The sequence below is a fragment of the Trichomycterus rosablanca genome, chromosome 15 (assembly GCF_030014385.1).
Source record: "Trichomycterus rosablanca isolate fTriRos1 chromosome 15, fTriRos1.hap1, whole genome shotgun sequence".
NCBI classification, from domain to species: Eukaryota; Metazoa; Chordata; class Actinopteri; order Siluriformes; family Trichomycteridae; genus Trichomycterus; species Trichomycterus rosablanca.
This window is the reverse complement of record NC_086002.1, coordinates 25,971,373-26,043,461: the sequence shown is the minus strand read 5'-3', so window position 1 is coordinate 26,043,461 and position 72,089 is coordinate 25,971,373. Positions and strand designations below refer to the sequence as shown.

Here is a 72,089-nt window from a genome sequence, read left to right as displayed (position 1 = left end):
GTATGTAAAGTTCTGATGAAACACAAACAGCTCTTCACAGTAACCATGAACCTGTAGTCAGTTTCACACAGCAAGCTTAACGTTTGGCTGCAGCTTTCTAAAACAAAACAAAGAAACAAGAAACAGAAGTATTAATATTAACATTAATACAATTCATTTAAGGATTAAAATAAAGCAGGCCAGCACATTATTTGCTTCGTATGAAGGCTAGCATGCACAGTGGTAAAGTTAGTTTTATATTGGACATTCGACTTTCTTTCGGCTCATTCTCGGCTAATAAACATCCAAAACAGCCCCGGTTCTGGACTGCTTTGCTTGGGGGGGCAGTAAAACCTAATGAGGGGGCATGTTGATAGTCATGTTTTTGAAGCCAGAAATATATTCACGGCTTGATTTGTGCATGAATGATGACAGCCAAGCTATTGATACTGGCTTAAAGTGATGTATGAGGTAAAGAAATAAAAATGCATGTTTTCGAACTTAAACTTAAAACCCAATGATTAAAAAATACATGTTGATTATGTAAATGGAGAAAAAAGATTATCTAATTGTATTTCATTTTAATACGCCCCCTTAATTAAATTGCCATTACTAATAGAACAACTCTATTTCTTGAAAGGCTTTAATACAAATTTAAGTCAAAGCTGACAAATGTACCTACACACAGACTGAGAATATTCAAACGTGGAAATAGGAATGAGTGAGAATATTTATATTATTGGGAAATTAAAATATAAAGAAAACAAAAGAATAAGTTTTTTTCATTCTGTAAAAAAAAGTGTTTACCAGTATACCTGCCTCTCGCTCACACTAACAGAACATATACTGCCGAACTGAACTGTTTGGGGCAGTCTGCCGATTATTATATGACTCAAAGAGCCAATCAGGAATAAGCAAGGAAATATCTTCACACTGTAAAACAAAATGCATTTTTGTGATTGGTTCAGAGATAATTTTAAAAATAGCCGTTGCTTGCATTGTGCTTGGGGGGGCAAAGACACAATTTGCGCACACAATACTCCCCCCCTAGCGCCGGCCCTGATCCAAAATTTAATGACACTGCATGAACTGATACACTGAACAAACTACAATCAAATTTGTTTAAAAAGTTTTTCTGTTCATTTTTTATTTAATGTTATTTTGTAAATGTTAGGTGCATCTGCGTTGAAATGCTAAGCAAGTGCTAAGAGAGCGTCTATAAAGTGCATGAAGCTGAGGTGTAGTAATTACCCAGCGGCATGTACCATCTAACACACCTGTATTAAGTCCTAGAGTATGGTTACAGTAAACATCCAGAAACACAATTTTTTATATGATGAGTGTTGTAGTATTTAACTAAGCATCTGCAATAGTTACTACAACTACAATACACATTAAAAGTCCCACAGTATATGTACAAAAGTTAATTAAATAATGTCAAAAAATTAAAAATGCAAATGTTGATATGATGAGGGTTGTAGTAGTTAATTAGTCACCTGTACTAGTTACTACAACCACAATTCAAACGTTTATTCTTTACATTTTATATTTCAGAAAAATGCGTTTGAATAAAGAGCAATAAATTGAAATCATACTGATGGCCGGGTTTCCAAAACAATGGCAGTCATGTACAGCAAATAATATAAATACAAATGTTTTTTATAAAAAAATAAAAATGTTTATTTTTCCTATGTATGGAAACTTATGGCCCACCCTGTAGTTACTACAACCACAATACAAATTAAAAGTCCCACAGTGTAGGTACAGTAGGTAATCAAATAATGCGAAATATTAACAAAAATAAAAAAATGCTAATGTTGAAATGACAAGGGTTGTAATAGCTAACAAGTCACCTGTACTAGTTAGTCAAGTCAAGTCAAGTCAACTTTATTTATATAGCGCTTTTTACAATAGACATTGTCTCAAAGCAACTTTACAAAATCCAGGACCAACAGATACAAAAAAAACCTGTTGAGCAAGCCGAGGGCGACTGTGGCAAGGAAAAACTCCCTGAAAATTACAGGAAGAAACCTTGAGAGGAACCAGACTCAGCAGGGCCCATCCTTCTTGGGTGGCCTGGAGGATACTTTAAATAAATACACGATTTACACAGAGCATACGAACACAGAATTAAATGATCTAAAAGTTATAACTGGTAATAAATAAATAAATAGATAAATAATAATAGAGTTGTTCTTCGCTGTAGTCTTCAATAATGTCTGTAGTGATTTCTTGCCATTCTTGGTGCAATTACTCCAGACCAGTCACATCCGACAGGAGCAGCATAGTTGTCACGGCAGTCTCGACTTTAATCCTTAACCTCGGCGGGTAAACAGGTTTCCATCAGAATGCCTTTGGAGTAAAACAACAAAGAACGTAGTTAATAATGTACAATGCTAGTTGAGTAAAACAGTTTTACAGAGAGTTTTAGACTCCGGCAGCCCTAATTATTACAGCATAACTAAAAGGGAGAGCGAGCAGGTAACAAGGTCATGAAGGCTTTCACAGGACATCAGCGCTCACCTCTCCTACCCAAACCTGAGTGATCGGACAAGAGAGGCAGAACGACAGCAACCCAACATCCCTGATCACCACAAGTTTCTATGACCAAGAACCCCCAAGCTCTGCGCCTTTGTCTATATTAATCAAAAGCCTGAGAAAATAAATATGTTTTCAGTCTAGACTTAAACATTGATACTGTGTCCGAATCCCGAATAGAGGCAGGAAGATTATTCCAAAGTTGTGGAGCTTTGTAAGAAAATGATCTTCCACCAGCTGTGGTCTTTTTAATTTTAGGAACTATAAGTAACCCTGCATCTTGTGAATGAAGTGGACGCGCTGGGCTGTAGTGATTGATAAGTTCACTCAGATACTGTGGAGCCAGACCATGTAGCGCTTTATAGGTTAGTAAAAGTATTTTGTAATCAATGCGGTATTTAACTGGCAGCCAGTGTAGAGATGATAGAACAGGAGTAATATGATCAAATTTTTTTGTTCTAGTTAGCACTCGAGCTGCTGCATTTTAAACTAACTGGAGTTTGTTTATGGATCTACCAGAGCATCCTGTTAGCAGAGCATTACAATAATCTAACCCAGAAGTTATGAACGCATGGATCAGTTTTTCAGCGTCATTAACAGATAGTATATTTCTTATTTTAGAGATATTACGCAAATGATAGAAAGCAACTCTAGTAATATTATTAATGTGTGTATCAAAGGAAAGATCTGAATCTATTGTGACACCCAAGTTTTTTACATCTGGGCTGGGAGTAACAGAGAAAGTGTTTAGGTTTAGCACCAGGTTAGACAACTTGTCTCTTGCAGCTTTAGAGCCAACAAGTAAAACCTCAGTTTTATCTGAATTAAGTAAAAGAAAATTACTTAATCCACAATACACAACTTGCATATCCAAAGACAAATTCATTTTAAGTTTTTCTTTCAAAAACCGAACCATTTCATGCCAAAACATGGATACAATGGGACATAAAAAAAAAAAGATGCTCAATAGTTTCTCTGTCTCCATTACAGAAAGAACAACAATAATCTATATCCAGTCTGAATCTTTCCAAAGTAACCTTAGCAGGATAAATCTTATGTATTATCTTAAAAAAGACTTCTTTAGTTTTATTCGCAATACAATATCGTTTAAGTACACTCCAAGTATCGTCCCATATTAAGTCAGGAAACATTGAGATCCATAAAGATTTTGAAGGAGGAGTATAATAATAATTAAATAAGGATCGGACAATTTTATTGCTACATTTATCATTAATAATATCAATGTCACCCAGAAACAAGTGTTTGTTTATTGTGTTTATGTCTATAATGATTTGTGCTGTAGTTTTTAAATAAAGACAAACTCTTGTCAGATATTGATCCTAAAACCATTAAGTATTCTTTATCTGAAATTTGGCAGTTAAACTTGAGACGAAGCTCATTAATACTTAAAAAGTTATTATCTGTATTCAACAGCTGACAAACTAGTAGAATATTAGCTTGAAACCAGTTCTTAAAAAAGAAAGATTTATTCTGATGAGTGATGTACTTGTTATTCCAAATGAAAAAGTTGTGTGGAGAGAAGTTGTGTTTATAGACCAAGCACCATGTTTGTAGCACTTGTTTGTGGAATCTAGATAGCATAATAGGTAATTTATTAATATCAAAGTTACATTTCAAAAGGAAAGTTATCCCTCCAAATTGTTCAAATAAGTATTGGGGGAATATATTCCACAGTGAAGAGCTAGTTTTAATAAAGTTTTTTAACCAGTTAATCTTAAAAGTGTTGTTTGAAGTGGAATAATCTAATACATTTAAACCACCTTGTTCATAAAGATTGGATATAATATCCTTCTTTAAATAATGGGGCTTGTTTTTGCAAATAAAATTAATCATTAATGTGTCCATGTTTTTGGCAACATTCTTTGGTACAAATAATGCCTGAGACAAATAAACTGCTCTTGAAAGTCCTTCAGATTTAGATAACAAAACACGTCCTTCTGGATACGAGCTGTGTGATGCTGGAGGATCCTCCTGCTCTGTTGCTATTTCACATCTACCAGTGATCAGTGAAGTCTCTTACATGATTTCTGGCCATTTATAGTAGCTCTTTTATTCTTATCTATTAATACTCACTCATTCATTATTACTCTACTAATACTCACTCATTCATTATTACTCTACTAATACTCGCTTACTCATTATTACTCCACTAATACTCACTCATGCTCATTATTACTCCACTAATACTCACCCACTCATTATTACTCTACTAATACTCACTCACTCATTATTACTCCAGCAATACTCACTCATGCTCATTATTACTCCACTAATACTCATTCATGCTCATTATTACTCCACTAATACTCACTCACTCATTATTACTCTACTAATACTCACTCACTTATTATTACTCCAGTATTACTCACTCACTCATTATTACTCCACTAATACTCACTCATGCTCATTATTACTCCACTAATACTCACTCACTCATTATAACTTCACTAATACTCACTCACTCATTATTACTTGAGTAATATTTAAACAACGCAAATAAAAAGTCACAACGCAAATAAATTAAGCCACAACACGAATTAAAAAAATCACAATGCAAATAAATTAAGCCACAACACAAATAAAACTAGTCACAACACAAATAAAACTAGTCACAACGCAAATAAAAAAAGTCACAACGCAAATAAATTAAGCCAAAGACAAAGACAAGACAAACATAGAGTCTATACTTATAAAGCTCTGGTTAAGTAAATACAGCTACAAGGTTATGTTATGAGCACATGCAGGTAAACAGACCACTGTAATTTTGGTCTTGTGTTTATTTGTGGCCAGTTTTCTTGTGACCATGGTAAAACAAAATTGAGATGTCGCCCTCTTGTGGCATTTTTGGAGAATTGTTATGAAAACTAATATGATATGGTAATATGAGGTCTGTTGACCATGGTAAAATAAATATTTGTAATGTCGCCCTGTTGTGGCACTTTTAGGGAATTGTAAAAAAAAAATAATATTGATTTGATATTGTTACGTGCCTGAGGGACACGTGTTTTTTTTCTGTTATCATGTATTTGTGTTTGGTTGTTCTCTCTTTTTTTGTCTTTCTGCCTTTTTGCAGTACAAGTGGCTGCTGATTGAATGCAGCGTTTTATCCACTGCATCCAATGAGAGATATGGTTGAGTGACTGGGGGCGAGGCTTCCAGTAAAAAAAACAGCAAGAGTCTGGCATGATTAAAAAAAAGAAAAGGATAGAATGTCAAGACAAAGATAGAGTGAATACTTCTAAAGCACTGGTTGAGTAAATACAGCTACAAGGTTATGTTATGAGCACATGCAGAAAGACAGACCACTGTAATTTTAGCCTTGTGATTATTTGTGGCCAGTTTTCTTGTGACTGTGGTTAAAAAAAAATTTTTTACTGTCGCCCTCTTGTGGCAGTGTTGGAGAATTGCAATAAAGTAATATGATGTGGTAATATGAGGTTTTGTGAATATGGAAAAAAAAAGATCCTTGTAATGTCGTCATCGTCGTCTTGTGGCAGTTTTGGAAAACTGTAAAAAAAAAATGTAGCTTAACGGTTAAGATACTGGACTAGTAAGCAGAAGGTTGATGGTTCAAACCTCATCACTGCCAGGCTGCCACCGTTGGGCTCTTGAGCAAGGCCCTTAACCCTCAATTGCTTAGACTGCAAAATGTAAGTCACTTTGGATAAAAGCGTCTGCTGAATGCTGAAAATGTAAAGACAAAGCAAGAGTGTATACTTTGATTATTTGTGGCCAGTTTTGTTGTGACCATGGTAAAAAGAAATTGAAATGTCGCCCTTCTGTGGCACTTTTGGAAAATTGTTTTAAAAAGTAATATGATGTGGTAAAATGAGATCATGTGACCATGTTGGTAAACAAAAATCTTCCCTCGCCCTGTTGTGGCACTTTTGAAGAATTGCAAAAAAAAAAAAAAAATAGTGATATGATATTGTTACGAGCCAGTTCTCCACTGCAAACAATTAAAGACATGGTGGACTTACTGGGGACGAGACTTTCAATATAAAAGCAGCAGGCGACCTGTATACCTTTGAAAGCTCTGGTTAAGTAAATACAGCTACAACGTATGTTATGAGCACATGCAGGTAGACAGACCACTGTAATTTTAGCCTTGTGTTTATTTGTGGCCACCAGATTTCTTGTGACTGTGGTAAAAACAACAATTGAGATGTCGCCCTCTTGTTGCATTTTTGGAGAATTGTTACAAAAACTAATATAATATGGTAAAATGAGGTTTTGTGAACATGGTAAAAAAAGATTTTTGTAATGTCGCCCTATTGTGGCAGTTTTGGAATTGCACATTGAAAAATTAACATGATATGGTGAAATGAGTTCATGTGACCAAGTTGATAAAAAAAAAATCTTGTAATGTCGCCCTCTTGTGGCACTTTTGGAGATTTGCAAAAAAGTAATATGATGTGTTAATATGAGATCTTGTGACCATAATAAACAAAAATCTTTGTAATGTCTCCTTGTTGTGGCACTTTTGAAGAATTGTAAAAAAAAAAATAGTGATATGATATTGTTACGAGCCTGTTCACTACTGCAACCAATTAGAGACATGGTGGAGTGACTGAGGGCGGGACTTTCAGTATAAAAAAAAAAAGAAAACTATGTCAAGGACAGTTGTAGCCTAGCGGTTGAGATACTGGACTAGTAAGCAGAAGGTTGCTGGTTCAAAACTCATCACTGCCAGGCTGTCACCGTTGGGCCCTTGAGCAAGGCCCTTAACCCTCAATTGCTTAGACTGCAAAATATAAGTCGCTTTGGATAAAAGCGTCTGCTAAATGCTGTAAAGGCAAAGCTAGAGTGTTTACTTTTATTAATTGATTATTTGTGGCCATTTTTTTTGTGACCGTGGTAAAAAATAAATTGTAATGTCGCCCTCTTGTGGCACTTTTTGAGCATTGCAAAAAAAGTAATATGATGTGGTAATATGAGGTGTTTTGACCATGGTAAAAAAAGATCCTTGTAATGTCGCTGTCTTGTGGCAGTTTTGGAAAACTGTAAAAAAAATTTCACATGATATGGTAAAATGAGTTCATGTGACCAAATGGGTAAAAAAATATATTTTAATATATTTTAATAAAATATATTAAAATATATATAAAATAAAATATATTTTAATGTCGCCCTGTTGTGGCACTTTTAAAAAATTGCAAAAAAGTAATATGATGTGGTAATATGGGATCTTGTGATCATGTTAAATAAATCTTTGTCGCCCTGTTGTGGCACCTTTGGAGAATAAAAAAAAAAAAATAGTGATATGATATTGTTACTTGCATGTATTAGTGTTTGGTTGTTCTCTCTTTCTGTCTTTTTGCAGTACAAGTGTCTGCTGATGTTATGAGCACATGCAGGTAGACAGACCACTGTAATTTTAGCCTTGTGATTATTTGTGGACACCAGTTTTCATGTGACTATGGTTAAAAAAAAAAAATGTAAATGTCGCCCTCTGGTATCACTTTTGGAGATTTGTTATAAAAACTAACATTATATATTATTATATAATATTATGGTGAAATGAGATCATGGGACCATGCTGTTAAAAAAAATCTTGTAATGTCGCCCTCTTGTGGCACTTTTGGAGAATTGCAAAATAAAAAAATAGTGATATGTAATATGTTACATGCCTGAGGGAAACGTTTTTTTTTCTTTTATGTATTTGTGTTTGGTTGTTTTTTTTTTTTTGGTTGCAGCGTTTTCTCCACTGCATCCAATGAGAGGCATGGTGGAATGACTAAGCATCAGCAGTACAAGTGGCTGCTGATTGGTTGCAGCCTGTTCTCCACTGCAACCAATGAGCGATAGGGTGGAGTGACTGAGGGCGGGGCTTCCAGTAAAAAAACAGCAGGAGACAGTTTTGGAAAACTTTAAAAAAAAAGTTAACATGATATGGTAAAATGAGTTCATATGACCAAGTTGGTTACAAAAAAATATTTTAATGTCGCCCTCTTGTGGCACTTTTGGAGATTTGCAAAAAAGTAATATTATGTTGTAATATGAGATCTTGTGACCATGGTAAAAAAAAAATCTTTGTAATGTCGCCCTGTTGTGGAACTTTTGGGGAATTAAAAAAAAAAATAGTGATTTCATATTGTTACATGCCTGAGGGACACGTGTTTTTTTTGTTTTCATGTCTTTGTGTTTGGTTGTTCTCTGTTTCTGTCTTCCTGTATTTTTGCAGTACAAGTGGCTGCTGATTAGTTGCAGCCTGTTTTCCACTGCAACCAATCAGAGATATGATGGACTGACTGGGGATAAGCAGTACAAGTGGTTGCTGATTGGTTTAAGCCTGTTCTTCACTGCATCCAATTAGAGAAATGGTGGAGTGGTCCAATGATCCAAGATGGCGGCGCGTTAACACGCAGCGGCCGCTCTGGGGTCGAAAAACGGTGTTTTTTTGTGTTTTTCAGAAAAAGTTTGTAAGTTTGTTTAGGACAGTTTTGTTTATAAACGTATGGAAACCACTTTTGACTCAGTTTACAACCGCCAAACACTGCTACAACTGAGGAAACAGTCAGAAACTAACCTGCGGGATGATCTGCGGCGAACTCTGCATGGACTCTGCCTACTTCGCGAACCAGGCCTGCAGTCCTCGGTGTTACCTGAAGCAGGTGACCGGGGGAGGGGGCGCCGCAAGCGGTGCTCGAGGAAGCAGAAGCGTGGAAAGCGAGCCGGGGTCCGTGCTAGGCTAAAAGCTAACCCAAGCCGGCCGGCTCTACCATCGTTATTCCTCGCAAATGCATGCTCTCTGGAGAATAAACTGGACTGTATCAGACTTCAGCGAACTACCCAATGTGAGTACAGAGACTGTTGTGTTTTAATTTTCACTGAAACATGGCTTAGCGACAACATTCCAGACAGTGCCATTCAGCTAGACGGGCTAGCATCGTATCGCGCCGATAGAAATGCAGCTCAGTCCGGTAAAACACGAGGAGGAGGCGTTTGTGTTTACATTAACACCGAATGGTGCAAGGACTCTGTGCTTGTTGTGGCGTACTGTTCTCCGATGGTGGAATTTGCTATTGTTAGATGCAGACCTTTTTATTTACCACGGGAATTCACCAGCGTGCTTATTGTCGCGGTGTATCTTCCGCCCAGTGCGAACGCGAAGGAAGCATTAAGCGAACTCTACAGAGCCATCAGCGAACTGCAGAACACTCATCCAGACGGACTGGTTATTATCGCTGGGGATTTTAATCATGCAAATCTCAAGTCTGTTCTCCCTAAATTCCATCAGCATGTGGACTTTGCTACGAGAGGAGCGAACACGCTGGATAATGTTTACACCAACATTGCCGGTGCGTACCGGGCGGAGCCCCGCCCCCACCTCGGATACTCAGACCACATCTCTGTAATGCTAATTCCAGCATACAGAGCACTCGTCAGGCGCTCCAGACCTGTACAGAAACAGGTGAAAACCTGGCCAGAAGGATCCATCTCTGCTCTTCAGGACTGTTTTGAGTGCACTGACTGGGACATGTTTAGGGAGGCTGCAACATACGGAGATTACACTGATCTAGAGGAGTACACGACTTCAGTGACCTGCTACATCAGCAAATGCATTGAGGACGTCACTACCACTAGAACCATCACTTCCAGACCCAACCAGAAGCCGTGGATGACTCCAGAGGTGCGTGCACTGCTGAGGGCCCGAGACTCCGCTTTTAAAGCAGGTGACCAGCCGGCTCTGAGAACAGCGAGAGCCAGACTGTCCCGGGCAATCCGAGAAGCAAAGCGCGCACACGGCCAGAACATCCACAGCCACTTCCAGAACAGCGGTGACACACGGCGCTTGTGGCAGGGCATCCAGGCCATCACCAACTACAGGACGACTCCACCCGTCTGTGACAGTGATGCCTCCCTTCCAGATGCGCTGAATGACTTCTACGCTCGGTTCGAGGCGCAGAACAACATGTTGGCGAGGAAGATGATCCCACCTTGTGACGACCAGGTGCTTCGTCTCACCACAGCGGACGTGAGGAGAACTCTGCACAGAGTCAACCCACGGAAGGCTTCTGGACCAGACAACATTCCTGGCCGAGTGCTCAAGGGATGTGCAGACCAGCTGGCAGATGTATTCACTGACATCTTCAACATCTCCCTGAGCAGCGCCATCGTTCCAACGTGCCTCAAGACGACCACCATCGTACCCGTGCCAAAGAAGTCATCTGTGTCATGCTTCAACGACTATCGTCCCGTAGCACTCACGCCCATCATCACGAAGTGCTTCGAGAAACTAGTCATGAGGCATATTAAGACCCTACTGCCTCCCACCATGGACCCACTGCAGTTTGCGTACCGTCCTAACCGTTCAACGGACGACGCCATATCCACCACACTTCACCTGGCTTCTACACACCTGGACAGAAAGAACACTTACGTCAGGATGCTGTTCATAGACTTTAGCTCAGCATTCAACACCATCATTCCTCAGCACCTAATTGGAAAGCTGAGCACGCTGGGCCTGAACACCTCTCTCTGCAACTGGATCCTGGACTTCTTGACTGAGAGACCTCAGTCCGTCCGGATCGGTAAGAACACCTCCAGCACCACCACACTGAGCACCGGCGCTCCCCAAGGCTGTGTGCTCAGTCCACTGCTGTTTACTCTGCTTACGCACGACTGTACAGCAATGCACAGCTCGAATTCCATCGTTAAGTTTGCAGACGACACAACTGTGGTGGGACTCATCAGCAACAACGATGAGTCAGCGTACAGAGAGGAGGTACAACATCTAACGGACTGGTGCCAAGTCAACAACCTGTCTCTGAATGTGGATAAAACCAAAGAGATGGTCATTGACTTTAGAAAGACACTAAGGGACCACTCCCCACTGCACATCGACGGCTCATCTGTTGAGATCGTCAAGAGCACCAAATTTCTCGGTGTTCATCTGGAGGAGAATCTCACCTGGACCCTTAACACCAGTTCCATCACCAAGAAAGCCCAGCAGCGTCTCTACTTTTTGAGAAGACTGAGGAAAGCTCATCTGCCACCCCCCATTCTCACCACGTTCTACAGAGGAACAATCGAGAGCATCCTGAGCGGCTGCATCACTGTCTGGTTCGGAAATTGTACTGCGTCGGACCGCAAGACTCTCCAGCGAGTAGTGAGGACAGCTGAAAAGATCATCGGGGTCGCTCTTCCATCTCTCACGGACATTTTTAACACCCGCTGCATCCGCAAAGCTCTCAGCATTGTGGACGATCCAACCCATCCATCACATGGACTTTTTACTCTGCTCCCGTCTGGGAGACGATACCGCAGCATCCGGACTAACACAACCAGACTGTGTAACAGTTTTATCCCTCAAGCAATCAGACTTCTAAACTCAGTACTGTAACAATTTCCTCCGGAAATTTTCTGCTGCCACACACTGATCTGTATTGACTGTTCCTTGCATTTTTGACCATGTTACTTGCATTTTTGACTGTTACTTGCATTTTTGCACACCTCCTGGAAATGCACAATAATTTCTGCACCTTACTTGTATTTTGCACCATATTTACTTTTTAGGCACCTTATCTGCATTGCCAATTTTACGCTGCTAATGTACATGTCACTACCTCATGAACCATTGTACCATCTATTCACCATCATGTACTAACACTTGTCTTTAGTCCTGTGTTCTAATTACTTGTTTAGATTAGGGATAATTAGGAATATCTTTTGTAGTTATTTATTATAGGATTTTTTGTATTATTGTTGTATTTGCACTGTTTTGTATTGTCTTGCACTTTTTGTACCGTGTTACACCGTGATCCTAGAGGAACGCTGTTTCGTTTCAATATGTACTTGTATGTAGCTGAAATGACAATAAAACCTCTCTGACTCTGACTCTGACTGAGTAGCTGGGGGCGGGGCTTCCAGTAAAAAAAACAGCAAGAGACCGCCACGAATAAAAAAAAGAAAATGATGTCAATACAAAGATAGAGTGTATACTTTTAAAGCACTGGTTAAGTAAATACAACTACAAGGTTATGTTATGAGCACATTCAGGAAGACAGACCACTGTAATTTTAGCCTTTTGATTATTTGTGGCCAGTTTTCTTGTGACCATGGTAAAAAAAAAAAAAGAAAGAAATGTTGCCTTCTTTTGGCACTTTTAAAGAATTGTTATAAAAGCTAATATGATATGGTAATATGAGGTCTGTTGACCATGGTAAAGCAAAAAATCATTGTAATGTCGCCCTTTTGTGGCAGTGTTTTAAAAAACTGTAAAACAAATTAACATGATATTTAAACTTAGATCATGTGACCATGGAAAAAAAATCTTGTAATGTCTCCCTCTTTTGGCACTTTTGGAGAATTGCAATAAAATAATATGTTGTGTTAATATGAGATCTTGTGACCATAATAAACAAAAATCTTTGTAATGTCGCCCTGTTGTGGCACTTTTAAAGAAGTGTTGAAAAAAAATTGTGATATGATATTGTTACGAGTCTGTTCACTACTGCAACCAATAACAGACATGGTGGAGTGACTGGGGGCGGGACTGCAAAATGTAAGTCGCTTTGGATAAAAGCGTCTGCTAAATACTGACAATGTAAAGACAAAGTTAGAGTGTATACTTTTATTATTTGATTAATTGATTATTTGTGGCCAGTTTTCTTGTGACCATAATAAAACAATTTTAATGTCGCCCTCTTGTGGCACTTTTGAAGAATTGCAAAAAAAAGTTATTATAATTTATATTATATAATATAATATTATGTGGTAATATGAGGTCTTTTAACCATAGTAAAAAAAATCCTTGTAATGTCGCTGCTTTGTGGCAGTTTTGGAAAACTGTAAAAAAAAATTAACATGATATGGTAAAATAAGTTCATGTGACTGAACGGGTAAAAAAAAAAAAAACATTTTAATGTCGCCCTGTTGTGGCACTTTTGGAGAACTGTAAAAAACAAATTGTGAGATGATATTGTTACGTGCCTGAGGGACACGTGTTTTTTTGTCTGTTTTCATGTACAGTATTTGTGTTTGGTTGTTCTCTCTTTCTGTCTTTCTGTATTTTTGCAGTACAAGTGGCTGCTGATTGGTTGCAGCGTTTTCTCCACTGCATTCAATTAGAGCTATGATGGAGTGACAGGGGGCGGGACTTTCAGTAAAAAAGCAGCAGACGACCGCCACAAATAAAAAAAAGAAAGAAAAGAATGTCAAGACAAAGATAGAGTGAATACTTCTAAAGCACTGGTTGAGTAAATACAGCTACAAGGTTATGTTATGAGCACATGCAGGTAAACAGACCACTGTAATTTTAGCCTTGTGATTATTTGTGGTCAGTCAAAAAAAAATTGAAATGTCGCCCTCTTGAATCAGTTTTGGATATTTGTTATAAAAACTAATATTATTTTTTATTATATAATATTATGGTAAAATGAGATCATGTGACCTAGCTGGTAAAAAAATCTTGTAATGTCGCCCTCTTGTGGCACTTTTGGAGAATTGAAAAATAAAAAAATACTGATATGATATTGTTACGTACGGAAGCGTATTGCTGCCACACAGATAAAATAAAAAGCCATCAGTATGTCGTTATAACGAGAAAAGGATGTCGTTTTAACGAGAAAAGATGTCGTTATAACGAGAAAGGATGTCGTTTTAACGAGAAAGGATGTCGTTATAACGAGAAAGGATGTCGTTAAAACGAGAAAAGGATGTCGTTAAAACGAGAAAAGGATGTCGTTAAAACGAGAAAAGTTCATTACCTTAAATGCTGCATAGCTGATGGAAGCTTATTTGCTGACGGAGCGGAGGTGAGGTGTTCACATTAGATACAGTGTTGCTTGTAAGTGGTGCTTTGCATTAGAGTAAATTACTGGCTCATTCTGTGAAATTGATCTCCACTATCGTGCTGATAGCTTAGTATATTTCATTGTTAGTTTGTATTTTACTGCTCAGGTCAGAAACTGCAATGGCAGACGGCGACGAGACAAGTCTTTGGTGTTTTCTGCAAAACCGAGGAGTAGCAGAGGAAAACATTTTGAAAATGAAACAGGATAAGGTTAGTTAATTATTTGAGTGTGGTGTTGTGTGTCTGCTCAGTGTCCAATACCGTTCAAGTCAGCTATTACAATCTTCTCGTTCTACCTTAATTATTCTTTTGAACAAGAGAAAATGCTCACAGAAATGAGGACATTATGATTAGAAAACATATCAGTGAGAACTATTCTACAAATTGAAAGTAATGGGGAAGATAAAATATTGGTTTTTACATTTCTGAAAGACACTTTATTAAGCAGAAAAATGATAGAATACGCCCAGAAGGTGGCAGCAATGCAACAAAAATGACTGCAGTCTGCCGTTAATAATTAGAAAAGTGCATTTCCTGATGGAAACCTGAATATAACGGATTCCAGTTGGTAAGCTGTTGCTACACTCTAAATAGGGTGGAAGAGTTTTAGTAGCTAGGGGTTATGGTGTTCCTATGTGGCTTCTAGCAGCAGTTGAAAAATTCAAGTCAAAGAAATTTTTGTTTGTGTGTATATGGGGTATATTCTTAATAAAGTGAACGTTTTATATTTATATTTAAGCTGCATAAAATATTAATAATGTTTATCTCTACTAACAGGTAGATGCCTCAATAATAAGAATGATGAGTGATGAAAGCCTGGCTCTGTATATTCCTGTCTATGGAGACAGGATTGCTACAAGGCACTTCTGCATAGAAAGCCAAAGAAAATGTGAAACAGATGTTAAAAGACTGTCATTGTTAGAGAAGCTAAGACAGAAAATGGGAATAGGAAAAAGAGCAAAAGAAAATGAAGACTTTAACGATGAAGGCAACTCTGAGTCTGGACACATTCGTAAGCACATGAGGAACAATAAAGCAGCTGTAAAAAAAACCAGAAAGGTTGAGATAGGGTGGGTTCATGAAGGAAAACAAGTAAGAAAACGTTTGGGTGGAGGAACCAGAGTTCTTGATTTGCCCAAGGAAGCAAAAAAAGTTGACATATTAGGCCATGCAAAGGATCTCTTTTTTCCCAATGGAAAATCAAAAAAAGGACATTGGGAAAACTTCTCTCATGATATTTTAGACTATCAGGAAACCCATGTTAATGATCATGATACTATTGGAGAGCTCTATTATGTACTAAAAATGGGTGTCCTAAGATTTTACCTGAACACAAAGTGCCTAACAAATGAAGATGGATCTGCACCAGAGACCTTTAGTGACACAGAACTACAAGCAGTAAATCCAGAAGACGAACAATATTCTGAAGACATTTTTGTTGTATCAACCAATGTTGAAACAACAAATATAAGCAGTCTATCGGACTCATCTGAAGTTACCTTTGGTCCATTCCTTGGTGAACCATCAGCAAGTCAGTTGGATGATACAGTGTTAATTGACCAAGAAGAAAATTCTGAAGTTATACTTACAAACATCTTTCATCCACCAGCTGACACAGATTCTACCTTTGAAGAAAGTGGAGAGCACCCTGGGTTGAATATTTTAGTAGAGACATCTACCCTCCCAGCACCAGAATATGAAGTTCAGAAAGTCAAAATAAAGCTTCACAGAGTAAACCTTTTTGAGGAGATGATTAACCAGTTTAAAGATCCAGCTATATTTCAGTACTCTTTAAAATACAGTTTTATTGACGAAAAAGGAGCTGATGCAGATGGTGTTTCAAGAGATGTGTATTCAGCCTTCTGGACAGAATTTTTGGATTGTGCAGCAGAGGGAGAAGAGATGAGGGTGCCATCACTCTGTCCAAAGTGGCAGGAAGAGGAATGGAGATCTATAGGTAGAATCTTAGCCAAAGGGTTTAAAGACCATGGCTATTTCCCAACACGTCTGGCACCAGCATTTACAGTGGCACTTGTTTTTGGAGAGCATTCAGTCACCTCTGATCTACTGTTTGAATCCTTGCTTTTATATCTGAGTCAGTCGGAAAGGGATTTAATATCTACTGCCATAAATGAAGATATGCTTTCTGATGACAAAGAGGAATTGATGGATCTTATGGATCGACTGGGAGTAAAAACAGTCCCCACAAAAGACAATCTGAGATTGATTATGCTGCAAGTGGCTCATAAGCAGTTAATTCAGCAACCAAAATATGCCCTGGACAACATGTCTGAAGTCTCACAGCACATTTTCAGGGAAACATTCATCAATCCATGGGAGATAGAGAAAATGTATGAAGGAAAAAATCCAACTACAAAAAAAGTGTTAAAACTGCTGTATGCATCCCCTACAACTCGAGCAGAAAATCAAAGTTTCCGTTTTTTACAGCAGTACATTAGAGGATTGGATGGTGTAGGTCTTAGAAGGATGCTAAGATTTATGACAGGGTCTGACATTTTGTGTGTTGACAAAATTGAAGTTCTGTTCACGCCCCTGGATGGAATATCAAGACGACCAATAGCACACACATGTGGTCCTGTTTTGGAGCTGCCTAGTACATACAATGCCTATCCTGAGTTACGTACTGAAATGGTGAACATCCTGTCCAGCAAAAATTTCTACGTTATGGACATTGTTTAAAGCCCAGGGTCAAGTACAAATATACTCTATAATTATTAGAAGGAAAGCTCATAGGGTATAGGGTTTATATCCATATAAGAAAGGTTAGAATGTAAGGTTCAGAGCAAAAAATAACATCTGGACAAACATGTGGGGAGATGTTTAGTAACCATGTCTTGGGATACACAATTATTGCAATAATTAGAGGTAGGAAACAGCTAATTTTAAGACCAGCGTGTACTTTTGTTACACTATATTGCCAAAAGTATTCGCTCGCCTGCTTTCACACACATATGAACTGAAGTTCATCCTGAAAAACGTACCATGTAGAAGCACTTTTTAGTTCTACAATTACTGACTGTAGTCCATCTATATCTCTGTATGCTTTGTTAGCCCCCTTTCATGCTGTTCTTTAATGTTCAGGACCACCACAGAGCAGGTATTATTTAGGTGGTGGATCATTCTCAGCACTGCAGTGACACTGACATGGTGGTGGTGTGTTAGTGTGTGTTGTGCTGGTATGAGTGGATAAGACAGCAGCAATTATGAAGTTTTTAAACACCTCACTGTCACTGCTGGACTGAGAATCGTCCACCAACCAAAAATATCCAGCCAACAGCGCCTGTGGGGAGCATCCTGTGACCACTGATGAAGGTCTAGAAGATGACCGACTCAAACAGCAGCAATAGATGAGCGATCGTCTCTGACTTCACGTCTACAAGGTGGACCGACTAGGTCGGAGTGTCTAATAGAGTGGACAGTGCGTGGACACAGTATTTAAAAACTCCAGCAGAGCTGCTGTGTCTGATCCACTCATACCAGCACAACACACACTAACACACCACCACCATGTCAGTGTCACTGCAGTTCTGAGAATGATCCACCACCTAAATAATACCTGATCTGTGGTGGTCCTGAACATTAAAGAACAGCATGAAAGGGAGCACCAAAGCATACAGAGATATAGATGGACTACAGTCAGTAATTGTAGAACTAAAAAGTGCTTCTATATGGTAAAATTTCAGGATTAACTCAAATTCATATGCTTGTAAAGGCAGAATACTTTTGGCAATATAGTGTATATTGTTCAGTGTTCTAAGTAAGTCTAAGTGTTCTAAATAGAGGTACATGCATTAGAACATATTTTCTTGTACCTGTTGATGTTCTGCTTTGCTCTTTAACTTTCATGAGGAGAATGCAAGACAGAGATGTTCACTGTTATTTTATTCGGAAGATTTTACACAGGACAAGATGTTCAGTTGTTTTCTTAAATTACTGCCCTGTTACTGTTTCAGTGCAACTGAAGTGCAGTTTAGAACACTAAGTTCAGAGTTAAGAAATGCCTATGTTTTACATAAGAAGGTATCTTGTTAAACATAAAACAATATTTTAATAAATATTCTTGTGTTACTTTGTCACTGTGTTTTGTTACTCCTTTACATACGAAAATTCAGATATTGAAGCAAGCGATGTAATTAAAGTGACTAAAAATTACAATGTGAAATTAAATATACGGAATATGGGGTCATGGAACATGGGATTATTAGTAATGATCACTTATTGTCCACCACGTATTGAATGTAACCTTGATGTTCTAAAATGCTTAATGTGAAAAAGTTTATAACATGGCTTATTGTTCTGAAACAATGACCTAGGAATACCTACCAAACTTCCCTCACTTATTACTGGTCATATACATACATTTGAAATTTTAAAGAAACATAATAGCCTACATTTTACGTTACGCTTTTATCTTCGGTTTTATCTCATGGCGCAAAGTGCAACAGCTCGTCTTGCGCCTGGAGCAGGCGAACTCGTTAGCTTTGAAAAGCGTGTATTTTTCACTTTGGTTTTAGCGAAGGTAAAACGAAATAAATAATTTTACCTAGGTTCCACATTGGAACTCCTTTTAGATACATTTCTTAATGTTCGCAGGCCGTATGAAGCATTTGCGAAACTCTTAACAAGAACGTTTAAGCTTGCGGCACCTTAAATTCTGAATGAACTTTCTGATCTCTCTGCATATAAATTCCAGTAGTGGCGCACATACTCTACAAGCTCCTATAATAGGTTCGTTGCCAATGAGGAGCCCGACCCGCGCGGGGATAAGCCACTGCGATTCCGTCACTTACGGCGTGCCCACCCTCGCGACAGGTGCTATTCGTCACGCGTTCTCCTAATTGGGCTCCTGGCGCGCTCAGACTCGCTGGTGCGCTCATCCTACTGGAAATAAAGGAAGAAGAAAAAAGCTTAACATAAAACGTATTACTTTCCTTTTGGATGTATTCTTTCTGCATAGTATATAAGCAGTAATAAATGAGGGAAGTTTGGTAGGTGTTATACGTCATTTCTTCAGTGGGTGACGTTAAGTTTTCCCAGTTAAGCGTTTTAGAATGTCAGCGTTGTTTTCACATATATTTATTGATTTTTGATTGATTGATTTACTTTATTGATCCCCGAAGGGAAATTGCGGTAAATACTCTAATAAATACTGCAAGGTGTGCAAGAATGTTTTTATTCCATATTAAAAACAAATATTTATAGAGAGGATTTAATTTTCTGCTGGTAGTTATGTAAAAAAAATATCTTGATGCACAATGTGTATAGATCTTAATTCAAATACGGTCAGTTGTCAACAAGGAACATAACATCAGTGAAAACCTGACCCATCCTGCATTCACCCTTATCAAAGTTCATTGAATATACACTTGGAATTAGGAGATTGAGTCAATGATTGGTTACAAATCATTAAGTATACAAGTTCTCAAAAATAGGTACAACTCAATTGCTTCAGAAGGTGTGGTGGGTGGGTGTAAGTAGTTCTCTTCCATAATATAACAAGACAAAGTGAAGACTGTCTCATCGCAAGGGTAGGGACCTCTTTGTAGACATTCTTCTCTACAAGTATCAATTGCTTGTTGGGATACAGGATTTATGTGATCTCTTGCCCCAAAAAGTCGTGGAAGGGTGTACATCATATACGGACGTCCATGTGGTGCAACTGCATTTCTGTAAGGTCGAATTTTATGAGCATTCCACAAATGCACGAGTTTCTGCAACTCTTCCTACACAAAACAAGAAATATTTTTAATAGCATCTCTTTCTCTCTCTCTCGCTTACACACACACACACACACACACACACACACACACACACACACACACACACACACACACACACACACACACAGTTAAATAGATATAGATGCTCACCTCAATGATATTTAAACAAGTAAACAGTATTAACTGTTTGTCGAGAAAATCCCCGGTGTAGCGACCTGAATCCTTCAACTGCTGGAAGCGGTTCATCCAGTCTTGGCTATGCTGTTTCCTCATGAATGACCACCAGCTTTCTATTCGCTGGTTATGATTGCTGGATCCATATATGTAACAGTCGCTTGCATGTTGAGCCTGATCTTCATATCGTAGGAACTTTTGCATTTGTTCCATTATGCAGTTTTCCGTCCCCATGTCCGTTCTAATTTTGGTGGGCGTTCCCATTCTCTGTTCGACTTCATCAAGAAAGTAACCGGCAATTAATTTTGGATTGCTGTTAGTTGTGTAGGCATGAAGCCAAATAACCATTCTTGAAAAGCCATCGATAGCGCCATTAATGCAGATACCATAGGGTTTCAATTTATCGTATGAGTCCACGTGCCATGTAAAGTTAGGACCGGGATTCCGGTAAAGTCTGCGACGGAGACGATTTCTGCGTCTCAGCTCGACCCCCTGTGGATCTAAAATTTTCAATAACAGCCTGATCGTGTCTTGCGTGACAACATACCCAGCTTGCAGACATTTAAGATGATGTAGCTTGTAACCGTGCAGCTTGCCGTGACGATCAAGATTCTCTGTTAGGAATAATGCAACGTCCAAGATATCTGACCGGTTTTTACGTCTGTATAACGACTGAGATTTAAGAATCCGTCGCAGTGTTCTTATACTAATAAAAATACCGTCTATGCTGCTCAGTGACACCAAAATTTCACTGTGGCTTAAGCCAAGCATGAAATAAAATTTGATTAGTTCAGTCAACTGCGCCATTTAAGGTTAATCAACTCCACGAAAGAACGACCACAGACTTATTTCCTTTGATTGTAATATACGCTGTTTTAACAGATCCTTTTCTCGTTATAACGACATCCTTTTCTCGTTAAAACGACATCTTTTCTCGTTAAAACGACATCCTTTTCTCGTTATAACGACATCTTTTCTCGTTAAAACGACATCCTTTTCTCGTTATAACGACATCTTTTCTCGTTAAAACGACATCCTTTTCTCGTTATAACGACATCTTTTCTCGTTAAAACGACATCCTTTTCTCGTTAAAACGACATCCTTTTCTCGTTATAACGACATACTGACGGTATTTTTTTTTATCTGTGTGGCAGCAATACGCTTCCGTAGTTACGTGCCTGAGGGACACGTTTTTTTTCTGTTTTTATGTATTTGTGTTTGGTTGTTCTCTCTTTCTGTCTTTTTGCAGTACAAGTGGCTTCTGATTGGTTGCAGCCTGTTCTACACTGCAACCAATGAGCAATAGGGTGGAGTGACTGAGGGCGAGGCTTCCAGTTAAAAACAGCAGGAGACCGCCAGAAATAAAAAACAAAGAAAAGAATGTCAGGATAAAGATAGAGTGTATACTTAAATCATATATGTATATGAAAGCTCTGGCTAATTAAATACAGCTTTACGGCTATGTTATGAGCATATGCAGGTAGACAGACCACTGTAATTTTGGCCTTATGTTTATTTGTGACCACCAGATTTCTTTTGACCGTGGTAAAAAAAAAAAAAATTGTGTTGCTTCCCTCTGGTGGCACTTTTGGAGAATTGTAAAAAGTAATATGATATGTTAAAATTCCCAGATTTGACCAATTCTTCCCTGTCTCAGGTCCGCAATCTTGCTGTCATTCTAGACTCCACTCTTTCTTTTAAATTTCACATAAAAAATGTTGCTAAAACTGGATATTTTCACCTTAAGAACATCTCTAGACTGCGCTTCTTTATTTCATTCTCTTCAACTGAAACTATTGTAATGCACTATTGTAATGCTGTTCTTTATGGGCTCCCTGTCTCCGGGCTGAAGAGGCTACAGCATGTACAAAATTCAGCCGCGAGGGTCCTAACACATACAAGATCACGTGATCACATAACTCCTTCACTTAAACAGCTCCACTGGCTACCCATCCAATACCACATTCAATATTAGGTTCTTTTGTTGGTTTTTAAAGCCTTGCATGGCCAAGCACTTACATATCTCACTGATTTACTTCATCCATACTCACCTACTCGTTCACTTCGGTCATCAGATGAAAACGTACTTGTTGTCCCCCCTTTCAGGCTTCGTTCTATGTGACAGGGCTTTTAGTATATCTGATCCCAAATTCTGGAACTCCATCCCTGAGAAACTCCGAGCATGTACTTTGTTTTGGCTGAGCGGGAGTCATCTCTTCCCCTCCTGCGCCACCAACCAGACACACCGCCAAAGTTTTTTTTGTCATGTTGTGTATCTTCTCTGGTAGTTAAAAGTTTAACTTAGTTATGTAATATTTTAATCAAACTTAAAAGCAGAGTAGGGGGTGAAGCCCTTTTTTTGTTGTTTGTTTTTTGTTTTCTCCTGGTAACAGTAGAGAGAGAGGCAGGAAAAACATTGTATTTTGATTAGTTTAGTACCTTGTACGGTGGCCGAGAAGTGCAAAACAAATTAACATTTTAGAAAATAAAATTACAAAAAAACCAAAAACAAATTTACAAGAGCTGAAACACTTTTACCAATGCCGAGACACATTTACAAACAGCCGATCTGACGGAAATGGTAGGTACAATACACAGGAAGTGCTTGTTGCTTACCTGCTGCCAATCAAACTGTTTCTCGGGGGTAAAGTGAACGGAGTTTGTGATGGTAACCCTAAACAATGTTTTGTCTATTTTGTGGAAATCATTTTATCCAGTTCACCTGCTTTTGTTTTTCTTGTAGTCTTGAAGTCCTTAGATTGTTTGTGCAGACATTTAGACGTGGCCTGTTCATCTCTATCTACTGTCCGCTTCTCTAAACATCTAAGGAATTCCCACAAGAAAAACAAAAGCGGGTCAACTGGATAAAATAATTAACACAAAATGGACAGAACATTGTTTATTAGGGATGGAACATTTGATACCGAGACTTTGAAGCTTGTTTCACTTTTGTAACACTGGACTCAGTGTATTGGAACTTGTATTAAACCAGCAGGAATGTGCGGGACTGATTCAAAGCTTTGGTGCTTTTATCTCACTGACTATATAAGAGACAGTAAAACTACACTCTAATAAGTAATGTGTCATTTTTTCTACACAACTACTGTGTCCTGCGGTCTGTAACATGTTTTGTGTCATTTCTGGCCACTTTTTACACAGACACGTAAAGTAACTCCAATAGTTAGTCTACACATTTATGTGGAGAACTGTGAGAGAATACATTGTTTAAAAATATGTATTTATTCAATTTTTTATTTTAATTTGGATAAAATAATGGCATTTCTGACTAGAAACATAGATTTTTTTTTCCCATGGAAGATTAAAAATAAATTAATAAATAAAAATATGCGTTAACCAGTCACATTTCTCCTATCAAGTATATCTCTGTGTTTCATGGTTGATTCCCTCTTTTTGGACCATGCAAGGAAAGGAGCAGGACTCATCCTTATTGGTAAGATGCAAAAGCAGTGGTTTCAAAATAGTCTAGTATTGAGTATGTTTTATTAATCTTTATTTAGTTCATGTTTATCAGTGTTTTGTTGTGTGTTTTATGAAGTCAAGCAAAGCTATAAAAAGTAGGTTTTAACCCTGTGACCTGTTTTAACTTACAATAGACTCACAATTGACTTAGTTAAGTAAAAATGGAGGCACTGAATTACATTAATATAAACCTAAGTTTGCTTTTCTGTTCCTATTCAGTAATAAATGTTCCGTTAACTAGTAATAAATGTTCCGTTCCTGACTAGTCTTTCTTTTTATTGGTATTATTTATCGTTAGCTAACTGGCTAACCGTAAATCGGACTTTTAGTTTGGTCAAAATGGCGCCACAACAGAATGACTGTGGATAAGGTTACCATAGCAACCCTCTGTGTTTTAGTTTTCTCAAGGTAATTTACTTAACTGAACTATTGGGACTGTGTGGTTACAGTGATTGAGTAACATTATTTAAGTTAAATCTCATTATGAGAAGCGAATTTTAATCATTTTAACATTTTTAGCTTAGTTTAGCTCAGTTCGTTTTACTGAATCGGTTCTTTTAAATCATCCGTTTAAACGAATCGAAAAACTGAATCGATTGATTCATTAGTGCTTAAGAGGCCCTAATGCAGTCGGTTCGGAAGTACAGAATCGTTTCAGAAGAATCGGTTCTTTAAATCGAATCGTTATCAACATTGCTTATTGTTATTAGCATTAAAGCTGGTAGTGGTGGATATATTTAGGGTAAAGCACAACTCTTCCAAAATTTATCATCCAATTTACTTTATTCTGGTAAAGGAAACATTTTAGCTTGTATGCTGTAACTGTAGTTTTCAGGTGACTTGTTTAATAATTTGTTAAACAGCCTATGTGAATAATTAGAGACATCTGATGACAAATTTGGAGGAATATTAGTTGTGTTCTGATTACTTATTTGGTTGGTTGACTAATCAGAATGTTATTCAAAATATTAAATGTTGTAAATGTCTAATTCAGTTATTATTTTGTATTGTGATTACACAAGACTCTCTGAGAGAGAAACACAGAACCTTGTAATGATATTTTTGTCTTTCTTTTAGGACAGAGAAACAGACGTTTTATGAGTTTTTGCAACCATCTTTAAGAATGGAAAGAAGTTCAAAAAAGATACATTTTGTACCTTTACTGTTAAACTGTTTGTAATCTTGTTTTACTTGTCACAAAAAAAAGAATGTTATTTAAACATTTGTAATATTATACAGTAAAATAAAATGGCTACATTTGTATTAGTCTTTATTTTACCCATTTTCTTGATTACACATAATCAACACACATTGTGTAAGAACAACACATTGCGTGTGTTAATTATCCTGACACGGTGGGTGTGCAAAAACAGGATGATACATTTACTGTGTTTAAATCAACATATAGTATGTGTCGTCCCTGAGCACACTCCTCACATGTGTTGAAATTCCACACAGTGTGTGTCGTTTTTAACACATTTCTTTTTAGAGTGTAGGGTTACCAACCGCCCCGTAAAATACAGAATCGTTCTTTATTTGGAGACTAAACGCCACGTTCCGTATTGAACTGATACAGGACGAGCTTTGTATGAAACAGAAAGATACTGCTGCTACCGTGGAAATTAGAAAGCGTTTGGTTATTATATTAAGTAGTATTTGCTTTAATTCTTAGTAACGGTGTGTGTGAGCAGGTTTATCAGCATAACAACCTGTTTAATACACCGCTGTATGAGTAGCACAGTGGGCTGAGTGTGTTGTTTTGCCTAAAATATGGTTCTGACTTATTATTATAAAGAATGAAAATAATATTTGTTAAACACCCTAAATAAAACATTTTGATAATGTTCTCATAACGGTGTAAGACACGTTATATTTTTTATAGGTGCAACCCTAACCACCCCCCTCCTCCCCCACTCAGGTATTTTCAGCACAATCAGGAAAAACTTCAAAAGCTTTAATGAGGCTTCATCTGCACATCACTATTGTTTAGTGTTACCATCACAAACTCCGTTCACTTCATCCCTGCAAAACAGTTTGATTGGCAGCAGGTAAGCAACGAGCACTTCCTGTGTATTGTACTTACCCTTTCCGTCAGATCAGCCGTTTGTAAATTTGTTTCGGCATTGGTAAAAGTGTTTCAGCTCTTGTAAATTTGTTTTTGTTGTTAATTTGTTTTGCACTTCTTGGCCACTGTAGTTTTTGCTCAGTAAATCGATCCACAATCGATTTGATGTTTTTTTTTTGTAACTAAAGTTTAATTTTAATAATTTTGCAGTTTTAAACATGTTAAAAAAAGAAATTCAACAGGGCTTCTATGCAACCCTAAACCCTATTACAATGTACTATAATCGCCATATTTGTCGCATTTTTTAATATTGTACAATTAGGTGAGACAAACAGCAATTAGAGACATGAAAATGTAGCCAAAAAATAACCCATACTAGGATATAAGACAGAGTGGGAGAATAGAGCAGTGTGTGATAAAAAATTCATATTAGGTCAAACCAGTAAAATTGTAGTGAAATTGAAATAAAACAAACAAATAGCTTTAGAAACCTTTCAGTGCTTGTGAAAGTAGCATTAGAGACATGTTAGGATAAAAAAAAAAAACTACATCTAAAACACCTGCAGCGGTGTAGGAGGAGGTGTAGTGTGAATAAAACATTAAGGTAAAATTGTGTTTAGGAATGTGTAATATATAAATGGACAACGCTTGTGTTTGTTGCTAGCTTTTGCAGGTGTGTATGTGTGAGAGAGAGAGTAAAAAATGTAAGTAAAATAGGTGGATATGTCTCACCTGGACTGCTAGAGCCATTAATGTTATGTTAAATTTGGTGTTAGGGTCATGAATGAGTGATTAACTAAATAAACAATGAATACATTAAACAAATAAATAAATAAAAATTGATTGAATAAGTTTTCAGATTCTTCTGTGCTGAACAATACTGACTTATAAAGTCTTTATAAGTGACATCTGTGTTAAAAATGTGTTTGTATATTTCACTATATTGTGAGAAATGGGACGTTATAAGTCATATTCTGCTAAAGCATAACGTTTCATAAACATATTTCAAAGTCAGACACATCTTGGTTAAAGTGAAAGTGATCTTAGCTGTGTATCAATAAAAGCCAAATAAGTGAAATAAGACATTTTATGTGTCGGTGTTAGCTGTGTTAAAGACATTTCTGAGTTAAACATTAAAAAGTGCATCTTTATAAAAGAGATGTATCAGATAAATAACTAAAATAGACTTGAATCTGTTTTCTGAGTGTTAGAAAGATCAGTAGAATGTGAATGTTGGAGCCATGTGTTGTTTTAGAAATGTGTCAGTATATGTGAACTTAAAGCTGATACGGTGATGTTCTGTAGATCTTACAGCACAAATATGTAGGAATGACTGAAATAAATGTTAGTGTATTAAAATATTCTTCTTATTATCATTATTATTCTAAATTGTTATATTTACTTTTTTTTTCCATTTGTTCTTTCTGCTACATGACAGTTAAGCACCCTGGACTCGACCTAGTCCTGCTTGGTAGCTGTGTTTTACTTCGCACTAAACAGCCTATTTTTCTAGTAGAAAAGGAAACTCACATCCGCTTATAAATGCATGTGGAAAACACCAAGGCTTTGTTTATACTTTTCAGCCTGTGTCTACAAGAAGATCGGGTTTCCTCAGCATATTTTTACGTGTAATAAGATGTGAAATGTGCGCTGCGTCGCTTTACGCATCAGGAGCGGTGTGCTGTTTTAGCAGAACACAAGGAAACAGAGCATCGTTAGGTTCCCTTTGCGGGCTTTTACATGAACGAGAGAGCTTATGTTCGGCCGACGTGCACTTTATTACCTCGTATTTTATATCAGGACTTGTATTTTAATCATTATTTGCCATGAGAAAACACAAGTGCGCATGTGTCACGGAAGCACACAGACGCTGCGCTGGCCGAGTTGAGTCTACACAGTTCTCATGTGTGATATAAAGCCCCGCCCCCTCTCGTAAGAGGGAGGAATCTCTGTACAACAGAGCACAGCGCTTCACTCGCTCTTTCTTAGCGCCGTTTTAGCTCCAACAACGATGGTAGAAGAAGCTCCAGCACCGGCCAGCTCGGCCATCGCCAAGGCTCCTAAAAAGAAGACCGCGGCCAAACCCAAGAAAGCGGGTCCCAGCGTCGGCGAGCTGATCGTCAAAGCTGTTTCCGCTTCCAAGGAGAGGAGCGGCGTGTCCCTGGCCGCCCTGAAGAAAGCTCTGTCTGCAGGTGGATACGACGTGGAGAAGAACAACTCCCGCGTCAAACTCGCCGTCAAAAGCCTGGTGACCAAGGGCACCCTGGTGCAGACCAAGGGCACCGGCGCCTCAGGCTCTTTCAAGCTCAACAAGAAGCAGACCGAGGCGAAGAAGCCCGCGGCCAAAAAAGCCGCCGCTCCTAAAGTGAAAAAGGCCGCAAAGAAACCCGCCGCTGCAAAGAAGCCCAAGAAGGTAACAGCCAAGAAAACCGCGGCTAAGAAGTCTCCCAAGAAGGCCAAGAAACCCGCTGCTGCCGCTAAGAAAGCCACCAAGAGCCCTAAGAAGGCTAAGAAGCCGGCGACCCCCAAGAAGGCAGCCAAGAGTCCTAAAAAAGCCAAGGCAGCCAAACCTAAGACCGCTAAGCCCAAAGCGACCAAGGCCAAAAAAGCTGCACCCAAGAAGAAGTAAACTTGTTCCTGTTTTATTACTTTTGTTTTATTAAAACGGCTCTTTTAAGAGCCACCTATTTCCTCCCATAAAGAGTCGCGTTTCCTAAACTCATACATACATATAAGCATTCATGCAAACATACAACTATTCATACATGCAACCATACATACATACATATTTTGTGGAGAGTGTAATAAGCAAGGAGTTAAAAACACTAAGTATGACTGGTCTTGTTTTATGTGTATTAATGATTTTGTCACACATACTCATAAAACTGTCCGTATAAATGTGTATATGTATGTGAATTTACGTATATGAGCACCTTACATAGTGTAATTGTTAGTGTAAATGTTATTGTGACATAATATAATGTAATTGTTGCTTAAGAGAAGCTTTTCTGTATCATACATTACACGGGCGGGAGAACGGAGGAGAAGAGAGGGGAGGGGGGGGGGACAGTATGTGAGGGGCGTGTATGTGTTTCCCTGGGACATGACGGCGCGTTTATGATTGGCTCAGCTGTGCCTTCGCTCTAAGCCAATAGGAGAGAGGCAGTTTGCCTATATCATACCGCTTCGAGCTCTCTCCCGGTTAACTTCAGTTTTGTTCGACGAACGGATCTGATCATCAAAATGAGTGGACGAGGGAAGACCGGTGGTAAAACTAGAGCTAAGGCCAAGACTCGTTCATCCCGTGCCGGCCTTCAGTTCCCCGTGGGCCGTGTTCACAGATTGCTACGTAAGGGTAATTACGCCCACCGTGTGGGCGCTGGTGCTCCTGTCTACTTGGCTGCCGTGTTGGAGTATCTGACCGCTGAGATCCTCGAGTTGGCTGGTAACGCCGCCAGAGATAACAAGAAGTCTCGTATCATCCCTCGTCATCTGCAGTTGGCCGTGCGTAACGACGAGGAGTTGAACAGACTGCTTGGAGGTGTAACCATCGCTCAGGGCGGTGTACTGCCTAACATCCAGGCTGTTCTGTTACCCAAGAAGACCGAGAAAGCAGCCAAGGCCAAGTAAAGTCGCTCTCGTGTTCTAACCAAAAGGCTCTTAAGAGCCACCCATTTCCACAGAAAAAGTGCAATTTCCCCAGATAATGTGTAAATAAATGTAATATCGTTTCATAGATTCACACGGTGTAAAACACATGATTTATCACATGGTAAAATTAACAAATCAATATTTACAATATATTTTTTCTCTAGCTATCTTCACATATATCACTATATACTGTATGTATACACAAGTGAAGTTACAGATCACTTGCAGTAGCAAAACCAACAGTATAGACGATTAAAAGTGGTGCAACAAACGTGTTTGTGTAATACACATGGAACAAAAATAACAATAATAATAAGCAAAATGAACGAAATAATCAATAATATATATTTTGCAAAAGGTATATACTTTAAGTGCGATTGTAGGCTGTGTTTTAAAAGCACAAAGAAATAAAGGAAAGTATTATAAATCCCGCCAACAGCATGGAGGAAATATTATGTTTTCTGCAACGAGGCAGCGGCAGAACGCCGACCAGTAAGCGATATTTGACGTAAGCACCTTCGTCCAATGAGAAAAGTGCATCATCAAGACGCCCAATGAGCGCAGAGCGGCTCTGGTACTTATAAGGAGCGTGTTGGGCGGGTTAACATATTCTGTTTTACAGTTGGTGAAGTGCAGAGTTCCAGACGCGATGGCAAGAACCAAGCAGACCGCTCGTAAATCCACCGGTGGTAAAGCGCCGAGGAAGCAGCTCGCCACTAAGGCTGCCCGCAAGAGCGCCCCGGCTACTGGCGGTGTGAAGAAACCTCACCGTTACAGGCCAGGTACCGTGGCTCTGCGTGAAATCCGCCGTTATCAGAAGTCCACTGAGCTGCTCATCCGCAAGCTGCCCTTCCAGCGCCTGGTTAGAGAGATCGCTCAGGACTTTAAGACCGATCTGCGCTTCCAGAGTTCTGCCGTCATGGCTCTGCAGGAGGCCAGTGAGGCTTACCTGGTCGGTCTGTTCGAGGACACCAACCTGTGCGCCATCCATGCCAAGAGGGTGACCATCATGCCTAAGGACATCCAGCTGGCCCGCCGTATTCGCGGAGAGCGTGCTTAAACAAACCCACTCCATCCAGTTATCCCCAAAGGCTCTTTTAAGAGCCACTTACATGCTTCCACTGAAATGAGCACTTTTCATAACTTTTTTTTATGTATTTTTATTATTCCATTGTGTGCGCGTGTTCTGTGTTATAATTTAGTTATAATTCATCAGTTATAAATATTAGGAAAACCTGGTTAATGTGTTTTTGAGTGTGTAGAGATGTACTTTACATGTTCTTACAACAATTATAAACAAGGTTACATAAGTACAGCTGATTAAAGATTGACAGGTGGTGTCTTATAACACATGATTAATAATGTTTATGGGGTTCTATAAAGCATTGAGTTAGTAAGAGTAATATAGTCGTTATGAGTAGTAGAGTAACAACACAAACATGACGGTAAATAAGAGGGAGCTGTAAATTGCAGCAGTGGTTAAAATATTACGCTACTAATGCAAAAAAAAAAAAAAAAAGATTAATAATCAGTAATTATTATTCAGAATAATATATCAATAATAAAATACCATTCTAGGTACTCAACACAGGGTAAATAGAGACATTTTAGTGTAAATAATCATAATTACTCATTTCTTTTATGTATGTATATTTTTATGTAATATAAAAAATTGTTAGGAGGATTTAGTGGCGTTGGTGTTGCACGGTGTACACAGTCTGTATTTTACACAGAGATCGTATAAACTGATTGTAGTGTAATCTACAGTATGGCTGTACATTGGTAGAATGTAAACACGCTGGATGAAGGCATGAGGAATGAGCAGAATATTGAATGTTAACCATAAGACTGGTTATTGTAATAATAGTAATAAAACAACCGTATTCACAATGATGCCTTTTCTAATTTGGTAATTCATGTGTTTCAGCCGCCACCATAGCTAACAAGTGTTAACAAGTGTCATAAGTGAGTGAGATAAAGACCATGACTGAATTAGATTAAAGGGGAAGACCCTGTCCTGTTCCAGCAGGACTAAACCTCTGTGCACAAAGCAAAATCCACAAACATAAAGAGAAGCTCGGCTTCAAGAAACTCCAGTGTCCTGCACAGAGGCCTGACCGAAGCCCCACTGCACAGCTGAGGAATTAAAGTTTTTGGTAATATGGATTGAGGCTCTCCTGACCAACATCAGCTTGAAGCCATACAAATGCTCTTTTGACAGAATGGGTCCAAATTCCGACAGATTTAGTTCCAAGTCTTGGGAGAAGCGTGTGTATGTGTGTGTAACTTTAACCTTTGCCCTCTGAGTCCCGCAGCGGCGACTCCCATTTCTGACGGGTTTTTGTCACCGTTTGCAGGTTCTCCGGCTGGCACTCACACTCAGGCTGGCACTCATTGTTCTCGCTACCTGATCTGAAGGCATGAGGACCCAGGTGTGGTTCATCAGCTCCAGGTGCGCCTTGTGTTCCTAGGCAGCACAGATGATATCTGTTGAGTCCAATTTAAGCCCAACCTCCTTCAAACCCAAACTTCGATAACCCCAAGTTTTTTCTAACCTAAACTACAATAACCTCAAGTTATTTCTAACCTAAACTTTGATAATCCTAACATGTTTTTAACCCTAATTAGGAAAATTCCAACATGTATCTAACCCAAACTAATATAACCCCAAAATGTTTCTAACTCAAACTAATATAACCCCAAAATGTTTCTAACTCAAACTAATATAACCCCATGTTTCTAACCGTAACTATAATAACCCCAACATGTATCTAACCCAAATTAGGATAACCCCAAGCTAGTTCTAACCCTAAAATAATCCTTTTTTTACTATCAGTCAATGACAATTAGAAGGAGGCAGAGTAAAAACATCAACACCATTTCACTATTTAATTTACTTTCACGAAAACAGGTGGGCATAAAAAGTGTAGGTTTTCACATCAACAATATACAAAATCTTATTTCTATAACTTTTGGAACTTAATGACTTCATTTGCTGTTTTTCAGTCCTTTGAAGCAGTCAAGACCAGCTTTGTGATGTCCAAAAAGTACATAAAGCGCTATAAAAAGACCTTGTTGCTTTTGTATTTGAGCTAGTAAAGCTTCACACCTGAATGTTGTACATTGTTCACGTTCTTGTATTTCACGGTGTTTAGTACCGTAATGGGGATTTAAATTGTAAACCTTAACCGGTTTTACTTCTGACTTCAGTAAATAAATAGTCTTTGTTAAGAAATTGCAGTTTCTATCTATTGCACTTACAGTTCTGTTTGCGAACACATTACGGTGAAGATGGATAAACTCGCACACACCTAAATCATAAACTGAGAGGGAAATACCCCCCCTCCCCCCCCCCCATAAAAAAGAAAAGAAAAGAAATTAATTACTTAATTTGAGTTCACATACACTGACAAATTTCTAAAACAACACATGGCTCCTACACTTACACAACAGATTCAAGTCTATTTTTTTTTTATAATTCTTTTAAAGCTCAGAAATGGCTTTAACACAGCTAACACTGAAACATAAAATATCTTCTTTCACTTATTTTTCGCTTTTATTGATACACAGCTTTCACCACTTTCACTTTAATCAAGATGTTTCTGACTTTGAAATATGTTTATGAAACGTTATGCTTTAGCAGAATATGACTTATAACTTCCCATTTCTCACAATACAGTGAAATATACAAACACATTTTTAACACAGATGTCACTTATAAAGACTTTAATCAGTATTGTTCAGCACAGACAAATCCAAACACTGCTTTACACATTTTTTATGTATTTATTTGTTTAATGTATTCATTGTTTATGTATTTATTTAGTTATTCAATCACACCCACTAACACCCACTTTAACAAAACATCTATAGCAGTCCAGGTGACACATATCCAGGGCCAGCTGTAGCCTAGTGGTTAAGGTACTAGGCCAGTGACACATCTGCAAAAACTAGAAAAAAACACTGGCGTTGTCCATTTATATATTACACATTTCAACACAATTTTACCCTCATGTTTTATTTACCCTACACCTCCTCCTACACTGCTGCAGGTGTTTTAGTTCTTTGTTTTTATCATAACGTGTCTCTAATGTTACTTTCACAAGCACTGAAAGGTTTCTAAAGCTACTTGTTTGTTTCAAATTCAATATTCACTACAACTGTACTGATTTGAACTAATATGATTTTTTGATCATACACTGCTGTATTCTCCCACACTGTCTTTTCGTATTGTACGCGCTTTACATGAGGCCTACTCCGAGCATCTGCGGTCACTGCTTAACTCCGCCTCATTGTCTTCAACTAGGTCCGGTAGAGAGAAATAACATGTTCGCTGTAAACGCTCGTCCTGCTCTGAAACGCCAGGGACGCACCCTGTACGGATTCGGGGGTTAAACGTTCAGACCTCCACGCTAACACAACTAACTCATATTTTCTACAAAAGAGAAAGTCCTCCTGCTTTATTATTAATATTGTTATTATTAGTAGTAGTACGTTCACTGATGCGTAGATGTGCAAATCACTCGTTTAGCCCCAAAAGCTTGAAAGCATCATTATAAGTAAAAATAACACATTCACTGATGCATTTTTTTTATCAATTCATTTATGTAGCCCTAAAAGCTTGGAATTATCATTAGTAGTTTTAGTATTACGTTTACTATCAGATCTCTCGTTTAGCCTTCATACGGCGTGTTTGCATACTACCAATGTACAGCCATACTGTAGATTACACTACAATCATTAACACGATCTTTGTGTAAAATACATACATATGTATATATATATATATATCATAAAATTTAATAAAATATTGCTATGGATTATTTTATATTCGGTTTTAAAACATGTATCGACCTCAGATTAAGCGGGAACAGACAACAAAGAACAGATTCTAGTGAATGGGGCAGAAGGGGGCGTGGAACGGTATGTTGTCTGTCCAATAGAAACCCAGGACTTTGGACCAATCAGAGTTACGTGTTCCAACTTGGCTTACTCAGCATGCAGGGTTAATAAAGCGGGTGTGTAGAGCGTCTACATTCACTTGCAGTTTGTTCTAGAAGAAACAGCAGCATCATGCCCGAACCAGCGAAGGCCGCGCCCAAGAAGGGCTCCAAGAAAACCGTCCCCAAGACCGCCGGCAAAGGAGGCAAGAAGCGCAGAAAGTCCAGGAAGGAGAGCTACGCTATCTACGTGTACAAGGTCATGAAACAGGTCCACCCTGATACCGGGATCTCCTCCAAGGCTATGGGCATCATGAACTCCTTCGTCAACGACATTTTCGAGCGTATCGCTGGTGAGTCCTCTCGTCTGGCTCACTACAACAAGCGCTCCACCATTACCTCCAGGGAGATCCAGACCGCCGTGCGCCTGCTGCTTCCCGGTGAGCTGGCCAAGCACGCCGTGTCCGAGGGTACCAAGGCCGTCACCAAGTACACCAGCTCCAAGTAAAGCGTCTTAGTCGCTCTGGCAAACCAACGGCTCTTCTAAGAGCCACCCATCTTATCAAGTTAAGAGAATTTTCTTCTTTTTAAGTATTATGTCTGAATATGTTATACCCACTTTATCTAGGTAGCCTCACATGTTTGTAATATCTTACCTTTTATTTATATATAGTACTATTGTTGGGCCCTGACTGCCACTATGTGGTGAGTTTAGAATAACACGCAGAATAAAATCTCACTGTACTAATATACTGTAGTAAGACTCACTCAGAGCAGTAGAGAGAGTTGCGACACTCCTTGATCTCGCCGCCACGCGGTCACGTGGTTCATGTGCCCCTTCAATAGTTCCAGATAGATCCGCGCTGTCATGTTCTCATATGGGACCGGCAGCAGTGAATGAAATTAAACGGTAAATAATAAAAATGTGTACAATTTCTGGGTATTTTCAACTGCCTGAAGATTGATGTTTATAAAGACTTTTTAATAGGTCGTTCTTGTTAACACATAGTACATTATATTAGCACATAATGCAATGACATTAAGTAGTAGAGACAATATACAGTACAGAGATTAAAGAGGTTTTTTTTGCATAGGAGTTGTTTTTTTTTTGCATAGGAGTTGTTTTTTTTTTGCATAAACTAACCTCCCTTCACTTTCCTGAGGATTCATAGTAATACTTTTGGCTAAACACTAAACCATGTGGCTGGATTCATAAGGTTTACCTGCACTGAATGAACAGATTCATAAACACACCACCGTACCAGAAACATTATAGTGCAGGTACAGGAAATAGTATTAATTCATCTCTTATTTCATGAGTGATTAATAATAGATTCCTACATGTAATACATGAATGAATTTAAAAAAATACTCTTTACCTCCACTTGAGTAAAAGTACCGAAGTATTTACCTTCAAATGTACAAATGTATGAAGGTAAAAGTAGCATGATTTATTATGGCTCTAATGTTTCATTATCATTTCTGTAAAAAGACTCTTGATGAATCAACTCATTTTGGGTGAAAAGACTCGTGTCAATTATTAATCTGACACTAATGTTTATTAAAATTATCATAAGAACAAAACACTGATTGGTGTGATCGCTTCACGCTTCCTTTATTTTGACAATGTTACGTTTTTATTCACACATAAACCAAAAGGAACCACAGATTGTTCATAATGTAGTGGAGAAAAAAGTAAGACATTTGACTACCAAATGTGGTGGAGTTAAAGTAAAAACTCACCCAACTAGTTACATTTACTTAGTTACTGTCCACCACTGCTAATGTATGCCTTACTGCAGGAGCAATATATTAATTATTTTAGTAATTAAGGTACAAGTGTCATCAGTTATTCATGAGATTCATACAGGTCATCAGGATGACCATCACAAATATTACCTCATGTCATGTTCAGAATCAGATTTATTGGCCAGGTATGTGGATACACACAAGGAATTTGTTTCCGGCTGATGGTATCTCTCTAGTAATGGTACGATACAGTGTACAAGCAACGTATACATTAAACATTAAACACAAAATTATCCAAACTATAAGATTATATACACACAATATACAGATATGTAATTTAGCAGCATCTGACATATTTACAAAACAGTAAAGTGCACAACATGTAGGATGAGTACTACAGTGTAGTCAATTTGGCAGCAGATTAATATTTTTACGCTTACGTGTTATGTATTATCAGTCATTTATTTATTTAGTAGGGAGATCGCCTGTGGGAAGAAACTGCTTTTAAATCTGGTGCTTTTAATGTGGATGGATCTATAGCGCCTGCCGGAGGTAAGGGGTTGTGTCCAGGGTGTGAGGAGTCAGTGATAATTTTCTCTGCCCGTTTCTTGGTTCTTGAAGTATACAAGTCCTGGAGAGAGGGGAGAGGAGCACCAATGATTTTTTCAGCTGACTTCACCAGTCGCTGCAGTCTGTTCCTGTGTTGTGTTGTGGCTGCACCAAACCAGACTGTGATGGAAGTGCACAGAACTGATTCGATGGCCGCAGTGTAGAATTGTCTTAGCAGCTCCTGTGGCAGTCCCAGCTTTCGCATTTTCCGCAGAAAGAACATTCTCTGTTGGGTTTTCTTGATGGTGGAGTTGATGTTATACTCCCACTTCAGGTCCTGGGAAATAATAGTGCCCAAAAACTTGAAGGACTCCACAGTTGAAACAGGACTGCCTAAAATTGTGAGTGGGAGCCGTGCTGGTGAGTGTTTTCTGAAGTCCACTGTCATCTCTACAGTCTTGAGCGTGTTAAGCTCCAGGTTGTTCTGACTGCACCAGTGCACCAGCTGTATATATATATACCCCTGTATATATATATATAAATAACCATAACAATAACAATGTTTGATCTCTTTCTACTTTATTCAAAGGGGAAAAAAAGAAAATATAAATTAAAACAATAAAAAGTAATAAAATGAAACATGTATATATGTAACACTTTCTCTTTGTGGGTTAATTCAGACTGTTCCTCTGTTCGGGTGTATCAGTCCGTGTCTCTCAGACTGTTGCAGGTAGATACATACTGTGCTGCTACAGTGCTTCTCTCCTTCTCCTCTCCTAACATGATGCTCAGTTTCTGACTGCTGTTATTTATGTAGTATGTAGATTCAGATTTGAGTAGCTCTATAAGCATGACAGTAGGAAACAATATTGCCAAATGGTCGGTGTTTTCCTTGGGACTTATAAAATCATTCTACAGAAATCAGCATGCAGGGTTTCTGTTGGATGTTTGTCCCATTTAACAGAACTGTGAAATTTCAGTGGACCCCCATACACATTCACTGCCATGCTGAAACTCCCTGATGCAGTAATGAGTACAGCCGTGGCCTAGTGGTTAGGGTACTGGACTAGTAATCAGAAGGTTGCTGGTTCAAGCCCCACCACTGCCAGGTTGCTGCTGTTGGGCCCTTGAGCAAGGTCCATAACCCTCAATTGCTCAGATTGTATATTGTAACTGTACTGTACGTCGCTTTGGATAAACGCGTCTGCTAAATGCTGAAAATGTAAATGTAATGATGAGACCAAGGTAAGTGTACTGCATTGTGTGCTCCAGGGCAGTGCTGACCATGGTAAACTGGTGCCATGTGTTCCTGACATCTAGGTTTGTTTTTGGAACACCATCATTTTTGTTTTCTTCAGATGTACTGCTAGGGCCCAGTTCTGGCAGTACTGCTCCAACAGGTCTAGGTGCAGCTGCATAGAGTAGAAATTTTACTTCCCCGTCCTGCAGAGTGAGTCCGGGAGCTGCACACTAATTCATTTATGTAGATATTAAACAGTGTTGGACTCAGACTGCAGTCCTGCAATTCTGTGTTGTGTGTTGTGTATGTTTGTCACCAGTTCTTACAGCACTTTTGTTTCTTAGTAGTATCTGTGTGTGTTTCAGTAAAATGTATGTACACACACACATACATAAAAAAATACATACATAAAAGAAAACACATATACAGTTGTATGGCATGTGTAGGGCAGTTGTAGCCTAGCGGTTAAGGTACTGGACCAGTAATCAGAAGGTTGCCGGTTCAAGCCCCACCACTGCCAGGTTGCCACTGTTTGGCCCTTGAGCAAGGCCCTTAACCCTCGATTGCTTAGATTGTATACTGTCACAGTACTGTAAGTCGCTTTGGATAAAAGCGTCTGCTAAATGCTGAAAATTTAAATGTATGAACGTAACAGCTACAGCCACGCTCCACTAATTGTCTATTGGTTTTCCAGAACATTATAAGTAACTAGTTATATTATATGTTACTACTACTACTACCATCACCAATAATACTATTATTACGACAACAACTATAATATTAAAAACTAATTGATTATTATGAGTAATTATGATTATTTACAGTTAATATTTTACAATATGTCTGTCCTAAGATGACTGTCATTTATTTAGTTAATCACTCATTCATGACTTTAACACCCACTTTAACAAAACATTAATGACTCTAGCAGTCCAGGTGAGACATATCCACCTATTTTACTTACATTTTTTACTCTCTCACTCACACACACACCTGCAAAAGCTAGCAACAAGCACAAGCGTTGTCCATTTATATATTACACATTCCTAAACACAATTTTACCCTCATGTGTTATTCACCCTACACCTCCTCCTACACCGCTGCAGGTGTTTTAGATGTATATTTTTTTATCCTAACGTGTCTCTAATGCTACTTTCACAAGCACTGAAAGGTTTTTAAAGCTATTTGTTTGTTTTATTTCAATTTCACTACAAATTTACTGATTTGACTTATGACTTTTGATCATACACTGCTGTATTCTCCCACTCTGTCTTATATCCTAGTATGGGTTATTTTTTGGGCTACATTGTCATGTCTCTAATGGCTATTTGTCCCACCTAATTGTACAATATTAAAATATTTGACAAAAACGGCGATTATAGTATATTGTAATAAGGTTTAGGGTTGCATAGAAGCCCTGTTGAATTTCTTTTTTTAACATGTTTATAACGGCAAAATTATTAAAATTAACTTTAGTTACAAAAAAAAAAAAAACATCAAATCGATTGTGGACCAATTTACTGAGGAAAAACTACAGTGGCCAAGAAGTGCAAAACAAATTAACATTTTAGAAAACAAATTTACAACAAAAACAAATTTACTAGAGCTGAAACACTTTTACCAATGGTCGATCTGAAGGAAAGGCTAGGTATATATAAATCCATATATATATATATATATATATATATATATATGTCAGAATGCATATAAATGGAGCCACTTAATGCTGTTTAATGATAATAGTTGACCATTACACTCTCAGCTTAAACAAAACTTCAATCCTAACAATAATAACAGGACGATATTTTAAGTGTATCCAGAGCAGTAGAGAGAACAGAGTGGTGACGCTCCCGTAGAGAACAGTTGTAATGTTTTTTTTACTACATTTACTGGAGTAATATTTTACCTTGGATATCTCTACTTTATCTCAACTACATGGACTTTAACTCGACTACATTCTGTACCTTGTCCAGCACTTACATTAGACAAAATGAACTTGTGCATATTCACAATGAATTCATTAATGTATTACATGTAGGAATCAAGATTATAACAGTTTTGGATTTTTCATAATAGTTTAGTTTTATTTCATTGTGACTTTTTTCTCTCTAATTTAGTTAGTTTTAATACGTTTTTATAGTGGGTTTGCTAGTTCTTTTTAATTTTTATTATTTTTTTAATGCTTAGTTTTAGTTTAGTTTTTATTAGTTCTAGTATTTGTTTTAGTTTTTTTATACTTTGGGTCATTCTTCAGGTGCAGGATTCAAAAAGGTCAGAGTAAGTATTGTGTAATAAAAACTCAACAAAAGATACCATTTAAAAATGTTTTTCAAATACTGTTGAACAACCAACTGTCCACAAAAACTGTAACAGTCCACAAGATATCAGCCGTAAGTGCAAAATGTGTATAATACTGCTGCTGAAATGTAGTTGTTGACAGTTACCATCTTTCAGCCAGTTTTTTAAAATGAGCTGGTAAAACATGAACTGGTAAAAGTGAGGATCTTTACCTGTTCATAACCCTGCCACTGAAAACAGGCGCTCATAATATGAACCATTTCTAGATGCAACACCAGTGGTGTAACTAGGAGCTCAAGGGCCCCAGTGCAAAAAAAGAAATGTTGGGCCCCCTCAACAAATTGCATATGCTGATAGCTGGTCAGAATAAATTAAAAGTCACTCAGAAGTTACACTTCAAGTCCAAATTTCTGCCTCTGGTATTTTTAATGCACAGTTTTAGTTATTTTAATTTTACTTAACAAAAATATTGTAATATAATAATAAGGACCTGGCGAGTGCAGCCAGTGGTAGTGAGGTGAGTGGTTAATGTCGTGGAGGCCCCCCTGCCATGGGCCCCGGTGCACCTTCTGTATCTGGCGTAGTTTTTCCTGCCCTTGTAATTCACACAAGAACTAATTTTCCTTAAAAATGTTTCCTCTCACCTGTCATGTAATGTGAATTACACATCTAGTGTCTGGCCCTTTAAGAATGTTAAGTGTACTATAGGGGCGCAGGGAGCGAATGTGTAGGGAAGCTATCAGAAGTTCTGTTCATCAGAGTTCTGCTTCATGTACTTTTAAGAAACAAAAATTACCACAGAGACGCAAATTTACGTGACACCAACAGCTCAATAAAAATAGTTTGATTAAAAAATTATCTCGATTTTTTTTTTTTTTTAATCGCGATTAAAAATGTTAACGCTTTAATCGCGTTAATTACCGCGATTAACGACAGCCCTAATAATAATATAAACTAATTCATGAGACACACATCAGGGAGCTCAATCTGAGAACATCAACTTAACTTTTGCTGTGGTCATTTTGCAGGCTAGCGTGGAGAGCAGAAACGGAATGTAAACATGAAGTGCCGTCAGGGAGCCCAATCCCCCCAATCTCAATCCGCTCCCTACTCACTCCCCCTCTCCACTCCGCCTCCGTTTGCGCGTTCACGTGGAGGGTCCCTCTGTAGTGGAGTGTTAGTGAGGAGGGAGCGGATTGGGAAAGACCGCATGAGGTACCGTACGGTGCCGGCAGCTAACGTAAAACTGCTCGAGTGGAAAACATCGATTTCATATCAGTTCACAATGCTCATAAATAAAATGACGAACACGAAAACGAAGTTTATTCTATCTATAATTTTAGTACGTTCTCGTTAGTTTTGTAAACGCCTAATACAGTTAGTGTTAGTTATCGTTTTTATTTTATTTTAACAGCACCGGGTTTGTTTGGCGAGATCAAGGAGTGTAGCAACTCTCTCTCTACAGCTCTGAGTGTATTATATTAACTTTAAGAGTACAGTGATATTATATTGTGTAATCTCCTAAACTCACCACATAGTGACAGTCGTGGACAACTCGTGAAGAACAGCAGTACCCAAGAATAGTAATATATTAATAAATAAATAAAAAATCAAGTATTATAAACATGTGAGGCTACCTAGATAATGTGTATGACATTCAGATATAATATTTAAAAAGAAGAAAATTCTCTTAACTTGATAAGATGGGTGGCTCTTAAAAGAGCCGTTGGTTTGCCAGAGCGACTAAGGCGCTTTACTTGGAGCTGGTGTACTTGGTGACGGCCTTGGTACCCTCGGACACGGCGTGCTTGGCCAGCTCACCGGGAAGCAGCAGGCGCACGGCGGTCTGGATCTCCCTGGAGGTAATGGTGGAGCGCTTGTTGTAGTGAGCCAGACGAGAGGACTCACCAGCGATACGCTCGAAAATGTCGTTGACGAAGGAGTTCATGATGCCCATAGCCTTGGAGGAGATCCCGGTATCAGGGTGGACCTGTTTCATGACCTTGTACACGTAGATAGCGTAGCTCTCCTTCCTGGACTTTCTGCGCTTCTTGCCTCCTTTGCCGGCGGTCTTGGTGACGGTTTTCTTGGAGCCCTTCTTGGTTCGCTGGTTCGGGCATGATACTGCTGTTTCCTCTAGAACAAACTGCAAGTGAATATAGACGCTCTACACGCCCGCTTTATTAACCCTGCATGCTGAGTAAGCCAAGTTGAAACACTTAACTCTGATTGGTCCAAAGTCCTGGGTTTCTATTGGACAGACAACATACCGTTCCACGCCCCCTTCTGCCCCATTCACTAGAATCTGTTCTTTGTTGTCTGTTCCCGCTTAATCTGAGGTCGATACATGTTTTAAAACCGAATATAAAAGAATCAATAGCAATATTTTATTAAATGTGATAGATTAGATAGATAAAATAGATTAGATTAGACAGACAGAATAGATAGATTAGATAGATATCGTGTTAATGATTGTAGTGTAATCTACAGTAGGCTGTACATTGGTAGTATGCAAACACTCCGTATGAAAGCTAAACGAGAGATCCGATAGTAAACGTAAAATTACTAATGATAATTCAAAGCTTTTAGGGCTACACAAGTGAACTGGAAAAAAAATGCATCAGTGAATGTGTTATTTGTACTTATAATGATGCTTTCAAGCTTTTGGAGCTAAACGAGCATCACTGAACGTACTACTACTAACAATATTAATAATAAAAAAGAAGCACTTTCTCTTTTGTAGAAAATATGGGTGGCTCTTAAAAGAGCCGTTGTGTTAGCGTGGAGGTCTGAACGTTTAACCGCCGAATCCGTACAGGGTGCGTCCCTGGCGTTTCAGAGCGTACACCACGTCCATTGCGGTGACGGTCTTTCTCTTGGCGTGCTCGGTGTAGGTGACGGCATCACGGATGACGTTCTCAAGGAAAACCTTGAGCACACCGCGGGTCTCCTCGTAGATCAAGCCGGAAATACGCTTCACACCGCCACGGCGAGCCAAACGGCGGATGGCGGGTTTAGTAATACCCTGGATGTTATCACGGAGAACTTTGCGGTGACGCTTAGCGCCTCCTTTTCCAAGACCTTTGCCGCCTTTTCTTTTTTTTCTTTTTAATATTTTATTTAAACTTCATCAGAGTACATGGAAATTACATTACATTATCAAGACAATCATTTACAATTTTAAAATCTTCCACAATTCAGAGTCCTTAAATAAAATATTCATTGTTCGTATTCTTTTCAGTTCAGTTCTTATATTTTTATAAACATTCTCTGCTGAAACAAACTGTTGGTCAATAGTCATTCTGCATCTTGTTTTCCATAATTTAGACTTCACAATACACAGTACTAACCACAAGAAGTCATGTTTATCTTTAGACATGATTTCATCAAAAATACCGAAACAGACGGACTTCATATGAATTTTAATCTCAAGACCTAAATTTTCCATTTTGCTCCATACTTCTTGGGAACGATAACACTCTAGAATAAAATGTTCTAAAGTTTCCTCTGTCTGGCATTTTGGCATAGGGCACATGTTTGTCTTCACAAAACAACTCCACTTCACTACAGATCTCACTGGAAGTCTCCTCACTGCTACCAACCATGTAATATCCCTTAACTTCTCAGATATTTTTTTACATAAAATATTATTTACACATTCTTTCTTTTCTTCCTCTCTAAGGCCTCTAAAATCCACTATATTACAATATTTCAAATCTACTATTAGCTTGTAAATCTTTTTATTAGAATCCTTAATCCAATCTATATTCAAAACATTAAATTTATTTATAAAATCACCATAAATTAATTTATAATAAGGAACTAAAGCTCTAGAGCGGCCTTTTTTCTGTTTCCAATTTGTGATGTTTCCAATCCAATCAGCTTGTCTGTAAATGCCATTTGCAATAATTTTACATTCTCTTCCGGACATCGTTACTGCTCTCGTCGAGATGAAGCGAGTCAATGCAGGACGAGCGTTCACAGCGAGCCTGTTATTTCTCTCTACCGGACCTAGTTGAAGACGATGAGGCGGAGTTAAGCAGCGACCGCCCACTGTGGCTGCAGCTGCTCGGAGTAGGCCTCATGTAAAGCGCGTAACTTAGTACCTCCACTGTTTTTACCCCACAGTAAATCGGTCCACAATCGATGTGATGTATTCCACATGACATATTTTTCTGTAACTAATGTTAAATGTTAAAAAAAAAATTTTAAATATGTTGTGCCAGAAGAAAGAAATACAAACAAAGAAACAACCCTAAACCCTATGCAACCCTAAACCTTATTACAATGTACTATAATCGCCATGTTTGTCGCATTTTTTAATATTGTACAATTAGGTGGGACAAAAAGCCATTAGAGACATGACAATGTAGCCAAAAAAAACATACTAGGAATACAGAAAGACGGTGTGGGAGAATACAGCAGTGTATGATCAAAAATTCATATTAGTTCATATCAGTACAGTTGTAGTGAATATTGAATTTTAAACAAACAAATAGCTTTAGAAATTTTCAGTGCTTGTAAAAGTAGCATTAGAGACACGTTATGATAAAAACAAAGATCTTAAACACCTGCAGCAGTGTAGGAGGAGGTGTAGGGTAAAGAGAACATGAGGGTAAAATTGTGTTGGAATGTGTAATAAATAAATGGACAACGCCAATGTTTGTTGCTAGCTTTTGCAGATGTGTGAGTGTGTGTGTGTGTGTGTGTGTGTGTGTGTGTGTGAGAGAGTGTGCTGGATCTGCTAGAGAAGTTCTGTCAGACCTGGGCCCTGACAGTAAATCCTGATAAATCTAAAATCATGATCTTCCAAAAGAAAGCCAGATCTCAGGAGAGCAGGTACACTTTCAATCTAGGAGACACCGCCCTAGATCACACCTTTACTTATGATTACCTGGGGCTCAAAATCAGTGCCTCAGGAGGCTTCGGTCTGGCAGTGGAAGCACTGAAAGAGAAAGCCTGCAGAGCCCTCTATTCAATTAAAAACAAATTAATTAAGATTGACATCCCAATTGGAATCTGGTTAAAGATCTTTGACAGTATAATCCTGCCCACTGCGCTAAACAGTAGTGAAGTATGGGGTCCACTCAGTCATCATGACTACACTAGATGGGACAAGCATCCCACTGAAGTCCTGCATGCAGAATTCTGCAGAATGATTTTACATGTACAAAAAAAAAAAAACCCAACCAATGCATGCAGGGCTGAATTAGGTCGATACCCATTACTTATTAATATTGATAAAAGAGCCCTTAAATTCTGGATGCACCTAAAATCCAGTCCCAAAACAAGCCTGCAGTTTCAGGCACTCCAATCCCAAGAGCTCTACCCTGAAAAGAGTCCCGTGTGTCAGCTGGTCCAGAGACTGACCAACACACTGACCCCTAACAACCCCAACTCTCTGACCAGCACTGCTTCCCAAACACCAATCAGGATCACCCAAATTATCAAACACCTCATACACACTTATCTGGAACATTGGACAACCCAAACTCAATCCCAAAATAGACTAAACTGCTATCTGACCCTAAAACATGAATTCAACCTGGCCACTTATCTCCTCACTGTCCGAGATACGAAGCAGAGACACATTCTCACCAAATACAGACTGAGTGACCACAGCCTGGCCATCGAGAGAGGCAGATTAAAAAAGTCCTGGATCCCCAGAGAGGAGAGACTGTGTGGTCACTGCAGGACAGGTGAGGTTGAGACAGAGGTGCACTTCCTTCTAAACTGCCCAAAATACACAACAATCAAAAACAAATATTATAATCAGTTAGAAAGAGAAGTGAGCGGCTTCAGATCGCCGACAGACAGCCAGAAACTGGCCATTACATTAGGAGAGGGACCATCAGCCTCCACTGCAGCCAAATATGTACATGAGTGTCACACACTACGGGACAGTGAGTGAAACACCAGATAATACCCCACCCACCCATCCGCCACACACGCACACACACACACACACACACACACATAGTAATATTTTCTTTTTTTGTGTGTGAATAATTGTCTAATTACATAATGAATATTTTCTTACCATTTTTTTTTCTATATATACACCTGTTTTTTTTTTCTTTTGTAAATATTTATATATACTATATGTATGCTTTGACAATACAAATATAGAAATTTGTCATGTCAATAAAGCAAATTCAATTGAATTGAACTGTGAGAGAGAGAGAGAGAGAGAGAGAGAGAGAGAGAGAGAGAGAGAGAGAGAGTTTAAAAAAAAAGTAAAATAGGTGGATATTTACATTTTCAGCAGACGCCTTTATCCACAGCGACTTACATTACAGTATACAGTCAGAGCAATTGAGGGTTAAGAGCCTTGCTCAAGGGCCCAACAGTGATAACCTAGCAGTGGTGGGGCTTGAATCAGTGACCCTGGATATGTGTCACCTGGACTGCTAGAGCCATAGATGTTTTGTTAAAGTGGGTGTTAGGGTCATGAATGAGTAAATAACTAAATTAATACATAAACAATGAATACATTAACAAATAAATACATAAAAAACGTGTAAAGCAGGGTTTGGATTTGTCTGTGCTGAACAACACTGATGCAAGTCTTTATAAGTGACATCTGTGTTAAAAATGTGTTTGTATATTTCACTGTATTGTGAGAAATGGGACGTTATAAGTCATATTCTGCTAAAGCATAACGTTTCATAAACATATTTCAAAGTCAGACACATCTTGATTAAAGTGAAAGTGGTCAAAGCTGTGTATCAATAAAATCCAAATAAGTGAAAGAAGACATTTTATGTTTCAGTGTTAGCTGTGTTAAAGCCATTTCTGAGTTTTAAAAAGAATTATTAAAAAAAAAAATACATGTTAATAAGTGAGATCTCTTGTGTAAGTGTAGGAGCCATGTGTTGTTTTAGAAATGTGTCCGTATATGTGAACTCAAATTAATTTATTTATTTATTTATTTTCTTTTTTTATGGGGTTGGTGTTCTGGGGTTTTTTATTTCCCTCTCAGTTTATGATTTAGGTGTGTGCGAGTGTATCCATCTTCACCGTAATGTGTTCGCGAACAGAACTGTGAGTGCAATAGATAGAAACTGCAATTTCTTAACAAGACTATTTATTTACTGAAGTCAGAAGTAAAGCCGTTTAAAGTTTACAATTTAAATCCCCATTACGGTACTAAACACCGTGAAATACAAGAACGTGAACAATGCACAACATTCAGGTGTGAAGCTTTGCTAGCTCAAATCCAAAAGCAACAAGGTCTTTTTATAGCTCTTTATGTACTTTTTGGACATCACAAAGCTGGTCTTGACTGCTTCAAAGGACTGAAAAACAGCAAATGAAGTCATTAAGTTCCAAAAGTTATAGAATTTTTTTTTTGTATATTGTTAATGTGAAAACCTACACTTTTTATGCCCACCTGTTGTCGTGAAAGTAAATTAAATAGTGAAATTATGTTGATGTTTTTACTCTGCCTCCTTCTAATTTCATTGCCTGATAGTAAAAATAGGATAAATTTAGTATTTAGTAAAGTATATACATTTTAATTATTTCGTTATTATTTTGCTTATTATTATTGTTATTATTAGCATTATTATTAGTATTATTGTAATTTTTGTTCCATGTGTTTTACACAAACACGTTTGTTGCACCACTTTTAATTGTCTATATTGTTGGTTTTGCTACTGCAAGTGATCTGTAAATTTGCCTATGTATACATATATAAGGACAAATGTAAAGATAGAAGGGGAAAAAATAAATCGTACATATTGATTTGTTAGTTTTACCATGTCATAAATCATGTTTTATGCCATGTGATTCTATGAAACAATATTATATCTGTTTCGTTTACACATTATCTGGAGAAATTGCACTTTTTCTGTGGAAATGGGTGGCTCTTAAAAGAGCCTTTGGTTATAACACGAGAGCGACTTTACTTGGCCTTGGCTGCTTTCTCGGTCTTCTTGGGCAACAGAACCGCCTGGATGTTAGGCAGCACACCGCCCTGAGCGATGGTTACACCTCCAAGCAGTCTGTTCAACTCCTCGTCGTTACGCACGGCCAACTGCAGATGACGAGGGATGATACGAGACTTCTTGTTATCTCTGGCGGCGTTACCAGCCAACTCGAGGATCTCAGCGGTCAGATACTCCAGCACGGCAGCCAAGTAGACAGGAGCTCCAGCTCCCACACGCTCGGCGTAATTACCCTTACGTAGCAGTCTGTGAACACGGCCCACGGGGAACTGAAGACCGGCACGAGATGAACGAGTACTCGACCTAGTCCTGCTTGGTAGCTGTGTTTTACATCGCACTAAACAGCCTATTTTTCTAGTAGAAAAGGAAGCTCACATCCGCTTATAAATACATGTGGAAAACACCAAGGCTTTGTTTATACTTTTCAGCCTGTGTCTACAAGAAGATCGGGTTTCCTCGGCATATTTTTACGTGTAATAAGATGTGAAATGTGCGCTGCGTCGCTTTACGCATCAGGAGCGGTGTGCTGTTTTAGCAGAACACAAGGAAACAGAGCATCGTTAGGTTCCCTTTGCGGGCTTTTACATGAACGAGAGAACTTATGTTCGGCCGACGTGCACTTTATTACCTCGTATTTTATATCAGGACTTGTATTTTAATCGTTATTTGCCATGAGAAAACACAAGTGCGCATGTGTCACGGAAGCACACAGACGCTGCGCTGGCCGAGCTGAGTCTACACAGTTCTCATGTGTGCTATAAAGCCCCGCCCCCTCTCGTAAGAGGGAGGAGTCTCTGTACAACAGAGCACAGCGCTTCACTCGCTCTTTCTTAGCGCCGTTTTAGCTCCAACAACGATGGTAGAAGAAGCTCCAGCACCGGCCAGCTCGGCCCCCGCCAAGGCTCCTAAAAAGAAGACCGCGGCCAAACCCAAGAAAGCGGGTCCCAGCGTCGGCGAGCTGATCGTCAAAGCTGTTTCCGCTTCCAAGGAGAGGAGCGGCGTGTCCCTGGCCGCCCTGAAGAAAGCTCTGTCTGCAGGTGGATACGACGTGGAGAAGAACAACTCCCGCGTCAAACTCGCCGTCAAAAGCCTGGTGACCAAGGACATCCTGGTGCAGACCAAGGGCACCGGCGCCTCAGGTTCTTTCAAGCTCAACAAGAAGCAGACCGAGGTGAAGAAACCCGCGGCCAAAAAAGCCGCCGCTCCTAAAGTGAAAAAGGCCGCAAAGAAACCCGCCGCTGCAAAGAAGCCCAAGAAGGTAACAGCCAAGAAGCCCGCAGCTAAGAAGTCCCCCAAGAAGGCCAAGAAACCCGCTGCTGCCGCTAAGAAAGTCACCAAGAGCCCCAAGAAGGCTAAGAAGCCGGCGACCCCCAAGAAGGCAGCCAAAAGTCCTAAAAAAGCCAAGGCAGCCAAACCCAAGACCGCTAAGCCCAAAGTGGCCAAGGCCAAAAAAGCTGCACCCAAGAAGAAGTAAACTTGTTCCTGTTTTCTTATCTTCATTTTCTTAAAACGGCTCTTTTAAGAGCCACCTATATCTTCCTCTAAAGAGTCTCGTTTCCTAAGCACATACATACATATAAGCATGCATGCAAACATACAACTATTCATACATATGTTGTGGAGAGTGATAAGCAAGGAGTTAAAAACACTAAGTATGTCTGGTCTTGTTTTATGTGTAATAATGATTTTGTCACACATCCTCAAAACTGTCCGTATAAATGTGTATATGTATGTGCACTCACGTATATGAGCTCCTTACATAATGTAATTGTTAGTGTAAATGTTATTGTGACATAATATAATGTAATTGTTGCTTAAGAGAAGCTTTTCTGTATCATACATTACATGGACGGGAGAACGGAGGAGCAAAATTAAAACTTTAAACTTAGATTTTGAAATAAATAAAAAAACAATTATGTTTGGAATCTTTGAAAACACTTCTCAAAAAATAAATGACCTTTATTGGTTAGTTGTCTGTATTGTTAATACAAAAATCTGGAAAACTAGGTGTAAAATGATCATCGAACAATGCAATATACCCCCAGATATTGTTTTTAAACAAATCATATGCCACCTCAGAAGACTAAAAAATGAAGACTTGCGTACAAAAAAAAAACTCACTCCCTTGGTCAATATTAAGACTGTAATCTATTTTGTTACACTTGTTGTTTAGAGTATAAAAAAAAAAATGATAATAATATATGAATAAATAAATAATAATAATTATAATAGAATACATAAATAAATAAATAAATAAATAAACATCTATAAAAAGGGAAAAGAAAAAAAAACAAGATCTGAGGACACTCTTTCTGTATTTGTTTTATTCTTGAAATTGTAATAAATACTTTGAACTGATGTAATTATCTTGATAATGTATTGATCTGCATATATTTGTAATGTGATTTAATCTTGTCAAATAAAGCTATTTAAAAATTGAGAACGGAGAAGAAGAGAGGGGAGGAGGGAGGGGGCGGGGCAATATGTGAGGGGGGCGTGTATGTTTCGTTACTGAGACATGACGGCGCGTTTAGGATTGGCTCAGCTGTGCCTTCGCTCTAAGCCAATAGGAGAGAGCCAGTTTGCCTATATCATACCGCTTCGAGCTCTCCTCCAGTTTACTTCAGTTTTGTTCCACGAACGCATCTGATCATCACAATGAGTGGACGAGGGAAGACCGGTGGTAAGACTAGGGCTAAAGCCAAGACTCGCTCATCTCGTGCCGGCCTTCAGTTCCCCGTGGGCCGTGTTCACAGATTGCTACGTAAGGGTAATTACGCCCACCGTGTGGGAGCTGGAGCTCCTGTCTACTTGGCTGCCGTGCTGGAGTATCTGACCGCTGAGATCCTCGAGTTGGCTGGTAACGCCGCCAGAGATAACAAGAAGTCTCGTATCATCCCTCGTCATCTGCAGTTGGCCGTGCGTAACGACGAGGAGTTGAACAGATTGCTTGGAGGTGTAACCATCGCTCAGGGCGGTGTGCTGCCTAACATCCAGGCTGTTCTGTTACCCAAGAAGACCGAGAAAGGAGCCAAGGCCAAGTAAAGTCGCTCTCGTGTTATAACCAAAAGGCTCTTTTAAGAGCCACCCATTTCCACAGAAAAAGTGCAATTTCCCCAGATAATGTGTTAACAAAACAAATGTAATATCGTTGTTCATAGAATCACACGTTGTAAAACATGATTTATCACATGGTAAAATTAAATCAATATTTACGATTAGATTTTTTCCCTATCTATCTTATCTTTACATATGTCCCTATATATGTATACATAAGTGAAGTTATAGATCACTTGCAGTAGCAAAACCAACAATATAGACGATTAAAAGTGGTGCAACAAACGTGTTTGTGTAATAAACATGGAACAAAAAAAATAATAATAATACTAATAATAAGCAAAATGAACGAAATAATCAATAATATATTTTTTTAGAAAGTTATATACTTCAAATGCGATTGTAGGCTGTGTTTTAAGAGCACAAAGAAAGAAAGGAAAGTATTATAAATCCCGCCAACAGCATAGAGGAAATACTATGTATTCGGCAGAACGCCGACCAGTAAGCGACATTTGACGTAAGCACGTTCGTCCAATGAGAAAAGAGCGTCATCAAGACGCCCAATGAGCGCAGAGCGGCTCTGGTACTTAAATTGAGCGTGTTGGACGGGCTAACGTATTCTGTCGGAAGACAAACTGCAACCCATTTCATGCCATTTTCTTGAAAACTAACAAAGGGGAGAATGTATACATTTATATATAAATAAATTGACAAATTTTATGATGTAAGCCGACAATGAGCTTCCCCTCTTTGAAAGACCAGCAGCCGCCACTGAGATATATATATATATATATATATATATATATATATATATATATATATATATATACATACATACTACACATGTCCCTCAGTCACTATCCATGGCTTAATGGTCCGAATTGCAGTGTCCAAAACCAGTATATTTTCTACCTATGCGATATATTGGAAATGGGAATGTCAGATCTCAGGTTTGGAGCGAGGTAGGACTTCCAAATCTGCGTTCCTCTCTAAGTCTCCACCTCCCCAACCTATGGTGCAAGTTTGAAAAAGATCAGAGAAACAAATAAAAAATCTCTAAGGGTTTTGGTCATACTATACTGGTTTTGGACCAAATAAAAATAAACTTATCCCATTTCCAATATAATAAAGGCATGAAAAATATACAGCTTTTGGACAGTGAAAAGTCATCCCAATTGCAATATATTGAATACTTGAGTGGGGTCCCATAAGCAGCATACAGTAGTGAAGGCCCAAATGCTTATTTTTCACACTTCCCAAGGGTCTACAGACACGAAACACATACCAATGGATTCGTCTTGATGAGTAGATGTCATTTGACACCAGAAACGGCAGCTAATTCCGCTGGAAATTGCCGAAAATCGCCCCGTTTTTTATTATTTTTTTTACTAAATTAACATGTTTATCGGGCACTTTGTTGGACAAATTTGGTACCCATGCACTCGGGAGGACTCCTAGATTACGATTCAATCGAGTCCCGGTGTCAGTGTTTGACTGTTTATTCCCGCCAAGCCTATGAGGCCTACGTTAGCAACCGAATGCTAATGACACTCGTTTTTCATACTTCCCGGTGGTCAACATGCAAGATACACATATCAATAGATTTATCTCGATGAGTAGATGCTGTTTGACACCAGCAGCTTGAGCTAACTCCACGGGAAATCGCGGAAAATCGCCCCGTTTTTATAACGTTTAGCTACTAAATTAACATGTTTATTGGGCACTTAGGTAGACAAATTTGGTATGGTTACACTCGGGAAAACTCGTAGTTTGTAATGCAAACAAGTTTTGTTGTCCTAGAGGTTCTGGAACCTTTAGAAATGGTTCAAAGTCAGGCAAAAGAAACACAGGAAGGCCTTAAAAATGTTCAAGTGGACCTAGGGCTTCCAGATTTTTCACACTGCTTCTAGAGGTGTCCACAGCCCACACATTCGAGTTTTGAGTCGATCGGACCTTTCAAAGCAGTGTTACATAGAGCGTGTAAGAATCTGAATGGGAATAAATTGGGATTTGGACGTGTCCAAACGGGGTAGCAAGGTCCGATGGGTCCGAAATTTTGGCGACATTGTCGACATAGGCTCCAGATAAACATACTCAAATTTGGAAGCGTTCGGGCATTCCGAAGTATTTTTTATTGGGGCAACGATTCGAGCAAAATCCATGCAGACTTGCACCTTGGCCTTATGCCTTTCTCAGTGAAGGAGGAGAAATACTGAAAGGCCTTAAAAATCTTCATGTGGACCTAGAGCTTTCAGATTTTTCAGACTACTTCTAGAGGTGTTGACTGCCAGCATAGTTGAGTTTTAAGTCAAACGGCCCAAGTGGTGTCCAAAAAGTTATTATGGGATTTGAATGGGAATATATTGGAATTGGAACGTGTCCAAACAGGCTCTAGAAAGGTCAGACGAGTCCGAAATTTCGGCTACATTGTCATCAGAGGCTCTAGATAAACATACTCAAATTTGGAACCGTTCAGGCATTCCAAAGTATTTTTTATCTGGACAACGATTCGAGCAAAATCCATGCAGACTTGCCATGTTTTCTTAAGGTCAGCACTTAGAATTTCACGTACTAAACTTTACTAAAGCCCCTGGGAGAACTGCAAATCCTTTTTAGGTGTGGGAACCTCTGCTGAGTTGTAAGAAAATGACCCACCCTATGTTTTTGTCTGAATATTCAAGTATTTAAGGAGAAGCAAATGTCATCGAAGTCAGAGAGAGAAATATTCGGCTACAAGCTCTCTCTCCGGACAAAGCTGCTCGATCGATGCGGTTTTATTCTGTAATAAACTTCTTAATTACAAATAAGACGTGTCAACGGAGTCCTCATTTCATCATCGGCACCTCATCGCTAAGACAAAGACACTTCACCTCTCTCATCTTTCTAAGTAGGAGAACCTGCACAATCAGTGGCTGACTAAATACTTTTTGACCCCACTGTATATAAATATATATATATATATATATAGGGAGAGAGAGAGAGAGACAGAGAGAGCGAGCGAGAGAGAGCGAGAGAGAGAGAGAGAGAGAGAGAGAGATATGATATACGTATATATATATATATATATATATATATATACCAATAACCGTTACATTGTATATATTTAATAGCTATAACTATAGCAATATCCTTATCTCTAAATGTATTCTTATATATTTTTAAATATTGTTCATAAGAATAGATACAATACTGCAAGATGCACAATTTGCACATACTTATTTTTGTTGCATACCATATGCTGTATAAATGCACCTTATTTACTTTATTTGTATTAGTTTATCTTCTTTGTTAAACTACTGGAGACCAAAGTATTCATCCATCCATCCATCCATCCATCGCTCACAAAAATTAGGGGATATTTCAAAATGAATATGAAGCAATAAAAAAAGAAGAATTTGATTTTTTTTTATTAAACAAAAAAATCAGAAAAGCAAACGACAAGTCAAAGAAAGTTGTTCGATCATGCAAACCAACTTTTATTTCATTGGTGAAAATGCACTATAAAAAAGGCTGGAAGTACTGGAGTATCTGCACGTTCCCTGATCTTAAAAGTGCACATCCTGCAATTTCCCAGCCCTTGCAATGCCCCTGCAACACGATTTGCCCAACTGCGAAGCCTGGAGAGCCATAGGACGTCTTGAAGGTGGTCAAACACAGGCGACAGACCCACACAACAGCAAGAGATGACCACTACTTGACCTTATTGGCAAGAAGGAACAGGCGCAGCAATGAAACAGAGCTGCAGGGACAGTTTCTTGCTGCCACTAGACGATGGATATGCACTCAGACCATACAAAATCGGCTCCATCGTGTTGGACTGCATGTCCGGTGACCAATGGTATGCATTCAGTTATCTGCTGAATGAACACCGTAGAACCCGTAGAAGGTGGGCTGATGAGCATCGTCATTGGACCTGTGATGAGTGGTCAACTGTCCTCTTTTCTGATGAGTCACAATTCAGTCTGCAGCCTGACAATCATCGTGTCCTGATCTGGCGTGAACGAGGAACGTGGGAGAATCCACGTTTCATGCGAGAAAGGGACTCCTTCAGTGGTGGTGGAATCATGGTGTGGGCTGGCATCAGCATCGGTGGTCGTACCGACCTCCACGTCATCAGAAACGGATCGCTGACTGCTGTCCGATATCGAGATGAGGTCCTGCACCCTATAGTGGTACCCTATGCTGGAGCAGTTGGAAACAACTTTCTTTTCATGGACGATAATGCAAAGCCCAACCGTGCGCATCTCGTCAACAACATGCTTCAGGAGGCAGGAATCGAACTCATGGACTGGCCTTAACGTTCTCCAGACCTGAATCCCATTGAACATGCTTGGGATGCACTGGGAAGACGTCTGGCAAACCGTCCAATGCCTCCCACAACACTTCTTGAGCTGGAAGTTGCCCTGGAGCGAGAGTGGCAGAGGATCCCACAAGAACTGCTGGACAATCTGGTCCTGTCCATGCCCCATCGCTGTCAGTGTGTTTTGGGTGCCCATACACCCTACTGAACAGTCAAAGTGTGGCACTCTCGTTCAGCTTGACATGCTTCTGTTCACCCCCACCAATATGTCACTTGCTACTCAATCACAATAATTGAGTTTGCATCTCAATTGCATAATCAAACAACTTTCTTTGACTTGTCGTTTGCTTTTTTTGATGTTCTTGTTTAAAAAAAAAAATCGAATGATTCTTTTTTTTTATTGCTTCATATTCATTTTGAAATATCCCCAAATTTTTGTGAGCAGTGTATTATTCACTTATTTGTTATTATTGTTGTTATATTTTTGATTATTTGTTGTCGTGTTTGTTGATATTTAAATCATTTCTTTTTTGAAAACTGTTTACATGTTAAAGTATAAAAACATAAACCACCGTCTATAAATGAATGAATTGCTTTGGTCCTCCACTTGAGACTTTTATGTAAACAGACACAACAACAAATAATTAAAAAGACAGTAATAATAAATAAATCAATCAATAATAACAATAATGTCACAAATCTATACCACATCTACAAGATGTAACTTATTTCTAGCACCACTAGATGGGGATGATGTCTGGACATAATTTTGAACTTCATTTTTAAAGTCACTAAAATGCTAAAAATCCTAATTTGGTTTTTCGTTTACATTTTAAAAGCAGGAAAACAAAGTTATTCGTAAATTTTTTTAAAGTTATATTGACAAAATAATTTCCTTTCGTACAGCCAGAATGGATAAGTGTTTTACTCTGCTCAGAATGAAAGAGTCAGCTGGCCTTTTTCTTCACGTATTGCTTTGATGATGAAGAAAAAAAGAAAATGTTCGGCTCCTTTGGCAGGAGGTTGAAGTAAAGATGTGTGAGGAAAGGATCGGACGAGATCGGGCGTTCTCAGGGTGGTGTGGCCGTAAGCGAGAGACGCTGTAAATAGTTTCCCTTTTAAAGAAGTCCATCATTCAGCCTTTCACTTCAGTATGTTTAGATTATTTGTTGTCGTGTTTTTTGTTATTTTAGACATAATTTATTTTCCTGTAAAACTGTTTACAGGTTAAAGCGTAACAGCATAAACACCACCGTCTATAAATGAATGAATTGCTTTGGTCCTTCACTTGATACTTTTGTTTAAGTAAACAGCGCCTTAATGCTACAGCTACAGGCTATGTTAAGAGCACATGCAGGTAGACAGACCACTGAAATTTTGGCCTTGTGTTTTCTTGAGAGCATGGTACAAAAAAATATTGCAATGTCGCCCTCTTGTGGCACTTTTTTGAGAATTGCTAGATAGATAGATAGATAGATAGATAGATAGATAGATAGATAGATAGATAGATAGATAGATAGATAGATAGATAGATAGATAGATAGATAGATAGATAGATAGATAGATAGATAGATAGATAGATAGATAGATAGATAGATAGATAGATAGATAGATAGATAGATAGATAGATAGATAGATAGATAGATAGATAGATAGATAGATAGATAGATAGATAGATAGATAGATAGATAGATAGATAGATAGATAGATAGATAGATAGATAGATAGATAGATAGATAGATAGATAGATAGATACTTTATTGATTCCAAAGGAAATTAGTACAGTGGCCCAGAAGGGTCAACGCAAATAAATTAAGCCACAACACAAATAAAAAAAGTCACAACGCAAATAAAAAAAGTCACGACACAAATAAATTAAGCCACAATGCAAATAAAAGAAGTCTCAATGCAAATAAAAATAAGCCACAACAGAAGTTAAGACACAACGGAAGCTAAGTCACAATGAAAGTTAAGCCACAACGGAAGCTAGCAGCAGTCAAGTTTGAAAAGTAAGTGATAACTTTGTTGCTATGTGATTACTGATGATTCTGTGATTAATGTCGTTAAATGTTGTTACAAATGATCAACGTTGTTCACTGTGTTTATATCAACATAGTTATGTAGACTGTCATCGAACGTTATTGTTATTGTGAAGCTAGCTACGTCGTAACCGACATCACTTCGGTAACGTTAGTAAAACAGATAATCGATTATGTTAAGTCAACAGAGGTGTTGAACAACATGCTATACCATTCATGTTAAGTGGCTATTGTCTGTTAACTAGACCTCTGTTGAAATGTCCAACCACAGTGGGTACCTGCCTAATAATGCTTTATTTGTTGTCCTACAGAGCAATGTATTGTCCATTTTGTGGATTCAGCCTGTATTCTCAAACAGCGTTCTGCAGTTCATGTGACAAGGACATCCAATTCTTGTGCCATGCTGATAAGCGTGGCATGAGTGAAGGTAACGTTTCAAAGATTACTTGTGTTTTTAAAATAGACTGAGACTGTACTGCACTGTATAAATATAGTTTGGAATACTGGATGTCTGAACAGACATGTACTCTCTTGATGATATTTGATTAGACTCTGGAGCAGGAAGCACTGGAAACAGTGTAGTGGAGTCATTGCACAATTTCCGGATTTTAAAAGGAAATGAAAAAAGCACCACTAAAAGACACCACTGTGAAGGTAAGTTTTATTTGCTGATGTAGGCTAACTGCAAAAAAAAAAATAGTGATATGATATTGTTACATGTCTGAGAGACACGTACTGAAAAAGGGCAGAAAGACAGAAAGAGAAAACAACCAAACACAAATACATGAAAACAGAAAAAAACAACAAGTGGCTGCTGATTGGTTGCAGCATTTTCTCCAATAAAAAACAAGAAAACAAAGTCAAGACAAAGATAGAGTCTATACTTCTAAAGCTCTGGTTAAGTAAATAAAGCTACAGGGCTATGTTATAAGCACATGCAGGTAGACAGAGCACTGTAATTTTGGCCTTGTGTTTATTTGTGGACACCAGTTTTCTTGTGACCATGGTAAAACAAAATTGAGATGTCACTCTCTTGTGGCGTTTTTAGAGAATTGTTATGAAAACTAATATGATATGGTAATATGAGGTCTGTTGACCATGGTAAAATAAATCTTTGTAATGTCGCCCTCTTGTGGCACTTTTAGGGAATTAAAAAAAGTAATATGATGTGGTAATATGAGATCTTGTGACCATGGTAAAAAAATCTTTGTAATGTCGCCCTGTTGTGGCACTTGGGAATTGTAAAAAAAAATAATATTGATTTGATATTGTTACGTGCCTGAGGGACACGTGTTTTTTTTTTCTGTTTTCATGTATTTGTGTTTGGTTGTTCTCCCTTTTTTTGTCTTTCTGCCCTTTTGCAGTACAAGTGGCTGCTGATTGGATGCAGCGTTTTCTCCACTGCATCCAATGAGAGATATGGTGGAGTGACTGGGGGCGGGGCTTCCAGTAAAAAAAACAGCAAGAGACTGGCATGATTAAAAAAAAGAAAAGGATAGAATGTCAAGACAAAGATAGAGAGTATACTTCTAAAGCACGGGTTCAGTAAATACAGCTACACTTCCGGTTTATTGTCCCTACCTTTTCCGTCAGAAATGTGCGGCCGAGAAGTGCAAAACAAATTAACATTTTAGAAAACAAAATTACATATGCCAAAACAAATTTACAAACACTGGGTACCCAAGCACTTGTACATTTGTTTTTGCTTTCGTTGTAAATGTTGTTTTTGTTTTTTTGTAATTTTGTTTTCTGAAATGTTAATTTGTTTTGCACTTCTCGGCCACCGTATTATATGGACTGTAATGTACAAACACCACAATCATTTACTTATTAAATCATTTACTGATTATTTAATTGAAAGGGAATAAGGGTAAAACGTGGGATAAATGTTTGTAGGGTTAGTAGTGTTAATTTTTAACCAAAAAAGGTTTGGTGTACTTACAGGTTTGCACCAGGCATGCAGGCAGCTGTGCTGGGAGTCAAAGGACCCGAGCACTGATGGTTGATGGGATTTATATAATTGTGATTGTGACACTGTCTCAATGTAATTAATATAAATTGATGTAACGGTATAATGATACCATGTCTTTGTTTGTCATAGACCAATGACTTTTTGATAGTGGTGAACTTAGGAAATGCTATGTTACCTATAGTTGGTTTGGTCCAATCCCTCATGAGTATTTAAGGGAAAAAAAGGAGTTTGTTTGGTTGGGCATGTGGGAGTATCAACACAACTGCATCCAAAGTTCCTGATTCTGACTCAGTTTTTACATCACTGATCGGGTATCCTGTAACACCCTGAGTTCCTGATCTTGAGGTGGGAGCTGTGCTATAACTGCCCTCATGCTCTGAACCCAACTTTCCAACAAAGACAGAGTGCAAAGACAAATTTCACTATGCTGTAATGTAGATGTGATGAATAAAGGCTGAATTATTAACGTCTCCTTACCATTGCAGTGTGTTGAGTAAAAAGGGATGCAGTTATCTGTTACCTTATCGAGTACCTTGGGGAACATCAAGAAGAGCTTTTTCAAGAAGATACTTACAGGATTACACACATACTTGTTTTATATTTAAAATTCCTTTGCTTTTTTACTTTTCAACATGAAGAATGAATGTGAGCTCCACGTGGACCAAACCATGAAGGTGCTTGTGATCCATAATCCCATTGCTGAGAATGAGTTGGTAGACGTGTCTATTCTGATAGAGGACAACCCGGATGTGGAAACCAAGCCCGGGCATGCATGCTGGTAATGGGATTGATCAATGGCCTCGAGTACCTTGAACCTTGAGTTTCCTGTGAAGCTGAAATATACATTTGAAAGATTCCAGAAACTTAATCTGGAACTTGATGGAGGAAAAGCTGTACAAGAAGGTTTACAGTCTCAAGAGGAAGTTTAATATCAAACACTGTCACAGACTAGTTTGAATTTGAATTGTTTAATAAACTATACAAAGTACAGAGGATCTTTTGTGCTTCATGTCTTTATTTTATTAAAACATGATTAATAATAAGCTTTTGCATCCGCAAAGCTCTCAGCATTGTGGACGATCCAACCCATCCATCACATGGACTTTTTACTCTGCTCCCGTCTGGGAGACGATACCGCAGCATCCGGACTAACACAACCAGACTGTGTAACAGTTTTATCCCTCAAGCAATCAGACTCCTAAACTCAGTACTGTAACAATTTCCTCCGGACATTTTCTGCTGCCACACACTGAACTGTATTGACTGTTACTTGCATTTTTGACTATGTTACTTGCATTTTTGCACACCTCCTGGAAATGCACAATAATTTCTGCACCTTACTTGTATTTTGCACCATATTTACTTTTTAGGCACCTTATCTGCATTGCCAATTTTACGCTGCTAATGTACATGTCACTACCTCATGAACCATTGTACCATCTATTCACCATCATGTACTAACACTTGTCTTTAGTCCTGTGTTCTAATTACTTGTTTAGATTAGGGATAATAAGGAATATCTTTTGTAGTTATTTATTATAGGATTTTTTGTATTATTGTTGTATTTGCACTGTTTTTGTTAGGGTGCCTGCGGTAGCTGGTGAACTTACCCCGGGTTCCCGGCGAAGGAGGCGTTACAGACCCAAACCCAGCAAGGCCTCTAGTAGGAGAGCGGCTGATTAGGGCGATTGCCTGCAGCTGCACCTGGCTTATTTAATCTGCCAGTGTGCAGCAGCGGGGGTCGCACCTTTGTTTGTGTTGGCCTGTGTAAGCCCGGTGGCGAGAACGTCCTCTCGCTCCCATTTTGACAGGGAAAGACGGTAGCCCGAACGGTGGTTTATGTCGTTCGGGATTGTAAAGCGCTTTGCTGAGGTATAGTCCTTTCATTTCTTTCATCTTAGGGAAAGTGGTGCGATTATGCTCAGCCCTCGCGCTGCCCGTTTGTTTATAGCTTTGTGCTAAGCTCCCCTGTTGCTAATAGCAGGACTTCAGCGTCTGGTGCCACGCTTGGTCCAGACGCTTATCTGTTCTTTGTGCCTTGTAGCTCTCTAACCTCTAGTGGGCGAGACTGTAGCGCGAACGCCCAGCATCGGAGCGATCGGGGTTCGCGCCTCGCTCTCATTCATTTTTTTTTCTTTTTCTTTTTCAGCCCCCCAGCGCCTCTTAAGCGCATTTGCCTGGGCTGTTGTTATCCTCCGAGTAGCGAGACTGTAGCGCGAACGCCCAGCATCGGAGCGACCGGGGTTCGCGCCTCGCGTTCATTTATTATTTTTGTATTTATTCTTTTCAGTTCCACAGCGCCTCTTAAGCGCGTTTGCCTGGGCAGTTCTCATCCCCCGGTTGGCGAGACGGTAGCGCGGACGCCCAGCATCGGAGCGATCAGGGTTCGCGTCTCGCTTTCATTTATCATTTTTTTCTTTTTACTGTTTCAGTTGCCTGCGGAACCTGCGGCGCAATCGGGGTTCTCCCGACTGCTTTTTGTTCTGGTTTTGTCTTTTACTTTGTCTTTTATTTCATAAAATAAATAAAATTAATTTTTTTAAAGAATCTGCACCTTGGGTCCTTTCTGCCTCATAACAGAAAGGTGCGACCAGTAATATGGACCCCGCAGATTCCTCCCCGGTAACTGACATCTTGCGCCACCAGGGGGTGGCTTTGGGCCGGCATGAGCTAGCGCTCACAGAGCTGGCACAGCGGGTAGGCGATCTTTACCTGCGTGTGCCGGCTACTGAGACCGGCCCAAGCCATCATGGCCATCTTCCTGGCCCCCCCGGAAATTCCCTGGGGGGCGAGACCCCTATTCCGCCCCCCGAGCGATTTTCAGGAGAGGCCAAAAAGTGCCGTGGGTTTCTCCTACAGTGCTCGTTGGCCTTCGAGTTACAGCCATCACGCTTCCCCACAGAACGCTCCAAGGTGGCCTTTATTATTTCTCTTTTAACAGGCCGAGCCTTGGAGTGGGCCACTGCGCTCTGGGAGCAGAACGCTCCCGAGTGTTCTTCTGAGGGTGCGTTTAGGGGTGCCCTCAAAGACACCTTCTTTCACCCCTCTGGAGGGCGGGAAGCAGGGCCTAGGCTACTTGAACTCACACAGGGCCATCGGCCGGTGGCGGATTATGTCATTGAATTTCGCACCCTAGCCGCTGAATGCGGTTGGGGCGAGGGGGCGTTAACCGCCATTTTTCACCGGGGCCTTGGGGAGAACATCAAGGACGAGTTGGCCACTCGTGACCTCCCCACCACTCTTAGCGCCTTTTACTCACTGGCCACCTCCATCGACACTCGCCTCCGCCAGCGAATGCAGGAGCAAGGTGTTCGACCCTCTTTTTCCGGGCCTCAGGGTTCGTCCAGACCGGTGTCTCCTGATCCTGAACCCATGCAGTTGGGTTCCACTCGAGCGACTGCACCTCCGTCTTCGAGCCTTCCTCCTCGTTCACGGAGGCGGTTAAACGAGTAGGCCACTCTCGATTCGGGGAGTTGGGAGTGAGCCGTTTAAACATCCTCCGCCATGGCTTGTTCCTACAGGCCCAGCTGCGTTGGGGTTCAGGGGACACCAACCTAAAGGTCTGTGTGGACTCTGGGGCCGTAGAGAATTTTATTGACATCAACTTGGTACGCGGCTTGGGGATCGAGGTTCAACCCCTACCGACCCCCATCTCGGTTTATGCCGTTGATGGCAGGGCGGTTAGGGGTAGCCCCATCACGCACCAGACCCAACCTCTTACGTTGCGTCTAGGCAGCCACGAGGAACACATCACATTTATGGTGACTTGTGTTCCTCACCTCCAGGTGGTGTTGGGCTACTCCTGGTTGACCAAGCACAACCCTCAGATCGACTGGGCCACCGGTTCGATCTTCATCTGGGGAACTCGGTGCCGGGATTCTTGCCTCCTTCAGGCGGGTACGACTGCCGCATCGTTGGACCCTAAGATGGAGCTCCCGGACCTGGCCCAGATACCAGCCGTGTACCATGACCTGCAAGAGGTTTTTAGCAAGTCCAGGGCGCAGGACTTGCCCCCCCATAGACCGTTCGACTGCGCCATCAACTTGTTGCCCGGCACTTCTCCTCCTAGGGGGCGCCTTTTCTCACTCTCCGGTCCGGAGAAGGTCGCTATGGAGGAGTACGTGCGTGAGGCACTTAAACAGGGGTTCATCCGTCCTTCTTCCTCCCCGGCCGGGGCGGGGTTTTTCTTTGTAGCAAAGAAGGACGGCGGTTTGCGCCCCTGTGTCGACTATCGCGGTCTTAATGCCATTACGATCAAGGATCGGTACCCGCTGCCGCTGATGGCCACGGCTTTCGAAGCCCTCCAGCGAGCCACTGTTTTTACCAAACTTGACTTACGCAGCGCGTACAACCTGATTCGGATCAGGCAGGGGGACGAGTGGAAGACCGCGTTCCTCACACCCACTGGCCACTATGAATATTTTGTGATGCCTTTTGGGCTGATGAACGCACCGGCGGTCTTCCAACGGTTTATCAATGAGGTCCTACGGGAGACCCTTGATCGTTTCGTCTATGTATATCTAGACGACATTTTGATCTTTAGTCGATCCATTGACGAGCATATAGGGCACGTCCGACGGGTTCTCCAGCTATTGTACGATCATTGTTTATTCGTCAAGCTGGAGAAGTCCGTATTCCACGCCCCATCAGTGTCATTCCTGGGGTTTATCGTGTCACAGGGCGCCCTGCGCATGGATCCGGCTAAGATCCAGTCTGTGGAGAGTTGGCCTACTCCAAGTTCTGTCCGCCAAGTGCAAAGGTTTCTGGGCTTTGCAAATTTCTTCCGGCGATTTATTCAGAACTTTAGTACAGTCGCCGCTCCCTTGACGGCCCTTACTGGCAAGGGGCCTTTTAAATGGTCGGTGCCGGCCCAACAAGCCTTTGACAGGCTTAAGTCTCTGTTGACCACTGCACCGGTTTTGCAGTTGCCCGATCCTGAGGAACCCTTCGTTGTCGAAGTGGATGCCTCTGAGGTCGGGGTTGGGGCAATTTTGTCCCAAAGAGCGGGCCCTGAGAAGAAGCTACACCCTTGTGCCTTCTTCTCGCATCGCCTGACTCCAGCCGAGCGGAATTACCCGGTTGGAGACAGGGAACTTTTGGCCATCAAGTTGGCCCTTGACGAGTGGCGCCACTGGCTCGAGGGAGCTAAACATCCCTTCCTTGTTTGGACAGACCACAAGAATCTGTCGTTCATCCAACAAGCGAAGAGGATGAACTCACGTCAGGCTCGGTGGTCTCTATTTTTCGGACGCTTCCATTTCACGCTGTCCTATCGGCCGGGCTCCAAAAATGGTAAGCCGGATGCCCTGTCGAGACAGTGGGAGCCGACCAGACCGGAGACAGAGCCTGATCCCATTCTCCCTTCGACCCAGATTGCGGCCCCAGTGACCTGGGGAATATCTAAGGTCATCCGGGATGCCCAACGGGCAGAGCCGGACCCCGGTGGGGGACCTCCTGATCGACTGTATGTCCCCTCTACAGTTCGCCGTCAGGTATTTGAGTGGGGCCATGCATCCCCTTTTGCGGCGCACCCAGGCGCGACTAAGTCCCTGGTTCTGTTGCGCCGAAGATTTTGGTGGCCGGGGATGGAGAATCAGGTACGTGACTTTGTCCGTGCCTGCCCTGTGTGCGCTTTGAATAAGAGCACCAGAGAGCGCCCACGTGGGCTTCTCCACCCGTTGCCAGTACCCTCTAGACCGTGGTCCCATATTGCTCTGGACTTTGTGACAGGTTTGCCAAAGTCCAGGGGATTCACGGCGGTGCTGGTAATCGTAGACCGGTTCACCAAATCTTGTATATTCGTTCCACTGCCCAAGCTGCCATCCGCCAATGACACGGCTCAGATCATCCTGCAACATGTGGTAAGAGCACATGGGGTCCCCTCTGACATTGTGTCGGATCGGGGCCCGCAGTTTGTGAGCCAGTGTTGGCGGGCCTTTTGCCAACTTATTGGCGCTACGGCTAGCTTATCCTCAGGCTACCATCCTGAGTCCAACGGGCAGTCGGAGAGGTTAATTCAGGACCTGAGCAAGATGCTCAGGTGTTTAACTGCAGGGAATCCGGCAGCATGGGCCGATAAGTTGTTGTGGGCTGAGTTCGCCCACAATACCCTGCATCACTCGGCTTTGGGTATGTCACCGTTTGAAGCTCAGTTCGGGTACCCTCCTCCGCTCTTTCCAGAGCAGGAGCAGCAAGTGGCGGTCCCGACGGTACAGCTTCATATCCGCCGCTGCCGCGCCGCCTGGCGCAAAGCAAGGAGGGTCCTTTTGGCCACCCAGCGCTCCATGAAGCGCAATGCTGACCGCAGGCGGCAACCGGCTCTCACTTTCCGGCCGGGTCAACGTGTCCTCGTCTCGACGAGGAATCTCCCCGTCAGAGGTGCCCCACACAAGTTGGCACCCAGATACGTTGGTCCGTTTAAGGTGGTCAGGCGGATAAACCCGGTGACCTATAGGTTGGAGCTTCCTCCCAAAATGAAAGTGCATCCAACCTTTCATGTCTCACAACTCCGACCATTTATGTGCGGAGGAGTTAGACCCCCCCCACAACCCCCCGCCCCTCGTATCATCCAGGGTGCCCCTGCCTTTACGGTGCGTCGCCTCCTGAGTAGCAGGAAGGTGCAGGGTAGCACCCAATACTTGGTGGATTGGGAGGGTTACGGCCCCGAGGAGCGTTCATGGGTACCGGCTCGTCAGATCCTGGACCCTGAACTGATCCGCGAGTTCCGTAGGAACCAAGCAGCGGGTCTTGGGACCTCGGGAGCTGTCCCTAGGGGGGGGGGTACTGTTAGGGTGCCTGCGGTAGCTGGTGAACTTACCCCGGGTTCCCGGCGAAGGAGGCGTTACAGACCCAAACCCAGCAAGGCCTCTAGTAGGAGAGCGGCTGATTAGGGCGATTGCCTGCAGCTGCACCTGGCTTATTTAATCTGCCAGTGTGCAGCAGCGGGGGTCGCACCTTTGTTTGTGTTGGCCTGTGTAAGCCCGGTGGCGAGAACGTCCTCTCGCTCCCATTTTGACAGGGAAAGACGGTAGCCCGAACGGTGGTTTATGTCGTTCGGGATTGTAAAGCGCTTTGCTGAGGTATAGTCCTTTCATTTCTTTCATCTTAGGGAAAGTGGTGCGATTATGCTCAGCCCTCGCGCTGCCCGTTTGTTTATAGCTTTGTGCTAAGCTCCCCTGTTGCTAATAGCAGGACTTCAGCGTCTGGTGCCACGCTTGGTCCAGACGCTTATCTGTTCTTTGTGCCTTGTAGCTCTCTAACCTCTAGTGGGCGAGACTGTAGCGCGAACGCCCAGCATCGGAGCGATCGGGGTTCGCGCCTCGCTCTCATTCATTTTTTTTCTTTTTCTTTTTCAGCCCCCCAGCGCCTCTTAAGCGCATTTGCCTGGGCTGTTGTTATCCTCCGAGTAGCGAGACTGTAGCGCGAACGCCCAGCATCGGAGCGACCGGGGTTCGCGCCTCGCGTTCATTTATTATTTTTGTATTTATTCTTTTCAGTTCCACAGCGCCTCTTAAGCGCGTTTGCCTGGGCAGTTCTCATCCCCCGGTTGGCGAGACGGTAGCGCGGACGCCCAGCATCGGAGCGATCAGGGTTCGCGTCTCGCTTTCATTTATCATTTTTTTCTTTTTACTGTTTCAGTTGCCTGCGGAACCTGCGGCGCAATCGGGGTTCTCCCGACTGCTTTTTGTTCTGGTTTTGTCTTTTACTTTGTCTTTTATTTCATAAAATAAATAAAATTAATTTTTTTAAAGAATCTGCACCTTGGGTCCTTTCTGCCTCATAACAGTTTTGTATTGTCTTGCACTTTTTGTACCGTGTTACACCGTGATCCTAGAGGAACGCTGTTTCGTTTCAATATGTACTTGTATGTAGCTGAAATGACAATAAAACCTCTCTGACTCTGACTCTCTGACTCTGATTAATTCTACAATATAAATACTGAACCTGTGTAGGACAATATTTTTCAGTAAAGCGGAAATTTCCTGAATAAGTAATGGCTAATTAGTCATATAGATTAATTAATAGATATAATTATTAAATAGATTAATATTATCTACTAGCAATTGAAGAATAAATATTACACACTTTTTTTTATTTGTGTAATAAAATGAGGTGTTTTAAGTAGATTTTATTTACTTTTTATTCGTATTTCAGAGATGTTCAATTTGAGTAAAATCTACCCTACATTTTTTGAGCAGATTCTATAGGTAGTGCTTTAGTGTAGGTAAGCTGATCGAACCAGGTGGTGCACACACACACACACACACACACACCTCTTAAGTTCTAAACAGCTTTTTGTAATTGCACAAAATTCCCCTACATTTCTGAAAACAGTGTTTGCAGAATCAGAACAGGCGTCCAGGTTGAATTATTGCACAGCAATGTCCTAAAAAGTTACAATTAAGGAGCTACGTGTGTGTGTGTGTGTGTTTATGTATAATACGGGGGAGGAGTCTAAACAGGACTGAAAGTGTGTGTGTGTGTTTATGTATAAAACAGGGGGGAGGAGTCTAAACAGGACTGAAAGTGTGTGTGTGTGTGTGTTTATGTATAAAACAGGGGGAGGAGTCTAAACAGGACTGAGTGTGTGTGTGTGTGTGTGTTTATGTATAAAACAGGGGGGAGGAGTCTAAACAGGACTGAAAGTGTGTGTGTGTTTATGTATAAAACAGGGGGAGGAGTCTAAACAGGACTGAAAGTGTGTGTGTGTTTATGTATAAAACAGGGGGGAGGAGTCTAAACAGGACTGAAAGTGTGTGTGTGTGTGTGTGTGTTTATGTATAAAACAGGGGGAGGAGTCTAAACAGGACTGAAAGTGTGTGTGTGTGTGTGTGTTTATGTATAAAACAGGGGGGAGGAGTCTAAACAGGACTGAAAGTGTGTGTGTGTTTATGTATAAAACAGGGGGGAGGAGTCTAAACAGGACTGAAAGTGTGTGTGTGTGTGTGTGTGTTTATGTATAAAACAGGGGGAGGAGTCTAAACAGGACTGAAAGTGTGTGTGTGTGTGTGTGTGTGTTTATGTATAAAACAGGGGGGAGGAGTCTAAACAGGACTGAAAGTGTGTGTGTGTTTATGTATAAAACAGGGGGAGGAGTCTAAACAGGACTGAAAGTGTGTGTGTGTGTGTGTGTGTGTGTGTTTATGTATAAAACAGGGGGGAGGAGTCTAAACAGGACTGAAAGTGTGTGTGTGTTTATGTATAAAACAGGGGGGAGGAGTCTAAACAGGACTGAAAGTGTGTGTGTGTTTATGTATAAAACAGGGGGGAGGAGTCTAAACAGGACTGAAAGTGTGTGTGTGTGTGTGTGTGTTTATGTATAAAACAGGGGGAGGAGTCTAAACAGGACTGAAAGTGTGTGTGTGTGTGTGTGTGTTTATGTATAAAACAGGGGGGAGGAGTCTAAACAGGACTGAAAGTGAGTGTGTGTGTGTGTGTGTGTGTGTTTATGTATAAAACAGGGGGAGGAGTCTAAACAGGACTGAAAGTGTGTGTGTGAGAGAGTGTGTGTGTGTGTGAGTGTGAGTGTGTGTGTGTGTGTGTTTATGTATAAAACAGGGGGGAGGAGTCTAAACAGGACTGAAAGTGTGTATGTGTATGTGTGTGTGTGTGTTTGTGTATAAAACAGGGGGGAGGAGTCTAAACAGGACTGAAAGTGTGTGTGTGTGTGTGAGAGAGTGTGTGTGAGTGTGTGTGTGTGTGTGTGTTTATGTATAAAACAGGGGGAGGAGTCTAAACAGGACTGAAAGTGTGTGTGTGTGTGTGTGTTTATGTATAAAACAGGGGGGAGGAGTCTAAACAGGACTGAAAGGTGCAGAGCTGTAGAACACGATGATGTCACAGACAGGATGACATCACACGTACAGCCCCTATATAACGACACACTTGGTGACTTTCAGATCACTTCAGTTTCGACGACTCGAGAGACTCGTCTGTGTTTGGTGTTCGTGCTACGTTCCTTTGTTTAAGTAAATAAAAACCTGGCGGTACAACCATGCCGTGGTCGGCTGTTCAAGACCGACTGCTGTCGTTCCTGCGCTCCTGCTGCCCGGCCCGGCGGAGACACAGGCTGAGGGAGCTGGAGGCCGAGCTGAGGGCCGAGCGGCTGGCGACGGAGAGACTGCGGGCCAGGCAGGGTTGGGACATCAGATAAGGATGAGGATGCTCTCCGAGTCAGTGAGGAAGAGGCACCTGCTGACCTCTGTGTGGAAGGAGCACCTCTGCGAGACCCAGTTCCAGCAGTACCAGGAGAGCGTGACGTCCACGACCGAGGAGACGGAGAGAGCCAGACACGACGTGCAGAGGCTCCGACTGATGGAGGAAGAGCAACACAGACTGGAGGAGAAAAGTATGAAAGTGTGCTGGGAGGAGGAGAGAAGCACCATGAGGCAGGAGAACGAGGAGCTTATGAGAAGAGTCGGAGAACTAGAGGAGCTCCGACAAAAAGACCGAGAGCAGCAAACACTGCTAGAAAAAAGACTCCTGCTAGCTGTGGAGAAAGCCGAGGAGCTAGTGGCCGCGCGGACGGAGAGAGAGGAGCAAAGATCGGACGCATAGGGTGAACTGGGATCGTGCAAACTGGGAGGAGAAAAAGAACTTCAAAAAGTAACTGGTTTTTCCTCATCATTTCTCAAGATGAAGATTTAACGAGTCGCTGCGTTTATTCTGTTTCAGTCACTAAATAAATGTGTTTTCTTCAACAGAAAGAAAGAAAGAAAGAAAGAAAGAAAGAAAGAAAGAAAGAAAGAAAGAAAGAAAGAAAGAAAGAAAGAAAGAAAGAAAGAAAGAAAGAAAGAAACCCCTCAGCAATTAAATACACCTCATCATCTCACAGGAAGAACGTACCGGGTGGCCTGGGAATTGAACCCAGCTAAATTTCAGCAGCTTAACCCTTAGATGCATGAGTGACTGGACCCTACACTCTTCCATAAGTGGGTCAAAAATGACCCGTGGTACAATCAATGTGTTTTTATGCCACATTTGTCATTTTGGTTAAAAATGATCATTTATATTATATTTAGTAATATATTCTGGTCCACAAAAGATTGATTTCATGTTTGAAATATTTGTATTTTTCACTTTTTAAAACTAAAATTTTTAAAACATTTTGAAAATTGGAAAAGAAAATTACACAACAGCAATAGAACAATGTCAACATCTATTGTGTGTGTGTGTGTGTGTGCGTAAGAGAGAGAGAGAGAGAGATAGAGAGAGTGTATTTCACGGTATGCAGTTTTGACAAACTACCTGTGTCTGGCTGTAATCATTGCACACAGGTACGTACAGGCGCATTTTGCACACAGACTGTTGACTTTACAATCTTTGTTACTTGGGCAAATCTGACACCTCTTTCTCTTCGGTTGACTCTGTCTGATTCTTTCCTGTGGCTTTTATCACCTTGGGGGCAACCTTCCAGTCAGCGTCTCATGTGTGGGTTGATAAGATCTATCTGTCTATCTATCTGTCTGTCTGTCTGTCTGTCTGTCTGTCTGTCTGTCTGTCTGTCTGTCTCTGTCTGTCTGTCTGTCTGTCTGTCTGTCTGTCTGTCTGTCTGTCTGTCTGTCTGTCTATCTATCTATCTATCTATCTATCTATCTATCTATCTATCTATCTATCTATCTATCTATATCCATCCATCCATCCATCATTCATCCATTCATCGTTAGCTAGCTAGTTTCACAAACTGCAAATTTGATGATAGATGATAAGAAACACATACTCCTTTACACAATATACATAAATGACACCTACACACATACACACACACAGTACATACAGTAATGTTAGCTAGCTTAATTAGCTAGCTAGTGTTAATTTGTTGATACATGATAATTACAGATCATCTTTCACACAGTAGTCATGTATGACAAGCACCCACACATTTCTAAGGTAAAAAAAAATGGAGATAATATTTACATGTATCTTGCTGTGTCTCCATAATCTTCTTAAGGGGTGACACTTATGATATAGTCTGTGTGGTCTACAAAATATATATTCCTGACAGTCACAGCTGATAAGAATCAAAGGTTCCCATGAAATTCTATAGGAAATGAATGCGAAGAAAGAGAGGCCAGGCTGTGCTCTCACTGTGAGCTGGCAGTGGTGGAGACAGAGCTGCACTTCCTAACAGAGTACCTGAAGTACAGCTCTATCAGGAGTCTATACTATAGGAAGATCAGCAGCATCTCCCCTGAGTTCCTACACTGCGGTAACACACACAAACTGCCCTACATACTGGGAGAGAAGAGCGGACTGATCACACACGCTGCACAATTTGTAGCAGCTTGTCACAATCTTTAGGACAACCAGTGAGGCTGATCACAAAGTATTATTGATTATTATTGATATTACATTGGGTTTTATTTTTATAAAAATTTTTTTTTTCATTTTACCATATCATGTTATTTTTTTACAGTTCTCCAAAAGTGCCACAAGGGGGCGACATTCAAAGTTTTTTTTAAAACGGTCACAAGATCTCATATTACCATATCATATTAGTTTTTACAACAATTCTCAGAAACTGCCACAAGAGGGCGACATCTCAATTTTG

General features: G+C 40.2%; 8 protein-coding genes across 8 annotated transcripts in view; 6 read left to right on the top strand and 2 right to left on the bottom strand.

The window, feature by feature from the left end:
- Positions 1–27,765: 27,765 nt before the first annotated feature.
- Positions 27,766–28,455, top strand: LOC134328843 (histone H1-like). The gene has a single exon (XM_063010074.1). The coding sequence runs from the start codon at positions 27,807–27,809 to the stop codon at positions 28,422–28,424; it is 618 nt and encodes a 205-aa protein (XP_062866144.1). The 5' UTR covers positions 27,766–27,806; the 3' UTR covers positions 28,425–28,455.
- A 583-nt stretch (positions 28,456–29,038) lies between these two features.
- LOC134328796 (histone H3-like) lies at positions 29,039–30,548 on the top strand. Its single transcript, XM_063010024.1, has 2 exons — positions 29,039–29,421; positions 30,104–30,548. The coding sequence occupies exons 1-2, from the start codon at positions 29,039–29,041 to the stop codon at positions 30,504–30,506; spliced, it is 786 nt and encodes a 261-aa protein (XP_062866094.1). The 3' UTR covers positions 30,507–30,548.
- Positions 30,549–34,519: 3,971 nt separating this feature from the next.
- On the top strand, positions 34,520–34,894 carry LOC134329041 (histone H2B-like). Its single transcript, XM_063010285.1, has one exon. The coding sequence runs from the start codon at positions 34,520–34,522 to the stop codon at positions 34,892–34,894; it is 375 nt and encodes a 124-aa protein (XP_062866355.1).
- A 7,081-nt stretch (positions 34,895–41,975) lies between these two features.
- Positions 41,976–44,527, bottom strand: LOC134328433 (histone H2B-like). Its single transcript, XM_063009529.1, has 2 exons — positions 44,516–44,527; positions 41,976–42,368 (listed from the first exon to the last, which is right to left on the bottom strand). The coding sequence occupies exons 1-2, from the start codon at positions 44,525–44,527 to the stop codon at positions 41,976–41,978; spliced, it is 405 nt and encodes a 134-aa protein (XP_062865599.1).
- Positions 44,528–48,128: 3,601 nt separating this feature from the next.
- On the bottom strand, positions 48,129–48,921 carry LOC134328432 (histone H2A, sperm-like). Its single transcript, XM_063009528.1, has 2 exons — positions 48,911–48,921; positions 48,129–48,525 (listed from the first exon to the last, which is right to left on the bottom strand). The coding sequence occupies exons 1-2, from the start codon at positions 48,919–48,921 to the stop codon at positions 48,129–48,131; spliced, it is 408 nt and encodes a 135-aa protein (XP_062865598.1).
- A 65-nt stretch (positions 48,922–48,986) lies between these two features.
- On the top strand, positions 48,987–49,651 carry LOC134328831 (histone H1-like). The gene has a single exon (XM_063010062.1). It carries the CDS (start codon positions 49,028–49,030, stop codon positions 49,643–49,645), a length of 618 nt encoding a protein of 205 aa, XP_062866132.1. The 5' UTR covers positions 48,987–49,027; the 3' UTR covers positions 49,646–49,651.
- A 1,178-nt stretch (positions 49,652–50,829) lies between these two features.
- Positions 50,830–51,204, top strand: LOC134329017 (histone H2A-like; the record flags this gene model as incomplete). Its single annotated transcript, XM_063010259.1, has 1 exon — positions 50,830–51,204. A coding segment is annotated over exon 1 (375 nt), but the record flags the coding sequence as incomplete, so codon positions are not given.
- Positions 51,205–70,481: 19,277 nt separating this feature from the next.
- Positions 70,482–72,089, top strand: part of LOC134328431 (histone H3-like) — a 12,509-nt gene continuing 10,901 nt past the window's right edge. The window contains exons 1-2 of the mRNA XM_063009527.1: positions 70,482–70,491; positions 71,586–71,747. Of these exons, the coding sequence (XP_062865597.1) occupies positions 70,482–70,491; positions 71,586–71,747 (172 nt within the window). The remainder of the gene's footprint in view (positions 70,492–71,585; positions 71,748–72,089) is intronic.

Excerpts from the sequence above, each read along its gene's own strand:
- LOC134328843 (XM_063010074.1), top strand. The coding sequence starts at position 27,807 with ATGGTAGAAGAAGCTCCAGCACCGGCCAGCTCGGCCATCGCCAAGGCT.
- LOC134328831 (XM_063010062.1), top strand. The coding sequence starts at position 49,028 with ATGGTAGAAGAAGCTCCAGCACCGGCCAGCTCGGCCCCCGCCAAGGCT.
- LOC134328796 (XM_063010024.1), top strand. The coding sequence starts at position 29,039 with ATGAGTGGACGAGGGAAGACCGGTGGTAAAACTAGAGCTAAGGCCAAG. Across the intron at positions 29,422-30,103 it reads GAGAAAGCAGCCAAGGCCAA|AACCAAGCAGACCGCTCGTA; the intron begins GTAAAGTCGCTC and ends CGCGATGGCAAG.
- LOC134329041 (XM_063010285.1), top strand. The coding sequence starts at position 34,520 with ATGCCCGAACCAGCGAAGGCCGCGCCCAAGAAGGGCTCCAAGAAAACC.